At 41.4% G+C, this 71,395-nt stretch overlaps 3 protein-coding genes across 4 annotated transcripts; all 3 read left to right on the forward strand.

Annotated features, from left to right (window-relative positions):
* The first annotated feature begins 378 nt into the window (after window positions 1-378).
* On the forward strand, window positions 379-10,639 carry LOC101486495 (tubulin beta chain). Its single transcript, XM_004572645.3, has 5 exons — window positions 379-537; window positions 4,467-4,575; window positions 6,058-6,168; window positions 6,949-7,193; window positions 7,662-10,639. The coding sequence occupies exons 1-5, from the start codon at window positions 481-483 to the stop codon at window positions 8,472-8,474; spliced, it is 1,335 nt and encodes a 444-aa protein (XP_004572702.1). The 5' UTR covers window positions 379-480; the 3' UTR covers window positions 8,475-10,639.
* Window positions 10,640-14,101: 3,462 nt separating this feature from the next.
* Window positions 14,102-45,404, forward strand: LOC101486774 (uncharacterized). Of its 2 annotated transcripts, XR_013095180.1 has the most exons (11): window positions 14,102-14,373; window positions 20,341-20,400; window positions 20,812-20,832; window positions 21,001-21,276; window positions 22,214-22,301; window positions 22,853-23,079; window positions 25,728-26,015; window positions 27,241-27,419; window positions 29,888-29,912; window positions 36,133-36,225; window positions 38,745-38,763. XR_013095180.1 is itself a non-coding variant. In XM_004572646.3 (10 exons), exons 2-10 carry the CDS (start codon window positions 20,355-20,357, stop codon window positions 39,186-39,188), a joined length of 1,662 nt encoding a protein of 553 aa, XP_004572703.3. In that variant the 5' UTR covers window positions 14,102-14,373; window positions 20,341-20,354; the 3' UTR covers window positions 39,189-45,404. The 2 variants fall into 2 exon arrangements, 1 of the variants encoding a protein (XP_004572703.3); XM_004572646.3 differs by lacking the exon at window positions 29,888-29,912 and having other exon boundaries at window positions 38,745-45,404.
* Window positions 45,405-49,201: 3,797 nt separating this feature from the next.
* Window positions 49,202-60,701, forward strand: tcf19l (transcription factor 19 (SC1), like). Its single transcript, XM_004572647.3, has 6 exons — window positions 49,202-49,465; window positions 49,991-51,003; window positions 56,249-56,418; window positions 58,118-58,511; window positions 58,760-59,255; window positions 59,501-60,701. Exons 2-6 carry the CDS (start codon window positions 50,733-50,735, stop codon window positions 59,838-59,840), a joined length of 1,671 nt encoding a protein of 556 aa, XP_004572704.2. The 5' UTR covers window positions 49,202-49,465; window positions 49,991-50,732; the 3' UTR covers window positions 59,841-60,701.
* Window positions 60,702-71,395: the final 10,694 nt, after the last annotated feature.

A 71,395-nucleotide genomic window follows, 5' to 3' on the forward strand; every position in this document is an offset into this window, starting at 1 on the left:
TTATTGTAACTGGATGATGGATGCTGCTGATTATGGTGTAGAAGGTGTAACTTTTTACTCTTCATATACAGGCTTTAAAATTCACATTAATGTTCTGATGAAATATTTTCTTCTGAAAACGTAGAGGAGCAGAAAAAGGAAATACTCGAGTAAAGCATCTGAAATCCACTACTTCGTTACTTTCCAGCTTTTGTTTGGAGTTCCAACGAGGCAGTGATGACAACACCCGGCACTCCTTCTCCTCTTCCGGTCCTTGCCTCAGAGGGAAGGAAACCCCTTTGGGGAAAAAAAAGCTCAACCTTCAGCCAATCAGCTCCAAAGCCGCAGACAGAATAACCAATCATTAGCCTGGACTAAGCTATGCCCCACCCCCCGAAGCCAGCTGGACTCAGCGCTGCCACAAACTCTGCACAGTCAGTAGGTCAGCAGCCTTCACTTACTTCCAGCGCTCTCTGCACCATCACCAACTGTCCATCCATCATGAGGGAAATCGTGCACATCCAGGCCGGCCAGTGCGGGAACCAGATTGGTGCTAAGGTAAGAAAAGCTAGTGATGAAAAAAAAAAACCCCACCTTTTCTCTTCTTTTTTTGTCGTTATTTATTTATTTACCAGTTTAATAAAGTTTTTGTTCAAAGTTTTTCATTTTTAAATCATTTAAATTGCTGCTCTTTTTGTACAGTTTCAATACATACTTACTCTGTATTAAATCACGAAATTACTTGGAAATAAACTGATTAATTCCTGTAATTTACTAAGAGGACTTTTGTTTTTTATTTTTTTAAATGTACAAACATTTAACTGGACCCAGAACAATTGAGAGTTCCATTGTTTTCCCCCACTCCCCCTCCCCCTGACCATTTAAAAGTTACAGTATTCTTTTATACTTTAGCTAACCTCTTTGTAACCTACTTTCATCTAAAGGGGAATGTGCATATTTTGTGTTTTTATCATATGTTACATGAGTCTTGGATTTTTTTAGGTAAAAGATTGACAGAGCTGATCTAATCCTTTTATTAATAGATTGAAGCACTCTTAGGCAGAAACAATAAATCAGTGTAACAATAACTTTGCTATTACATATGATAATTTTTAATGAAGTATTATGAAGCTGTAGGATCTGACAAAAGAATGTAATACATGGCATATTAATTACAGCAATATAATAAGACTTCTGTCTAGCAGTAGTCTTTCATGCTTTCTCTGCACATGAATACAGTAACATTTGCAGATTTGTAACTGCAGGCAAAACAGTGACTCCAGTCACTGAGCTGTGATTAATGAAGCTGGCCAGACCGGAGCCGACTCACAGGGCCAGCTGCTGCCTTGGCTGCCTGTTGAGCTCGAGTCTTTGTCATCGAGGAGAAAGAAAAAAACAAGAGAAAAAAGGGTGAAAAGAAAGGAGAAATTTGCTGAGGCAGAGGAGAGGAACGCAGCAGGAGGAGGGTGAAGGGGGAGGAAGATAACAAGTGGTTCAGTGTCTACGCTGAATGCACAGATGAGGTCATTTAAATGGCTGCCTTTTCCAGGCAGTGTGACACATGCGCACGCCCCAGACCCCCCAAACCAGCAGTCCTCACCCCTGTTTACCCATCGGTAATAGGAAGGGTTTTCTATTTATCTGCATTTTGTTGGAACAGTTTAAAGGATTTCTTGGAAATCTAAAGCTACTTACCTCAAGCTGCAGCAGTTAGTGGATCAGTCAAGGGATGCAAAATGAATCCAGTGAAATACGGTTGTAAAAATCCCCCCAAACCACAGTTCATGATTTTTAGGCCACAGTTTCAGAACATATCTCAGTTTTTCTTCAGATGGATTAAAAGAAAGAGAAAAGACAAATGCTTCGAGATTTGTCCTGGATGCTCTTTGATCAGAAAAAAAACCTTTATAAATGCTGGTCCAAGGAGAAGAATAAACTCCATTATTCTCCTTTTCGCATTAACTAAAAACACTCAGACATTACAGCTTTTAACAGCATGCTCTAACTCTGCATTAATATTTCAAGCTGCAACCACAGTATCATTTAATTTGTAAGGTTATTCTGCCTCCTTTATGGAAGTGTCCCAGTAAATTAATTCAGCAATGAATTGTTTCAGCTATATAAAGGAGACATTTTCTTTAAAAACAAGCATGCAACCCTTGCTTTCCTTAGAAATTATGGATATTTTTTACTTTTTTGGAGATTTTATTGACTGATTAGTTAATTAAGAAGATAATACACAAGGTAAAGCTTTAAAATATTGTACATGCAGCCATACAGTCACAGTTTTATCAACTAGATTTTTAGTAAACTCTACAATTAAATAAGAATGAATCACTTATACAAGAACTACTTTAGATATCATAAAACAGCTTAAACATTGCGTGCTATGTAGCAGCATAACAGCCACCAGGTCATGTGATTTTAAGAATGTGATTCTATATATAACTTGAATTTTATTCGTACATTTGGCCTGTTCTGCCCTCGTACAGCTCAGCACAACAGCGGGTGGGGCAGCAGCATATGGGCTGACTTAGTCTCTGCTACTCAAAGGTCCTGATCGGTGAAGACAAGTGTATTTACAGCGGACTTAGTGAGGCTGAGGTCATTTCACAATGGATTAACTGTGCCTGAATTCACCCGCTTACCCAATCCAACCCAAATCTGCTGAGCTTTCCCACGTTTCTGGATAACTTCTCATAGATACGACTGAACAGAGGCTTAGGTTTTCAAATATTGACTTCAAAACCTGCCAGCTCACATGCGGTTTGCAGTTTCAGAAATCCTGAAGTGTATGTTTTTGCCTTGGACAAACCAACCTTTCCCCTGCTTATCTCTTTCCCTTAGACACACACGCACTCTCACAGATTAGGGTCACTTGACTGAGCTGGTGTGACAGTCTGTTGATGTTTCAACCCGTGAAACACAAAATCCTCTGAGAGAGTCCTGACCCTCTGACAGCAAATAGAACAAAAAGTTTTACTACTTTAAGCTGTGGGCAACTTTTTATGAGTCTGTGTATGATTCACTGAACCAGCTGGAAAAATCCAGGTGGGGGTAATTACACGACTTCCTCCCTGCCTTTCCTTTCTAAACTCAAATCATAGCTGAACTACAAACACATTAAAATATTTTCATTCAGCCAGATTAATGTGCTGTTAGCCTTTTAAATAGCCGCAAAACTTTAAACTTCAGGGTAAAAACAGCTCATAAAAAGAACATTATCTGGTATCAGTTTATCTTTGAAGTCTTTTTTTAAGCAAACATGTTAGCTCTAGCTTTCAGATATAAATATTTGTTGCCTTTTTCGCAGTTTTCTATCATTAAACTCACTGAACTGTATCGGAAGTTGTGAATTTCTCAGCATTTTTAATCTAAATGACAGATTATGTATTCATCACGTGACTGCGTGATTAAAATAAATCGGAGCTGCCGGTGTGCTCGCTCTTGTTTGCTTCTTTTATGCTCGTTTCTCATCAGCCTCCTGTACTTCCTCCTGTTTTCCTGTCCAGGTGTCAAAGCTTTGAAACTGCTTTGGCTTGTGCTTCTTCCAGGAAGTTTCACTCAGAGCAGAAACCAAATATATCCACAAGACTTACCTTTGATTATTTACTGGCATGAGACATAAAAGCACTGAGTGTATTTTGTTACAGTCAGACCAGCTGTGGCAGACCCAGAGTTTGTCTTCATATCCATCTATTTTCTTCACCACTTATACTGTTGGGAGTGTTTGTAAAACATGTTTTTACAGGGAGTTTCCTTGAAATCAAAAGAGGGCTGTTTGCACTGTTATCAGATTGTCTCGTCCACCCTCTCCATGTGATTTGCAACGTTTGCAAACTTGAGTCACATGCAGGCATCTTCTTTACTGTTTCTACACTGTGTTCACACTCAGAGACTTAAGCTGAAAAAACTCTGTAGCCTGACATCTTCTGTGTAGGAGATTTATTGAGGGACTCAATAAGAAATCTGAGCTATAAGTGAGAATCAATACTGCCACTGATATTGAGACATTATTAAAAGCATTTATGTCTAATCTAAGAGCTCCACAGCATGTTCAGCCAAAATTAGTTTAATGGTTGGAATGGAACCACGAGGTGACTGTTTGTCGCAGGAAATCCTTCCTGCGGTCTTACAGAACACGTCGCTGTTTTTAGGTGATCTTGTGAATGCTAACTGTGATCATATGTCAGTGAGTCTTTGGGAAGCACAGAGGTCAGAAGACTCTTGTTTTTCTTCTAAATTTGTTTGCAGTTATGTCCTAAATAACACCACAAAGACACCTCTTTGTGAGATGTTTCCTAACTTTGAAAAACCTTATTGAGCACTCTGTTAGCTCTTTAGTTATGATGACACATGGATGGTACAGGGGTTAAAAAAAGTGCTTAGTATTATGCTTGCTTCACATCATTAAGTGTATAAAACACTGACATGTGGATGCTTTCTGTATTAGTTCTTGCAGTAACAGCTTGTCCACCTTTATTTAGTTCTGGGAGGTGATCAGCGACGAGCACGGCATCGACCCGACAGGCACCTACCACGGAGACAGCGACCTGCAGCTGGACAGGATCAGCGTGTACTACAATGAAGCCACAGGTGAGTTCATCCCGACTACAGCGAGGTCTGTGTTTGATCAAATGAAAGAAGACATCTCCTCCCTGTGGAGACACCGGCTCACTGCAGCAGAGAAGCAGAAGATGCAGATAAAAATAAAGCAATGAAGCACTAATTTTTGGTTCGCTGGTTTCACATTGTTACAGGTGAGGATGTGTTATCTTCACCTGTTCTCATGATGACGTTTATTAGGGGGGCATGTTGCCTTAAAATGCCAGAAACACTAAACAAGCATGCATTAAACAAAGGTAGTTTATCCTGAAAAACATTTGTACCAAACTCTGTTTGACACAGTGATAGTGGACTATGTCAGCCTTAATTATTCCCAGTCAGAGCCTCAAATGTAGCCCAGGAGCCAGAAGGAGCCTGCCAAAGGCTTCATCCCACTGCTCTGGATGGCTTTAAACATTGCAGTGGAGTCAGTAATTACTCATTTAGTTTCAGTAGCATACATTTTCATGGCGTGGTGATGCCAGCATTGGCTTACTACTACCAGTAAAAAAAAAAATAGAGAAAGTTAAAAGTATTTCTGGAACCAGACGAGTTGTTCAAAACATAAAAACATAAAATACTGTTTCTGTTTGGTTCTGAAAACTTAACGTCTGCCTTTTACTTTGGTCTAAAAATGATATTGAACATGTTACGCTCTCTTAAAAAGGTCCTAAAAAGTAACAACAGGGGTCCAGGTTGAAAAAGGAGACAAGGAAGCAAAACTGTTAAATTAAAGGGTTTTATTAATGTTTCTACTAGTAACTAAACTAAAAGAGACGAACAAGCCGACATCACCTTAATTAAATTAAATTAGTTTTTCACATCCTTGCTTGTTTTTTGTTTTCCTAGTTTAGATTGTTGTTAGTTGTTTGCTTGCTGTAGTGCTGTCTCAACAGGACCTCATAACCTAGTTTTATTCCCTCTTGTGCTTCTTGTCTCCTTTCTGAACAACAATAAATCTCTTGAACCTCGAAAACCTCTGAGGGCTGTTTGTTGTAAATATAACTTGTTATGCAGAGGTTTAACTTGTCCACCCTCTTGAGATCAAACTCGACTGTTTGCGGCCCGTGAACTAAAACGAGTTTGACACTTCTGCCTTCAGTTGTTGCATAAACCTAATTTAACCTGACAGCCTAAAGCAGCCTAAAGTAAAGCTGAAAAATCACAGGTTGACTCAGGAGCTAAGAAACTAAATAAAATGGGCATTTTATTTTAATGAATGAAAATGAGCTGGATAAGCTTAGCGGAAAGCTCACAGGAGTAAATGGTCTGTTAAATATGCAGTTTAGCCTCAGTGTGTTGAGTCTAGACATCCTGTAACTTTGCAGTAAATGTCTCCATCTACTGGCTACATGAGATACTACAATCATCGTTCAGCTTTCTTTCTTTTTACACTTACAGCTCCTACAGGTTTACATACTTTTTGTTAATCTTTTATTTCATCTCTCTTTGTGTCTATTTTAATATATGCAGGTGGGAAGTACGTGCCCAGGGCCATCCTAGTTGACCTGGAGCCAGGAACCATGGACTCAGTCCGTTCTGGACCCTTTGGGCAAATCTTCAGACCCGACAACTTTGTCTTTGGTAAGAACACCACCTACTGAACAGGATGGGCTGCACTCGCTGAACACATGAACTGTTTACACATGAACTTTGGTCAGTTTCGGGACAATCAGGTCAGATTTTCCACTGTTTTTTTCCTCACATGTAGCACGCAGCAGGTACTGGTCTGCTCCACATGCACTCACATCACTGACTGTGTTATTAAAGTGAAGGAGCTGCCTGGATAGAGTGGGCAGGAGGGAGCACATTTGACTCCCACTCACTAACTGGGCAGGTAGCTGCTCTATGGGCACATCATCACGATCAACAGTCACTTGGACGTGTAGAGTGGGGAGCTGGGCGGTTAAAAACCAGCTCATGTTTGACCGGACAGCACTGGACATTTGCATTATCACATGCGCCTCTTTCAGGTCATCTCTAGAAAAGTTCAAGCCTGTGGTGCATGTGTGAAAACAGCTATAAAGTTAAAAATTATCAGATGGTCTGGAGCTGTCAGGGTTTGGACTCCTGATGAGTATCTGTGCTGCTCTATTTTGTGGCTAAAGTCACATCGAGTCCATCGGTCAAATTTAGCTCAACAGACTGTCCTACATGGCACAAACAAGCTCACTCCTGCCATAAAATCCCAGCATGAAACCCTCTGGGACCTGAGCTGACTGATTCTGACTCAGTACGATGCTTCAAAGCCAGGCTCACTTTCCTTTGTTGTTCTTTCCTTTCGCAAACACTGGGAAAAATGTTTTCTTAAACAGTTTGACTAAAAACTGAAACAGTATAATCAGCTTCACTTTTGTTTCCCAGGTCAAAGTGGGGCAGGAAACAACTGGGCTAAAGGTCACTACACGGAGGGGGCCGAGCTGGTGGATTCAGTCCTGGACGTGGTGAGGAAAGAGGCCGAGAGCTGCGAGTGCCTGCAGGGTTTCCAGCTCACGCACTCTCTGGGAGGAGGCACCGGCTCCGGCATGGGAACCCTGCTCATCAGCAAGATCAGAGAGGAGTACCCCGACCGCATCATGAACACCTTCAGCGTGGTGCCCTCCCCTAAGGTAGAGCATTGCCCCACAGGATGCACTTTTTAAAAATGACCTTTCAGTGCTTACTTATGGTAGTTTTAGAAGTCTGAGCAAAGGCTGCACAATAAAAGATCAGAAAAGTGAAGCCGTAAATCTGTGTTCGCTCTAATAATCAGCACGAGGCAAAGTCTGTAAGACCTCAGCACCTCAGTAAACACTTTCTTGATGACTTTGTGTTTTCAGTTGCTAGTTTTAAGTCATTTTGAAAATAATATAATGCTCATTTTGTAAATTATGTCCCAACAACAGTCAGAAATGAAGATAAAGCTGAGTATGAGTGACAGGTTGGCATATTTCAGTGCCCATATATCTGTGTTCAGCACTTTGAACTATGGGAAATAAATCTACTGCACAATAAATCGCCTGTTTGTTTATAATAAATGTTCATGCTATTTCTGCATCAGCCATGAGTATCGACGTTTCCTCTCGCTCTGTCTTCAGGTATCAGACACGGTGGTGGAGCCCTACAACGCCACGCTGTCCGTTCACCAGCTGGTAGAAAACACCGATGAGACCTACTGCATTGACAACGAAGCTCTTTATGACATTTGCTTCCGCACCCTCAAGCTCACTACGCCCACCTACGGCGACCTGAACCACCTGGTTTCGGCCACCATGAGCGGCGTGACCACCTGTCTGCGTTTCCCCGGGCAGCTGAACGCCGATCTGAGGAAGCTGGCCGTCAACATGGTGCCCTTCCCTCGTCTCCACTTCTTCATGCCCGGCTTCGCCCCTCTCACCAGCCGGGGGAGCCAGCAGTACCGCGCCCTCACCGTGCCGGAGCTCACCCAGCAGGTGTTCGACGCCAAAAACATGATGGCGGCTTGCGACCCTCGCCACGGACGCTACCTGACGGTGGCCGCTGTGTTCCGTGGGCGCATGTCCATGAAGGAGGTGGATGAGCAGATGCTGAACGTCCAAAACAAGAACAGCAGCTACTTTGTGGAGTGGATCCCCAACAACGTCAAGACGGCCGTCTGCGACATCCCGCCGCGAGGCCTCAAGATGGCCGTCACCTTCATCGGCAACAGCACGGCCATTCAGGAGCTGTTCAAGCGCATCTCCGAGCAGTTCACGGCCATGTTCCGCCGCAAGGCCTTCCTCCACTGGTACACCGGCGAGGGCATGGATGAGATGGAGTTCACCGAGGCAGAGAGCAACATGAACGACCTGGTGTCAGAGTACCAGCAGTACCAGGACGCCACCGCCGAGGAGGAGGGGGAGTTTGAGGAGGAGGTGGAGGAAGATGCCTAAGTGAAAGCAAGAAAAAATGATAAAAGGAGGGAAAAGTTAATAATCAAAAACAAACAAAAACATAGAAAAAAATTAAAAATGATGTGAAATGAAGGAATGTAGGAGAGCAGATGAGGAAGGTCAGAGGAGGGTGGAGGTCTGAATCGGTTAATAGGACAGAAGAAGAGCGGAGAATGTAGACAGCAGGAAAGATGATGTCATGACCAAATTAATGTGCCATGGTTTACTGTTTCGCGTGACGCCACGTAAGCTGGTTTGATCAAAACTAGTCTCCCAAAATCTTTGTTTTTAATTCTAAGTGCAACAGACGCACTTTTTATTTCACTACATACAAGGATTTTCTTTACTGTGAAGGATTCAGCTGCTGTTACACTGAGGTTAAACCAAACCCTGCTCCTACATTCAATCAAACAAGCTTAGTGTTTGACCTGTGATCAAAAACACACTTTCAGCCTCAGTGGAAAAATCATCTTCGGACTTCTTTGCTGATTTTGTGCAGAAGAGGTGGAAAGTGTATCTGTGACGCCTGATTCAAAACAAATAACTGAGCTGTGCAGTCGCACTGGGCGGCCTCTTCATGTTTGGCATCAGCTGATTGTTGGTTTTGGTCTTTTCATTGAGTTTGTTGAACAAAATTAGAAAATCATGTCGGCGTAATCAAGGTTATCACATTGAGTGTTGAGATAGTTTCAGGTGTGTAACCTTGTAGTCAGTTTAAGTAATAATAAATCATTCTGTTATCAGTGTTAATGCCTTTTATCAGTGTTATTTACCGTTTTGTCTCAGCTTTCAAGATCAACTTTCAGTGATAAATGTGATTTTGGGCAGCAGGTGAGAAAACGTTATCAGTATTTCTTCTTCTGAGGCAGATATGCTTAATTAGCTGGATAATCTCTCATTTTTGACGCTTTTGTCGCAACCTTTTTAAGACTGCATGAGATAAAGAGTCCTGTGTGAGTCAGTCTTACGCTTGCAGAATATATTTTTTCTTTTCCGGACATCAGGGTTTGCACCTTTGTGTAAACGTCTCTCCAGCCTCTGTGAACTCAGTGAGTTGTTTTTCTACAGCGTCGTGCTGTCATTAGCTTTTGTGGGGAAGAGGCATTCTGGTCTTACTAGACTGAAGGGAGCCATCAGTTATAATCAGGCCATTAATCTTTTCTTTTTCTTTTTTTAAAATCAAAGCACAAGATTGAAAGTTAATGTCAAAGACGGGAACATCTGTTATCTTCTAGTAAATACAGATTCTTGGAAGTGGTTAACCACAACAAAAGTCACATTTAGTAAAACGTCAAAGAAAATGATTTGCTTTCCTGTGATATATACATTGGCAGAGCGTTCATAGCAGCAGGATTTTTCTCAGACGCCAGCCAACGTTTTGAGGAGAAACACACTGCACATGCTCAGTGTCCATTATACTAGTAAGTACAGATCCCTTGAAGTGATTAGCCACAACAAAAGTCCCATTCAGTGAATTTCCAAGAAACAAATTCATTTTTAGATATATATTTATTACCAACCAATGTTAGAGGAGAAGCGCACTGCACATAACAACTGCTCTGTTTTCCTTTCATACCACATCTCAGGCTAACAGAGCCTTCAGCTCCTCTGTGTTAAAAGCATGTCGGCTGTTGTTGGATTAACCAATTCAACGGGACATTTTCCAATAAAAAAAAAAGTATTTAAATTCAAGCAAAGAAACATAAATCTGAGTGTTTAAAAAGTCAGAGTGACAGGAAAGATCAGCGTCTTTGAATTGTTAACGTTGTGGATAAAAGTTGAAAACTTCCCTCACTATTATTATAACCTCACTATTCAGGCCAACATCTGAAGATCTGAAGTCTAACCTTAACATTTCCTGAAACATGTTTTAAAAATAAAATGGCCAGGTGCTTTTATTTTGAAAGACAAACCCCCCAGCTGCTTTGCAGTTTTATATTTCGTCCTTTAACATATTAATTTAATTTTTCATTCTCCTAAATCTTTTCACACTGAGCCACTACAGTATTCACGTGAACTTCAGCCATGTTTTCTTTGTGTTTCCTCTGTGCTTCATGTTGTTTGTACTTTTTTTTATTTTGAAGCTCGTTTGAAACTGTTTCATTTGGTATCCTGTTGACTGTGAAACATTTGGGAGAAATAAAAACACATTTATAGGAAAAAAATCGCCTGCCGTGTCAGTCATTATTAATGATCAGCTTTTAGTCTGCTTGTAAACAGCTTTCAGCGTCAGCTTTCAGGAAGTCGGTACAATATTATAACAGCAATAAACCGAGTGAGAGCTGCAGGCAGAAGCAAACATCCAAAACATATTTTCCCATCAAAGCAAAGTTAGATTTCTTGAGCTGAAAAGTGTTTTTAATCTCATTTTTTATTTATCTCGGTATTTCTTTAAGATTAAGTTAGTATTGAGTTTATAACATGTAAGGAAATTATGAAAGATTTTAATCTGATTTCCACAATAACTTAAAGTCGTCTTCCCAACAAGCTAAAACATAAATATCATACGTTTGCTATAGTAACTCATTGTGTTTAACAGATGGCTATTTTATTATACAGCAAGGTTTTAGGTATCAAAGTGGGGATGCTTTCAGAAATTTTTAGCTATATTTATTAGTTAATATGAAATAAGCAGGAACTGTGAGTGGATAGGATAGTGGGGGTAAGAGCTGATCAGTTTTAAACAAGCAGGTCTGAGAGTATTTGCTACTTAGACAAGAGTAGACTTTAAATTTTGGGCAGAAGGTGGTTTCCAGAAGATTTGGGACGTGTTTCCCAACGTGAGGGACATAGCAGAAACCAAATAGTCTCTCAGTCTTTCCTCATTTCCTCATGGTGTAACATGTGGGAAACTGGAAATCAGAGAACAATCCAACAGGAGTGGGTGAGAGTGAGCCAGCCAGACTTTCTGATTGGTTTAAGGTGAAAGGGGAAATTGGAGAATATAATGACGTGCAGGGCAGAAGTAACAAATTAGCAAACCAGAAGATACTGTGGCTTGAACAGGAGGAGCAGGGCCAGGTTTAAAGATCTCCCATCTATACTTAAACTCCTGTTTTTCCTTTCACCTTACACCAATCAGAAAGTCTGGCTGGCCCACTCTCACCCACTCCTGGTGAGAGTGTGTCTGCCAGAGAGCTCCAGAGAACAGGGAAGAAAAAAGGGACAGAGGAGGCCATAACAGCTACACAGGTAAGAAACAAGGGATTAAATACAAATAACCAAAACATAGTCAAACAGGGTTAAAGTTGATCCTGTTTTCTGCTAATGTACATCTTAAATCTGGGTACCTATACTGTATACACTGCAGGTGCATATACTTAAAACATGACACATCAGTAAATACATAGATCAATAAGCACAAACACAACTGACTCAATAAAAATTAGCAGGAGTGATCCCTTTCACTCTGTGGGGGGAGGAGGTTACCATCTGCTGCAGTGCTCGTTGCTCTTTGAAGATTTTCATTATAACTCCTCTGTGTGTTTGGGGTCGCTGTGCTGCTGCAGAGCAAATCTGAGGCCCATCAGAGGCTCCCCTAGTGATGAATGAGCATCTAAACATCTTCAGCACGTATGCACGTCAAGTCTGGACAACTAATTCAAGTATAATAATGTCCAGACTCCACAAATAGGGAGATAAATAGCACTTCTACAGGGCCTGCACCTCCGGCAGGTCGAGGCTGTGATTCAGTCGAAAGCAGTGACGCTGGGGGCTGGCATAAATCAGGACCTTGGACAGCATCAACAGAGAAGTACAAGTCAGGAAATCGGGATCTTGGTCAGCACCTCCTCAGTAAGCCGGGAAGATGAAAGACCGCACTAATTTACATCCAACATAGATCTCTTGTTGATTTATTGCTAACAGTGTAAAACAGAAATGACCCTCTGGGTCAGTCCAGATTTTTGCATCCATTCTAAGACAAATAAATAAATAAATAAAGTAGAATAGTACAGTGCATTAGACTATGAAAATGTTTCAATAAAGTAAAGTCTTTTTCTCACATAAATGAAATGTGATGAGTCAAAGTGGCTCAGTTAATATTTTTTTTAATAAAATTAAAATATAATATTGTAAAACAATTATTTTTAGAAACTGATAACAAATGTGTTCAATCTAGTAAAATGCAATAAAAAAACAGAGATTCTAAAAACAGCCCAAACTTATTGGAGAAGAGTGCTGTCAATCATTCTCTGGCACAATGACAAGAGCTGTTCCAGTACTGCTTTTACTACTTTTCTGCTTGTGTTAAGATGCTGGTGCAGTAACATTAAGCACTGCTGCTTGTAAACAGTTGTTCCACACTAAAATGAATTTAAAAACACCTACAAACAACCATGACTGATGAGCACCTGTGGCCTGGTATACAGAGGTCTAGTATACCTCCAAATTACATCGATGAGTTTATTCTACTATTTAGCAGCAAACAAAAAGAGAACAGCTGTTTTTTAAAATGCTGTTTTAAAGCAGAGCTCACCCAGCTGGGTGATGGCTTAGAATGGGAAGAAAGGATGCATATTAAGTTACTCCCACCTCATGTATGCTTTTCTAGCTGTTGATCACACATGTATGCAATAAATTAATCTGATGAAACACAGAAGCACAGTCTAACAACTTGTTGTTATTTGGCTACACATCTGCAGGGAGTTATTTTCAATACTTTTGTGATTTTAGACTAAAAAGAGATAACTATACACAGTTAGAAGTTGCTATGGTAACTTGCCAGCCCCTTACATTACAGCTCAATAAAAACTGGAAATTGGGTCTTTGCACCTCATACTGACATTACTCTCTGCGAATACATGATCAGACTTTATTACAGGGTGCCAGCTTAAACTGAGAAACTTGATCTGATTTGCACCAGCTCTCTTATATTAATAACTAATATGCCAATCTGCTTTCTATTTTTGTTTGCCCTACATCCATTGGTTAATAATTTTCTGCCTTTGCAATGCACATTAGCATCATGTTATCTGTAGATCTTTAGGATATCTGTTGAATTTACTGTAGATATGCAGCATATTAATGCAAATGCTGAATATTTGCATTAATACACAACAGAGGAACTTTTATTATTGCAGCACTGGAGCTCTATGTGTGCACTGTGACAGTTAACAGTACGAAGCTGCCTAATGTCTTCATTAGAACATAATGCAAATCTTTTTACCGACTCAGCAAAATGCGTTTTAATGACACTCCAAAAGCTTCTGCATGTTTTATACAGCTTAAGGGGTTTTCTTTTTTTTTGCAGCGTGTTAATCACATTGCCCTTGTGATTAACAGGAGACCATTCACATGCCACTTATTGATTTTAAAAGGTGTGCCTGTCACTTCCTGTAATTGGCTTTCTTCATTTTTGATTTGTAGTTATCTACCACTTCATGGGTTAAATATGTCTGTGTTTTTATGTAAATCTTGTTGATTGCAAAGGAACAAAGCGCTTTAATGTAACTGAAAAAATAAGAGACGAGCACATGCTGTTAGAAATAAATACTATAAAATAATAATTATGTAAATGTACGAAAAACGACAATGCAAAAAAATATAAACATAAACATAAAATAGTTTTCGATGGTAATTTTGAACAACAGGCTGGAGAAATCGTGCATGTGTGATGGTGGCCTGAGGTTAAACTGCAGAGCGGTTTCTTGTGGCTCCGAGCCAGAATCGACGCTTTCTACCGAAGCTTTCCGAGCAAGGCCGAAATGAAATGGTCCACAAACCCGACATCAACCGAAAGTCCTCAGCCCACTCCCGAATCGGCCTCATTGAAGTCTCTAGTTGTCGAGTTGGGGGGTGATGGGGTGGACGAGATTGGTGAGATAAAGAAGGAAAAACATTTCCATCACTCCTGAGCCCCTCCCTGTCCAGTGATTTTCGGATCTGAGGCTTGACAAAGGTAATTACCCTCATCCATTTATAATTGCATATTACAACGACTGGTCTTTTTTTCCTCGTGATTTCGCTCAGTCAGGGAGGTAGTGGGTTAAATTCTGCAGTTTTTCTTCGCTGTTTTGACTATTTGCTTGTGTTGAGCGCTCGCACCGGTGATGTAGGGCGTGTAACCACCGGCGGCAGCAGTTACAGGGATTTCCTTCACACAATAATAAAGCAATTAACGCTACATTAGGGGCAAACTTTCTGAATTTCCCGGGAAAATTGCAAATTCCACAGCATTCAGGCAGAAATCAAAGCGCTGCGTTTGTTTGCATGGTGCCACTGCGCACAGTGGCCTCCTCCATTCTCCTAATTTTGGCTTAATTCTGTAAATTCATTCGTGTTTCTGCTGACGCCACTGAAAAAGCAGAGTCTTTGCACTCATGCTGATAATCAGATCGCCAAGTGGTTTAACGCTCGATATGCTGTATAGCGTATGATCCCGTGCTGCCCCTGGCTGTGGTGCATTATCGTGTGCTGTGTTCGGGAAATACCCGTCTGAAAACAGGGTATTTTCCAGGCAGAAACCGTTATGCAATGCACTATAGCACACACCACAGCCTCCCGCTGAAGGGGTGAAGTATTGGTCACTGAAAAGTCATTTACATTTTATTAAGAAAATGGATGGATGAATAAGTGCTGTGGTGAACTGTGAGAAGCCTTGCTTTTATTTTGTGGTAAGTACATGAACCAAGCCACCGGTCTGTGCGTCATATTTATGAAAAATGCTTCTTATTAGGGTTCGTTTTGCTACAAATCTCCTCTAAGTGACGTGCCAATATTTGATTACTCTTTACTTAAACCATAAATTGATGGTTTACTGTTACTCCTCTGACATCTGTGAATTAATGAAACAAAGAGAGTCTCCATTCATGTTCACTCTGTCCCTTTACTCCCCTCCATTTTATCTGGACATCGACAAATTGGGACCGGTCCCATTCATGCTGGTGTTGGTCGTGACACACCCTTGGCTGCACTAGCTGCTGCTTCTGGCTTTGTGAGCTGTATAAGGAGGGGTTAAAGGGGGGATGGGGGTGGAGGTGCAGAAGAGAGTACATGCAAGTCCACAGAGTGGAGCCAATCTTGAAGGTGCAGCATCTTTAGATTTGAAGCTCCACTGCTGATCACTCTGACTGGAAAATGGACACAAGGGAGAAGCTTTGGATTAGCATTCTGAACATCAGTGATGTTCAGCATTTTCAGGTGGTGCAGAAGGGACCAGGTACCACTTAGGTGTGGCAGGTAGGAAATAGGAAAATGCTTCTAGGAAAAAATAGCACTTGAAAATTGAAAAGTCATCGAGTTATAACCATCACAGCTGACCTCCATAAACATGCATTACCAGCATTGTCAGTATAAAACATGCATGCAGCCACCATCACTCATTAGTAAGGGAAGTGTCAGTTAAGCATTTTCTCTGTTCCCATCTTGGTGTTTTGAAAGTGGATGTCAGGAGTGCACATCAACTTTTACCTCTAATAATGACCAAAGCTTAAAAAAACCCCCAAACTTCAAGTTTCACTCAGTATGACCTGAAACCACTGAGAGAGCCTATGAAGTCATCAGGAAAATGTCTACTGAGATTGTGGAGCAAGCTAACAGAGAGCTGTTTTTACAAAGCCTTCTTTGGAAGTTTAGATGAGTCGCCCCCTGCTGGCCATTAAAAGTAATTCAGGTTTAAGGCTTTTCTGCACTTCTGTGGAAGCTACTTTTATCTTTTATAGCATCTTAAGTTAATTTCTTGCAAAGTAAAGGAGTTGGAGAATAGTAGATCATAGATCAACCCCCCCCACCCCCCCACCCCACCAATCACCACCTTACAGCAGTGAAAGGGGGTTGACGCCATCAGGGGTAGGGTTATAGCAAATTGGTCTCAGGGGAGGAATCAGACAAAGAGCGATGGAAAACCCTAACAGAACAGCGTTCTCTGAGTTGGTTAACCTCGGCTGGAAGTGGGAAATTGGGGCTCTCTCTCTCAGAGCCAGGCCTGTAAGAGGTGTCTGGTGACCAGGTCAGTGTAGATGGGGCCTGTTTGGGCACAGCCAAAAAAAGATAACGTGGTTTAGCCCCCCTGTGGACCCACCAGTTGTGTCGGCGGGCACTGGGGTTCGAGCATGTGGACCCTCAGCATCACAGACTGGTTTCTGGAACACTGTGAGGCATATGAAGGTGATTTATCGTCTCAAATTCATATTTAAAGGTTTCAGTGCATATGATTATATTACTTTTTATTATATAGTTATATATGATGCAGTGTGGAGGACAACACTGTGTCCACCTCTTATTTCCACCTGTGCTTGCACTCGTGCGACAACACAGTTTTTGAGAGTCGAGGTACCCCAAACCTTCACTTCTTCTGATGTTATTGAGAAACTGTCACTGCTGTCTCAGTACAGGTGGAGGATATTTGACATTAGTGCGCTATCATCACAGCTTATGAGTCAGACTAACCTTGAAAGGAATCAGAAGGATAATTAATGAGAGAGAAGACAAAGAAGGGAAAGTGTTTGAAGAGAAGATTAGAAGTACAGAAAGACAAACAGGAAACCAGAATCAGATTGAAGGTGGGAGATGAGAGAGCTGATACTGAAACAGGAGGAGGATGGAGGCATGATGCTGCTGCCCTCCGTCTTGTGTGGGAGAGCAGCGATGAGGTGGAAAAGGCTCTTAAATCCGTCAGTCACGATTGATGTCAGACTGATGAGATCAGCCGGGAAGATGTACCCTCCGAGCCTCTCACCGCGGGGCGGCTGCTGGACGTGTCATACGCACTTCACTAAATGCTATGCCTTGTATAGTTTGATTGATCCTTTTAGTTATAATAGGAGACATGAGAGCTGTGACCCCATTTAGACTCAGCCTCTATAAATGGACACGAGAGACTCAGCCAAAGGACAACGATTACATCTGTATAACAGGCCTCTTAGCTTATTATGACTTTCCTCTGACGCAGCGAGTGAGATGTTTAGAAAACCAGAAACTCTGGAAAATGCATCATCATACCTGCACTTGAAGAAATCCAAACCGGTGGTGTCAGGTGTGAGTTTTGTTTCATGCACAGCCACTACTCCCACCGCACTTCACTGAATAGATATTCCATGTTTTTAAAGTGGATGTGTACATTTATGTAATCAGCAGCAGCCTGTCATTTTCCCGTCAGATGCATGCTTCCTCTCAATCAATGAATCAAACCTGTGATTTATGTCTTTGCTGCAGCCCAGCATGAGCACTCACATATGCAATGAACTAATGCCACTGTAGAAGATTAAAGTGAGATGATTTAAACCTGCTTCAAAAGGGCGGCGATTAGAAAATATGCTATGATTACTGTGTTTTCTGCAAAGGACTAAGAGCCTCTGGAACAGTTTTCCTGCCCACAGTAATGCTAGGGTGTCATTTTGAAATGTCCTCACATGTGTTGATGTGCTGAAGGAAAGTGCATGGGCTGTCACCTCTTTTTTTCTTTCTTTAAATAGCACTCTAATCCCTCATCTGAAGGAGCTGGCAGAAACGCAGTGGCATTTTATTGTTCTCTCAGTCTGAAGATGCCGTGATTCCCTCTTTTCCACCATCCTGAACTGGATCCAGGCAGGAAAATAAATTATACTTCCAAATATGCTGCAGAGCTCTGAAACCTGCTTTAAATTTAATAACCTTTTGCAGGCTGAAATCTGTAATCAGCAGGAAGAACCACTTTATTTGAATAAAAACTGAATTATCAGCAGGTATTTGGCATTCCTGTTCATTTCGTCTTTGTTGTTCAGAGTTATGTGGAAGGTTCAGTAAGTTTCAAATTAAAAGCGGACATATTTAGCCCGCGCCTGTTTGTGTGTTTTGTTTTGCTGAGCAGGCGTTTTGAAGTCGGTTGTGTCAGCCGCCCCATTAGAGCGGCGCTGTCGAAACAATGCCAAGGATGGAAGCAGGTGGATTGATTATTGTCATCCAAGTGTCAGCCTGATTGCAGGTGTAGTGTTAGGACAGTGGATTTGTGTTGTAGATGAATGCAAGTCTTTGATGTGAATCTGCAGTTAATTTAATACTTCGATAGTATGTCAGTCTTTTACACCCACATGTCGTCGTGTTCCCCGACAGGATTATTACTAGCTTTTATAAGATGGACACCGACGGCTATAGACACGAAGAACATGAAGTAGTGACTCCTGTAATGCTTCTTTGACGTTCTCCTGAATACTGCATGTGTAGCTGGAGCTCATAGTGCAGCACCTACCTCTTGTCTGTGAGGGGCATTTAGTTAGAAGAACGGTGGCTTAAATGAAGTTTGGTCTTAAAATTAAAGAAGCTGAAGCAGCTGGTTTTAGACAGTGAATATAATGGGGCGCTACACCAGCATAAGATGATAAAGGATGATGTTGACCTGTGAATAATGTAATGAGCATTCAGGCCTACTTTAACGACAGCTACTCTGAGTACTTGACTACTGTTTTTTAGCATTGATTTACAATAATGGGGGCCTGCTTAACTGGTCAGTAATACTTGTAATCCATTTGTAGTCCATTTGGACTACAAATAATGAAAGATCAGGGTATACACCTCAGTGGCCACATCATTAGTCACACCTTACTGTATCAGGTTAGACTCATTTTTACGTTCACAACTGCCTGCATTATTTGTAGCAAACATTCAACAAGGTGCTGGAAAGATTCCTCAGAGATTTTGATCTGTGTTGGCATGAAAGCATCACACAGTTGCTCCTGATTTGTTGACCGCACATCCATGATGTGATCCTCCCATTTCAATACACCCCAAAGGGAAAGATTGAGATCTGGCGACTGTGGAGGCCATTTAAGTAGAGTGAGCTGGTTGTCATGTCAGTTTTGTGACATGGTGCATTCTCTGGCTGGTAGATGGGTACACTGTGCTTGTAAGAGATGGACATAGTCAGAAACAATACTCAGGGAGGCTGATAAGGCTGATAAGAAACTATAATCCCCACCACCACCCTGAACCACAGATAAAAGACACGATGGAAACCGTGGTTTCATGTTGTTCATGCAAAATGCTGAAGCGAGCCGACTGTCAGAGTTCTTCTTCATTCTGATTCTCAGTTTAAGCTTCAGTAAGTCGTCTTGATCGTCTCTACATCCCTAAATGTTCATTCGATTTTTGCATTAACCAGTTTATGTTGTTAATCTTTCTACTCCTTTTTGTTTCTAGCTGTTTCATCGTGTCTGTCTTAATCTTTCATCTAATTATCCCACCTTAATAACTATGCTACTACTGCTTAGTGTAAGCCGGTGCAGTTGCAGCTAAAGGTCAGTCCCCTCGTGCCAGCTGGCTCCTGTCCAGCTCATCATCCCAAAGTAGTGGCTGTGCACTCTTGCATTTAAATATCTCCTACTTTGTCTTCATTTACTCTTCATCTTTTTTCTCCTCTTGATTCCTCCCCTCGTCCTCTGTTGCAGTTTGTGATCCTGTTTCGTGAGTGGAAAGCCGATTATCTCCCAGCACCACGGGAGACACGAGGAGCCGCTGTTCAGCTCACGCAGCACAACATCATGTTTTTGTCTTGAAGACACTTTATCTATAAAACTTGACTTAATAATATATTTGACTTTGCAACAGCACTATAGGTTTTCTTGCCAAAGAGTGTTGGCGGAAGTCTACTCTTAGATATTTAACGAGCTAATTTGCGAAAAGCTCCTCAATGCCGCACGGCGGTGTAGAGAATTCAGGGGAGGGCGGGGTTGGGTGCTTCTCCTCAGCTTGAGGACAAAAATTGAAGTTGACATGCTTCTACCTTAGCGAGGGGTTTCTAAATTAAACACAGAAGCTAACAAATATATCTTGTCAAATAAAATTATGGGAAATGTTGCATTTTTTGAAAACCTGGAGCCACGATCCTGCTATAAAAAGCCTTTTTTAATTTGTTTTGTATTGTCTGTGGGTTTCTCTTCTCTTTTGTGTACAGATCAACTGTTCAAGATGAAAGTAATCGGCGCCGCAGTGCTCAGCGTCCTGTTCTGCACGGGTAAGCAAGAACATAATCAGTCACCAGGGAGAGAGTTTAGATAGATGAACTGTTGAAACAGACTTCCTGCAAAACCACATTTGTTTTAACTGGGTGATTAGCATGGATGCTGTGAAAGCCTCACCAAAGAAGCTAAAACACATTGTGATCTAGTTAATTTCCACTTATTTCCTTTCATTTCGCCTGTAATGAAGAATCTGGCTCTTTGTTTTTGTATCCAGTCTATTGTTAGCTGTCATTATTGGCAGCATTTACATTTCAAATGCTTTAATGCTTTCTGCGGAAGCTGTGTGGTTTTTCACTTGGAACAAAGGAAATGATTTAAAGGTTTTTGTATAATCCAGCAGACTAAAAAGAAACGCGCATTCAAATAAACTCATTTTAAACTAATCTTTTGTTGTTTTCCCACAGTCCTGCCAGCATCTGCAAAAGGTAAAAATGGTTGTTTGGATGTTAATGCACGCCTGAGAACGCTCTTTGAGGATTATTATATTATATACATGACAAAGACAGAGTGTTTGTGCTTAAAGCCAAGTATAAAAACTAACAAAAAGAGTAATTCAACATATCTAATAAAAACATCTTGATTGCTTCTACCAGTAAAAACGGAACACAGGACAGCTTTCTTTGGCGAGGACGTCCACATCGATGTCCCACGCGGGAATGGCAGCGAGGTCATCTTTAAATCTGCGACCAGCGAGTCCTACGACATGCCGCTGATCACAGCGGGGAAAGTGGTGAATCACAACATTTCCTATTCCAACACTTTGGGCTACCTGGTGCTGGAGGATGTGCAGGAGCAGAACGAGGGCACGTACATCATCAAGGACACAAACAATCCGAACACTGAAAGGCACTTCAAACTCATCGTCAAGGGTAAGCCTCCCTCTGTCTTCTTCATGTGCTTTAAGTTAGATTTTTTTAAATGTGGTTTGGAAACAGGAAAAACGCTGGACACAAGAGATACGAAATACGAAATAGACATTCTGTGCAGGCCGGCAGTATAACCGTGAAAGAAATTATAAATGTTCTCTATGATCGGTCTTAATTTTTAAATTTCACTTGTCTTACAGCAAAGATTGTTCAACTCAAACACACAAAGAAGACCAGGTTTTACTTGCAGGAAGCCAGAAAATACAAATTAGTCACCATCTTAAAAGGAAACGCAACACGTCATGTTAGATGACTCAAAAGCGCTTTGGGGCATCTCATGTGTTTTTAAAGATGTGCTTTGTAAATAAAAGTGACTTTACTTGACATAAGCTTGATAAGATACACACTGTGCTTTACGTACATGAAGATACAGGACCCATGTTGACAATAGTGCAGAAGAGAGGCGAGAAGAGAGCGCTGACAGGGTGGAGTGAAGGGTGAAGACGAGTGTCAGGAGTGATTATGACTAAAGGATAGCAGCAAGAGTGAAGATGATAGCGAGAGGTGGTGTGTTTGCTGGGTTTTGTTTGGAGCTGACAAAAAGACAAAAGCCAGAGGTGGAGGTGGCACAGATGGAGATCAGTGGAACAGCTCAGGTTAAGCAGGTGGAGACAAAGTCAGAGAAACAAGAGATGGTTTGTACACGTGCAGAAGTCAGATAGTAGATATGCTGGACAGACGATGGTAAAGATGGAGCTGCCAGGCAGGAGGAAAAGAGGAAGATGACACCGAGCATTCATGGATGTAGTGAAGGAGGACATGAGAGGGTTGGGCTCACTGAGATTTCTCCTGAGAGTTTAATATTTACACTGAGGTGACTTTCGCCACAACATGACAAATTTCTCATCTTTGACTGTTTGTTCTCTGTGTCGATGCTCAGACTGCGCCTTGGAGCAAATTGTCAAATACGGAGAAACCTACTACATCCATCTTAGCAACATTAAAGGACCCATCACCCTGGAGTTCAGGTATGGTCATCAGAGTTAATCAGTACCAAAGCTGGAATCATTTTCTTTACAGATTGTTTGAATGTTTTGAATGTGTGATGAGAAGATCCTGGAAATGGTTAAAAACAAAAGCCATAAAATCTAGAAAAAGGGAACACAAAGCAGAAATCTAGAGATAACAGATGGGTGGGTGACAAAGGCCAAAGGGCTGTATACACAGAGGACTGATCACACATTAGGAAACAGGTGGGAACATCCAGGGAAACATTAAGTAAAAGCACAGAAGACATACAAAGAAAAACAGTTACCAAAAATAAACCAGAAAGACACACATGACAGAGAGAGGGGACGACTAGAAACACACAAAGGAATAACAATAAAACACATACAGAGGCTGCTCTCCAGCTCCTTCTGTGTTACATCTATTGCGTGTTGAAATAAGCCAGAAATGAATTAATAAAGAGAAGAAGAAACAGGGCGGTTAACATCTCTGGAAACATCCTTAATCGCAGTCACTGTGTTACTTTATCTGTTCTGTATTATTCTGATTTTTCAAATTTCACAATTTTTAGGCCCAGTCCGTCTCAACTTAATCAGTCAGAGACGCAGTACACAACCGAGCCTCCACCTGTGGTGCTGTACGACCAGACGGGTGTGTTGGCAGAAGAATACATGAAACGCCTCAGCGTGTCGGAGAAGCGTGTGGTGCTGCACTCGGTCAGGATGACAGATGAAGGCAGCTTTACAGTAAAAGACAGCGAGGGCAAAGTCAAGATTCGGACCTGCCTGAATGTCAGAGGTAAGTGAAGATCTGAGCTTTACAGCATCCTGTCGGCTTTAATCGATCACTCGGTGTTAAAGTGAGTCATTCTGTGTGCGTGCAGATGCTTTGTGCCTCTGACTTCCTGTCAGTCAGTAGCTCTTTTCTTTGTATTTTACTTAAATTCTACCACAGCTCTTGTTTATTTTCCCCGAACGTATTTACACTTCATGTATTATTTTTTCTGCTTGGCCCACCTGCAGTGACTCTGCCCCCAACTGGGGTTTGTGTGTGTAGTTCTTAACCACACAAGCCTAAGGCTACACTTATAAAATTTTGCCTGAGGAGAAAAAAATCCAATTTAGTCAATAAAATAAAGTGTCAGGTAAAAATAAGTAACCTTGGGCTCTATGCAAGAAAAAAACTGTTGATGCACAGTAAGGCTAATTTTAAATATTGTTAGTTCAGAGTGTGATTTGAAATAGAGATTATAAAGTTTTTGCAATATTTTTCTACCTAATCAAAAGTGACAAAAAAGCCACGAGACAATCATTCAGCTGGTGTTACTGAACCTGCTTTTAATCAAGTCTTAACTTCAGCTCTTCTGATATGTTCCTGAGGAAATAAAAAGCACTCAATCCTGTGTTTACTGCAGTCACAGTAGTAACAGATGGCCTCCTCAGTTATTGTGTTGTGATTGGCAGTCTCCAATTTTCTCTTAATAAATATGTCCTGGAACCAGAAAAAGGGTCTCTAGAGGTTAAGTAGCTGAGTAGCTCGATGTGCCTGTCATTTATTAAAGCCTCCATAGTTTTTAATAAGTGATTTGCTTTTTGTGCTTTTCAGGTTTTCCTAGATTTTCGCTAAATGGTCATGTTGGCTGAGTGCCACTGTCTTAAAATCTTTAATCTCAGAAAAAAGGTTAAACCCACCTATAGGGATTCTGAGTTCAATCAAAAACACATTTACTTTGGTGAAGGTTACAGAGCCAAAATATTACAACTGAAGACTGATAAATATCACTGAAATTAAAACACCGCTGAGTTTCTACAGCAACACAAGAGCTTCTGTGAGGCTGGTCTTTGAGCTAAATGCCAACATTTGCATACTTTCATGCAGATAATGTAGTTATGTACCATTTTAATTAACTAGTATTATAACAATATACGGCTAAGCCTCGTGGGAGACTTTATTATGAGTAATATAGATGTTCTTTTTCATAACTGTGTGGTTTTGTGTTTCAATGTCATGAGTAATTTATCTCATTGGGAGGATGAATGTCCACCAAATTTCATTAACCAAACTCATTAACCTCTAATCAGTTCATCCCATGTTTCAGTCCAGCCTCAGTGCAGCAGACTCATTGAATGAATGATTGATATGTTGCTTCATACTCAATAGTTTCTCCGTGCTCCACCAAGTCAGAGTGGGGTCCTTCCTGCCCACTGCTGTTTGTCGGGGGTGTGAAAGGGAACTGAAACGCAGGACTCACAGACACAAAATAATAAAGTGAAAACAAATTTTTTTATTTGGAGGAATGTCATAGTTCATAAATGAGGCTCAAAATGCAAAACAGATGTTCAACACACTCAATTGCAGGAACCTAAGAGGGAAAATTAACAGTTGCTGATACAAAGGACGAAGGGAAACTGGGGCTATATAAACACAGACACTGAGGGTTAATCAGGGAGTTAGACACAGCTGAGCCTCAAAGCACAGGTGAAAGTAATCAGGAGAACGACACAAGTGAAGTAAAACTAAATTTAAAACACAACTAACTAACAAACTAAAACAGAAAGGAACTAAACAGGGAAACTGAAGACACAACAGTAAACTCAAAATGAGAAGTCAACAAAAGAAGAACCCGAGGAAACTAATACTTTTGTACGAGCAGTAACTGTAACTAAACGTAAGAAACAAAAAGATAATGTAAGACATAAAGACTCAAACAGAAAACCAAACAGATATTAATCTCTGGCTCTCTGCCACTGCATGTCTTTTATCCTGTCTTCCTTCTCTCATCCCATGCAGCAGATGGCCACGCCCCTCCCTGAGCCTGGTTCTACCAGAGGTTTCTTCCTATTAAAAGGGAGTTTTTCCTTCCCACTGTCGCCAAAGTGCTTGCTCGTAGGGGGTCATCGTTGTTTTTTTCTCTGTACGTATTACTGTAAGGTCTGCCTTACTGTAATAGGTACAGCGCCTTGAGGCGACTGTTGTTGTGATTTGGTGCTGTATAAATAAAATTGAATTTAATTGAACTGAATATTGTTTAATAAGATTTTAAAAAGTCCAAAAGACATACAACCCTGGGTCTCACTGGCCTAAAGATAATCTGGGAAAACATCCCTGTTTTATTATTATTAAACATTTCCACATGTTTACATGTAATTTTCACCAGTGCAGCACAATGGTCTGTTTTAAAGACAACTATTTTGCTGACCCCTTGTCTTGGGTTAGGACAGCAGGGCATCCACAGACCCCCACTAATGCAGGCTGGCTTAGAATCATATGATTACGTTTGTGGTGACACATTTATATCCTGTGTTTATGCTATTGTGGTGAGCAGCATCAGATTTAAGTTTTATATTTGCTGCATTTAGAAAAATTAGTCTTCCAACAGGTTAAATCAAGTTTAAATTTCTCTGAGCACACACACAGAACTATGTGTGTTTTTTGGTCTGCCACAGATCACCTGTATTTCAAGCACCTCGCCTATGGAGACAACTTCAACATGCAGCTCCACCTGCCCTACTCCAGCGTCAACGTCGTCTTCAAGCCCAAATCAGACAGTCGGGGCCGAGCCATCGTGGACGAGGGGGTTGTGGTGACGCCGATGGACCCGCTGCTGGAGGGCAGGGTGAACGTGGAGGGTTCACATCTCACCTTGAAGAAGGTCCAAGTGTCTGACTCGGGTGTCTTCAATGTGACAGACCTGGCTGGGCATCTTGTAGCTGCTGTCTACATAGATGTAGCCCGTAAGTGAAAAAACACATTTAAATGAACAACATGCTCTGTATTGCTGTTGGCTAACAAGCATAATAAACTAATTAGCATAATTTTTGTATTGTAAAAATGCAAATAAAGACACAGAGAGGGCTGCTAGCATGTTTGCAAGTCAGTGTAATACAACATGAACTACATGAACAAAGGCTGGAAGCAAAGAGAGACAGAGCACCGGGCTTACCATCAAACTTTTATCGTATTCAAACTCACGCTGAGAAGTTGGAGCATCAGAATCAATACAGAGAGAGGAAAGTGCCTCTGACTGATAAATGAAGGACAAATGATGCCTGAAATCATTTCCAGCTTTTTTGCAGCTAATGGGACCGTAGATTACAAAAGAACCTCGTGTTGTATTAAATAAGACTTGAAGCTAGCATTTCAAATCAAAAACTCATTAGGAAAGTGTTTGCTGAGTCATAGATGAACTGAGCTGTGAGATAGTTTCCTCAGCCAGAGGAGTCGCCCCCTGCTGGAAATGAAAAAAGCATTTTTTTTCTGCATTTTTTGCAGCTTAGCATTTCAGGTCCAGAGGCTACATACAGCTGTTATACATTCATTTCTGATTTTCCCTTTTTTAAAGAGCAGACACTGAAGCTGGTCTTTCTGTGTCACAGTGTAGTCATAAATATTAATAATTTAAGCAATAACATGCTGAAGGATGTACAACACTGCAGGCTGCTGACATTTATGTGCCTGCGTGCCCTCGATGTATTTCTATTTTTATATAAAGTGTAATACAAAGGGAGTCAGAAGAGCAGAAACCAATGAATAATAAATAAATTAGTGACATTTTACTTTAATACTTCCAGTTTAACATTTGTGAGTAATATTTATAAATATAATAAATGCAAGTGGATAAGAGCACCTTAAATCCCCACATCGGATCGTTTAATTCCTGCTGAGGAGAAAACGCATGATATTTATCATGGCTCTGCAATTGTGTTTTTCTGTATTATAGTTCACGATGTTAAATGCTTATTTATTTCTTATCAGTTTTATGCGGGCGATGTTGCCGGCACATGTGCACGGATGACTGACGTGTTAACAGCAGAAAATGATGAGATTTAAAGGAGGCAGAGATGAAAGCTGATATCTGTTCTTTCAGGGTTTTGAAGCATCATTCCTGTTGTCACAGAAGACTCATTATTACTCGCCATGGTTGTTTTTTCCTTACCCGTCCTCGTCTGTCTCGCTCAGCTTACAAGCTGCCTCCCCTGACTCTGGCCATCCTCGCGCTGCTGGGCCTGGTTGCCCTCATGCTGCTGGCGTGCCTGCTGTCCTGCATCTATAAAGTACATAAGAGGAACGAGAAGAACAAGAAGTTGACGCTTATTGCTCAGCAGGCTGGCAAGAGTGACGGCGAGGCTTTCAGACAGGTAACCCCCATCTTTAGTTCTTTATTTCTCTTGGTGGTGTAAAAGAAAGTGAGCAGCAGGACAGTGATGTCTGTGATGGGAGGGAGAGGCAGACGGTCCTGCTCCTGCTGTGGGAGTGAAGATGGTCAGCTGGTCAGCTTCCTCCCCTCCAGTGCTGCACCAGGCAAACATGTTCACACCCAAATTAAACAGATCACCGTTGCTGAGGATGACTCAGTGGAATTGAACTACAAAGGAACATTCCCAAAACTGATATCCAGGGATGCTGACACAGACAAAAGGACCCCGAATTTAAATAACATAGAAAAAAACATGCACACCTTTTTTATAAACATAAATACACATACACACAAAAACTAGTTTTGATAAATTAAGACATACATAAAGACATCGGACCATGTATACATATGATTTTGGAGCAAGTAGCAAGTCAAGCCTGATACTGCAAAACTGTGATTTTTACTTCCATTTCTTGTTATCATACGATTCTTATTCTTATTCACTGATGAATTCTGGGTACTGCACACAGCTGTAGCTTACATACTTACCGACCTCTGCCAGAGTCCTTTGCTCTGAACTGCACAGTTGCAGAAGTGAGACCAGCGAATCCACATCTCCTTTTCTCCACCTCTTCTTCTTCAAATGATTTTTTAATTGCTTCATTAATAGCTTGAGGTGCAAAGAGTGACTTTTATATGTTAATGATGAATTTATTGCTAAAGACCAGAACCAAAATGAGGCTTGTGCATGTGCATAACATTTCATAATGACTAAGAATGTAAAAGAGCACAGATGCCTTTATAAATATGCTTTTCTGCTGTGGGCATTCACACAGTTTTATTTGTGAGTCTGCACAGAGTTTTATGCCTCTGGGCTGTGGTATTTTTTTAGAGACTGCACTGTGCAGGATACTCATGATTAGTTTCATTTTAATAATTAAAAAAAAAGACAAATCCATAATAAATGTCTCTTAATTGGAGCAGAAATTGTTTAGAACCCACCAGGTAAAAAAAACTTGATTTTCAGTTGATTTGTTCATGATTTATAGTAATTTAGTGCCATTAATCAGCCTTTAGAGAGTCTGTGTTGTTTTTAAAAAGTAGTTATAACACAAAGCCTTTTTGAGCTGTGGTTATTATTTTGTTTCTCATTCTTGAAATGTCAATTTTGAATAAAATATGTTTTAATTATGCTGAGCCTGCAGAGACAAAAACAAACTGGTGACTGTTTTCCAATCAGCTCTTTAAAATCCTCGCTTTCTTTGATTCACCTGCTCATTACCGGCTGATCAACTGACGGATTGGATGATTTAGAAGAGTTGACAGTTAACCCTGGCTGCTCACCCGGCGTCCCCAGGAGGCGGTTTGTTAATCAAGTGAATTTATGGATTCCCATTAAAACCCCATTACACACTAAACAGATGACTCGCCTATAGAAAGCACCTAAACATCACGCTCAGAAATTGATCGCTGTGCCGAGGGGACGCCGGTTCGATATGAGCAACCAAACTGTTTGAGGAAAATGTTCAGATCAATTTTATGAGCATTTAATAGAAAAGGCAGTGAATGCTTAAATCAGTCTGCCTGATAAATGAAGAAATAAGAATTCAGTCTTTTGATGTAATTAAAAATAGTTGGCAGGGATAATCGTTCAGCTTCAAACTAATTTAGACAGAAAATAACAGTTTTTCACTGTTTTAACTAAAAGCTGACTGTGAGGTCATTAAAACTAGTAGAGCGTTAACACTTTGCTGCCCAGAATCCCCATTAAATGATCCTTTACACCGATTGGACCAATTAAAAACCTGCTGCAGGCAGATGGCTCACTCATTGTAAACAAACCAGCTACAGCCACAGAGACTGATGGCCCTGCAGATCCTATTAGAGGATACCAAATGTTTACAATAACAATATGTCACATTAATTACTTAATGGAAAGGCTAAATTCACAGTTGTGTCACGATGGATGGATAATTAATGTTTCGGATTTTGCATTTTAAGCTGGATTCTCATCAAAAATCTAAATGTTTTATGGCTTAATCTTAGCGCTGCTTCACATTTCAGTTACTTTTTTTATTTGTAGATTAGGTGACATGTCTTTAGCCCATGTAGGCGGGGTTTTTTTTGCATTTACTGCACTGTCCCCAATCCACAAATACATTTTAGCTTTACTAACCAATGACAATGTGACAAAAATAAAAATATGAGGTATCTTCCAGTCATCACAGAAACATAAATGCACGCACTGGTTTTTATGCTCTCTGTGTTTTTTTAAATATTTAAGATGTTAGATTGAAAACTGTTATGGTGCATTAATGTTGTTTATCTTGCTTCAGCTTCTTGAGTGTTTAGTGAATTGAAAGTATGAGCGTGAATAGAGGCCTTCATGCTCTCAGCTGGATGTCTCTGATTTCTTGGCCCGGCTAACGCTGATGCATGTGCGTTGCGTTTTCTCCCTCTTACTTTAAGGAGCCTCACACGGAGCCTCTTCTTGGTGAGAGAATTGCGTTCTGGCCTCTTTTACTGCTGCTCCCCCTTCTTCGTTTTGGTGTCTGAACAGATGTGTTGCTTTTGTGGCAAATAAGTTCCTTGATCAACTGGCTTTTGTGCGACCCGACCATTGGTGACAGTTTCAAAAACGATGTGTTCAGTGTGTTTGAGATTGTATGAAGCCATTAAAGATATTGAGCACTGGCACACTCGATAAATCCTGGACACGAGAGAAACTGCTATCAATCCTAATGAACAAGCAGAGGTTGATCGAAGACCTAATTTGACAAAAAGTCGATAAATTACCGTAAGTGGATCTGGCTCTACGACTTGGAACAAACTGTTTCTGTGATCCTTGCAGACTTTCAGCAGTCATGTGACTGAGCTGCATCCTTTTTAATTCACTTTATAAGGTTATTATGTGGATGGAGTTTGATTGCTCTACATTAATGGGGTAAAGAATGCAATATTCCACAGTGGTCCTACAAAATTAGGCAGTTCCTCTGTTTTTACTTTCAAAAACTGAGATTTGAATTAAGAAAATCAGTTTAGATGTTATATCATATTCAGGTTTCACAGCTCAGTCAACTTTAGGAATTGTCTTTCAGGATTTCAGTCACAGTTTTGAGCCAGGTCGGGGTGCAAACACCAGAAATGCCCATTTTAACAAGTCATTTAATCCATTATTAAGTCTCAAGTTTTTTAAAACAAGTAATAATCTCAGTTGATGAAGAGGAGGGCTGTTTCTGCTTGGCTCCATCTGAGTTTGGGAACAACAGAAACAGCTTTACTTGCTTTAACCAAAAAAACTTTGATTTTTTTAAAGTTTCCCTCCACTCAGAAATTTTATTTTCACTAGTGGCTCTGCCTCCAGTGTTCAAAGTTTGTCTGGAAATATAACTTTAAGGTGTTCAAGCAGGAATGATGATGCTACACTAGAAGTTAGCTGTGGTTCAATAGATGACTTTCACTAGCATGATGTGGAAACTTGAGGTTTGATTTGCACATATATTGAAAATAACCCTTCAGTGGTGTATAGGAGACACCTTATAGGCCAAAAGTATTACAATTTTGAAGCGGAAGACATTTGCGTATTCATAAATTCAGGATTTCCCATTAAGACGGAGGGCAACTATGTCATTTTAGGCATTTCCAGGAGGCTAATTAACCTTTTTTTAAGGGAAAAACTCGGACTCGAATCATTCTTTTAAACAGAGTCTGCACACATGTCTGGAGGGGATCTTTAAACTTCAGTATAGTGATTGAATGACCTGTTGAGATGGCTTTAACCTCCTCAATATTGGCGTAACTTCAGCTGGGAATTTCTAACTTTGAGAAAGTCACGCTGATATCACGTGTGGCGCTTTGGTTCCAGCATCAGTGAAATATTCCCGCTCCTTCCCTCCGCTTCTTCTCTCCCCCACTGCTGGTAAAACCTCAGAGCACTGCAGTTACTCATAAACAGTGTGGTTATGATAACTGCTCATACTGAAGCTTCACTGCTAGTGTAAAACCCAGCCAGCTAAGCGTGCACACGTTTCTTCTTCTTCGGTGGTGTTTTATAGTGTGGCGTGAATCACAAGGTAAATATGCAGTGTAATATTTGTGGGTGTACGTGCTGTTTGTGTGTTTTAGTTGCTAACAGAAAGGCAGTGTTGAAGAGTTGTGTGCATTGTATGTGTATTTTGTTTGTTTGTTGTTGTGTAGAGAATTTTACCTGTGCAGCCAAACAGCCCAGAAAGTGTGTGTGTGTGTGTCAGTTGTTTCCTTTTAATGTGTGCGTGTTTATCTGCATTCAGTGTTATGTGTTCATTTTTCTCGAGTGATGCAAAGTAATAAATTAAAATGTGACATGATGTGAGACACCCCCCATTTATTTGCTGCTTTTACATTTACTCCTTAATGACACCAGTCATGAAAAATGAGTCTATCACTTGATGCCCGGTCGTTATTCTTCCAGTTGCTTACCGTACATTATTCACAAGTAAGTTTTTTATTTTCACATTAAACTGTTGTTATAATTTGGCTTTGACTTTTGTTTTTCATTATAAAATATTAAATAATCCATAACACTTCTTACTAATAGAGCTCGGTCTTATACATACATTTTCTTAACTGCTCTGGTCTGTGGGCGGCTGGAGCTGATCCCAGCTGTCACAGAAGTTTTTTTTTAAACTTTATGGTAAATGGCCTGTATTTGTATAGCACCTTACTAGTCCCCAAGGACCCCAAAGCGCTTTACACATCCAGTCATCCACCCATTCACACACTGTTGATCGCAAGCTACATTGTAGCCACAGCTGCCCTGAGGCGCACTGACAGAGGCGAGGCTGGCGGACACTGGCGCCACCGGGCCCTCTGACCACCACCAGTAGGCAACGGGTGAAGCGTCTTGCCCAAGGACACAATGTCCAAGCCGGGGCTCGAACCGGCAACCTTCCGATTAAAAGGCGAACTCCCAACTCTTGAACCACGATCGCCCAATATTTATATTTTTACGTAGTGAAAATGGAGGCTGCTCATAAAGGTAACCCAGTAGCTCTAACACATAAATCAAACCAAAAAGTGACAGAAAAGGTTAAATGAAAGAGTTCTTTCTATCCCCTCAACTCCTTCTGGAGACCCTGCCTTGGTGCTGTCTCCTGCCTCTCTCCTGATGCAGTTTTTTTCTTATAATTCCCTGTGCATCGGAAAAATCTCAACAATCATATTTGCCCTGGTTAAAAGTTCAATAAAAAATGGATTCCTGTATCAGGATGTGACAAGCTGTAAATTAGAAAGTGTTTTCAAAGAGACACAAAACTGCAATACAGTGAAAAAGTCTGTAATTTTCCAGGTCACAGGTAAATCAAGTTAAGCATGTGTTTGTGTGCTTATTGGGTAATCTATCAGGTTTGTAAAGTGATCTGATTTAAAGTCTTATTAAAAAACATTGTTTTATTGTGTAACATTCTGCTCATTTATTTATGTATAACAAGTTTAAAAATGGTTAAATGCTGTGTTCTGGATCCTGTCGGGGGAATTCCTCCTTAGAAAGAAAGAAAGAAATCTTACAAGCGTGAATCAGGTCAAGACTTTTCCTTTATCACATATTTTACATGCACAGGAAATGTGATTGTAACAGGATTTCACACAAAAAACCACAGCTGTGATTCTCGGTCTTTCTACAGTCTTACTCCTCTTTATAAGTTCAGGCTATGCCTCGAAGCCAAGCTCCTAAAAGGATTAACTCTCCCCTGGTTTTAACAGATAAATAGCAGGCTGCTGGCCTGAACCCTCCATTTTCCAAGAAACAAATTATGTGGAACATTCAATTATGATTTATTATCTAACATCTAACAATCCTTCCAAGAAATGTTCTCATGTAAAACTGTTTCAAGTCTCAATTTAGGCTTAAAACAGTAAAGTTATGCATTACAAGAACATAGGTTTTCTAAAAATATGCTACATATTACAAAAACTCACTCTCTTTATGAAGCAATATGTAATTTCAACTAGAATATGTTGGACACTTTTTTCATCCAAATTGGGGAAACTCGTTTCCCTCCAATTCAAAAAACAAGAAATAGTTTCGACGCTGTTCACAGTTACAACTTAAAGCTGCAAAAAGTCATTTGAGACTTTACAGATTTAAGGCGCTATGGAGCAATATCACTTCTTAAAGTGTTAATTAAAAAAATCTGTCAGCTGCTTGGACAAAAGCTCTGAAGTTGCTCACCAAAGATGGCTAAAAATACCGCGTCATGGATGCTTTTCAAAATAAAAAAACATCCTTAATTTAGCCTTAATTAAGTTTCCATCAAAGGGTGATTCTTCTCACTCTGTTTATTTTAACTACATTTACACTACAGTCACTGTTACAGCTCACTACTGTTAAATAAATATCAGCTGCTGTTGCTTCAGTTTTAATCAGGACGTTAAAAATTTGAGTTGCTTTTGAGTTTGGATTTCTTTGCTTTCCTTGTGTTTGACGTTTTTGATTTTTGTGATTGTGTTGTTGTGTTTGTGGTTTATGACTTGATGATGTTATCGGTATTTCCCTGCTCTTTCCTTTCCCTCAGTTTTGTCTGTGTCTTCAAGCCTTCTGGGTTTCCCTCTGCCTCGTTCATTCAAGTTTAGAATATTATTTCAAAGTTTCAGCGTATTTATCTTCACCTGTATCTTATCTCTGTACTTATATAGTCGTGCCCTCCCTTTAGTCTTTATCTCAGCCCCTCTCCCCTGATGTGCTCTCCTGGCCGTCCTGCATTTATTTCCCTGCACCTTTTCTAACAAATATTTACCAATAAAACACATCCTGACCTGTGATTATTTCAATTTTTCATGATTACTGATGATTGTGGGAGAAATGTTAAAGCAGCAGAGCCTTCCAGCCCTCACTGTATTTGTCTCTGTGCGGTTACTTTTTCTGAGTGTATGTTTGTGAGTCCTAACGTTTTGTTTGTGATCACCAGTGATGTACTGTACATTTGTGTTAATCTCTAATGTGTGTTAAAGCTGTGGTGTTGTGTGTGAGCTTGATGTGTGTTTGCGTGTTGACAGCCGAGGTTGAGATGACAGCAGGCGGCCTCGCTGTTATGGATTTTCTTGTAGCTGTTAGATCTCAGACGTGCGTGAGAGGATGTCAGCAACCTTTTGAGACTTAACCCAAGAGACCGACATGAAGCTCAGATCAATCACGCCTGACTCATCACCTCACCTGACCGCTTGTCTCATCCTTTGCATTTTATTACATCCATCTCACCGTCCTGCTCTCCTCTCTACATCTTCACTATCTGCTGATTATTTCTTCCACTTTAAGTCTCTTCTGTCACATTTACTGACGTTTATCTTACTCCTGCTTGCTGTCTGTCAAATACCATGTTTATCTTTCCAGCCCCCTCCTCCCCCTCTATTTGTACTACTTCTTTGCTTCCCTCGCTGGTAAAAAGACATCAGATATGGAACTTCTTGCTAACATATCAGCTGCATTTATTCAAAAAAAGTTAAAAAAAAGTCAAAGTTTTCATCCTTTTTATGTTTAGCGGATATTTTAAAGGAATTTTTTTTTTAAATTTTGTAAACTGGAGACAAGCAGTGTGCTCCTTCAATCATTTACCCTTCAAACACCACAGAACAAACAACAGTAAATTTCCATGCATGATAAAAAAGTTCTGCGAGTCCAACCATAACAGTAACTTTTAAAGCAATAAAATTTATTTATACTCTTGAAGGTCATGTTCTCATACATTTCTAAACTGTTTCGATGAACCATGAATTCCTCGAGTCACACTGTGCCACGTCACGTCATTGCTGACACACAGCGCAATAAAAAGGTGGAAATGTTTAGTCCTCCATGTTTAGCCCGCCCATTGCTCTTGGCAGATTTGGCTTTTTGCAGCTTTGCATCCGTCTCCCAGATTTTATTAGAAGAGATACGGTGCACACTATAAAACCACAAGTTGAAGTGATCAGAACAGGTGTTCCTGTGGGAGCTGAAAAAATAAGCAAAAGAGTACCAGCTTTACCAGAAAGACTACCTTGAAGTGGATGCCAACCAAGTTTTAATCAAGTATGATTTTATTTAATTAATAAAGGATCTTGAAGTTAATCTTTTTTATCTGCACAGCCTCCTCAGCAGGATTCTCTCTCTAAGCACAAAGTCAGTCGTTTGCTTAATGCCGACTGTAATCCACACCGTTCCCTGTCTGTGTCCTTATCCCTCCACTGTGCTGACTAATGGACAGTTTATTTAAAATGCACAGACCTCTCCTGTTTACGCCTTCACACTTTTCTTGTACACATCTCCACTCATCCCGATTTTTCTTGCTTTACCTTCTTTTTTAGCACATCCATCTGGCTCTTTCTTGTCCTTTTTAAAACTTTCAGAGTGCACCTTGAGTCCATCTACTGTATCTTCAATCTGCCCCCATGCTGTCTTCCCTGCAGTTGAAGTGAATAGGCACTTGTGAAATATTGTAACTCCCCCCTGGGCTCTGTTTCCTCTCAACCTCCATCCCTGACATGAAGACAAAGAAGTGCTCTCTGTCATGTCACACAAGGATCCTTTTTAATCTGTTTAGGAGCTTTCTGTGCAGTTAAATGTAGCCTGTGTATGTGTGTCATTGTCCTGTAGTAACGTAAAACATGTATGATGAAACGATGTGTAAACAGCTGCTGTTGAGGGTCGATTTTTACAAGCATCCTGCATGTTTGTATGTGTCTTTCTGTGTGTGTGTCTGCAGGTGGTTCGTGAGGCTTACAGCAGGTTCACCGAGGAATCGCTGACACAGTCGATGTGTGATAAACCCATGGAGAGCACAGAGGTCACCATCAAGGTCAGTGGTGGAAACAAAAAGCCATTAAAATGCAAAAACATGTTAAAATGATAAATAAAACATAGCAGAAATTAAAAGATCACAGCTTCAAACTTGGTTTTTTAGCTGCAAATTCATAGATATTTTAATAACCATGCATCAACATAGTAACACATAATCTGAAAGACAGATGAAGAGAAAGATGATTCACATCTTGGCTTTCAATGGGCAAGTTTGTTGCACAGCTGAGCTTTATTCACTCTCATGGTTCTTACGTGCTCATAAAACTGTACAATCCCCACGACCAGCTGGAGAACTTTGTGGCGTGTTAACTTTTTAACTTTCGTATTCAAAGTTTGAGCTATATTAGATTTTATAGACCAACACTATAAAAAATATATATATGAGACATTTAACATGATGGTCTGTGGATGTGAAGCAAGCAGTCAGCCATCTGTGCAGTGCACAAGTGTAAGGATTAGCTGCTAAGGAATTGCTCTGCATTCCTGGGTATAGCCTGCAGCTGTGCAGTGGTCATTGGTTGTGGCTGCCAGTGATGATTACATCGACCCTGAGTATCTCGGGCCTTTTCTGCTCTGACAGTGTTTCCAGATTTTCCTGGGATGCAGCTGTATGGCTGGCAGAGAGGTACAGGTTGGAGCAGCTGATCTTTGTCTCGTCACATTTTCACCAAGTTCAGACGTGGTGCTCTCAGGGTCATGTAAGGCTGCAGCAACAGTTCAGACCTGCACGCCGGCATCTGGCATGCAAATAAACTGGCCTGGAGCAGCTTTGTCATTTGCAGCATGATGACACTGATCACAGTGTTGTGCACACACTGATTATTTGTATTTTTGAGACCACTGGCATAATAATGTAGTAAACTGAACCTTTTCTAAGGAGTTGAAGTGAGCGTATTTGTACTCGGTAAACAAATTACGGCCCTGCCATTGACTAAAATCAACAGGAACCAACAACTACTCAAGTTTGTGTTATGTAAGGGTTTAAATTTATATGCTGAGAAATGGATTAAAACAAAGACGGAGAACATATTCAAATATTCATGATATAAAACTCATGTTGCTTTTTTGACTAGTGTAAACCTAAAACTAGATGCATTTTTGTTCAGCTAATAAAGGATAATAAGAATACTGGTGTGTAGCCAGATGAATAAGCATTTTTGGGCTCCAGCTTCTTATCTTTGTGCGATGTTGTTTGGTCCTGGCGTGAAAATCAGGCTAATAGGTCAACAGAAGAAGAGTTTCACCATCAGCTTGTATAGGTTACATAATTGTTAGTGATAAGAGCTGTAGATACAAGAACGATTAGAGCAATATCGTCTGAGACTGAAGTCTTGATCTTGATTATGAGAACAATCTGAAGCTTAATAATGTCCAACACCTGGTGTACTTTTGGAAAAGTTTGCGCTCAAAGTAATATATTAATTAAAAAAAGATTAAAAAAGATTTAAAGACAGAAACATCATTGCCCATCTTTGTGTTTGAGATTGCTCAGAAACTACCTGCTATAAAATGTCACCTCAGTGCCAAGAGTAATTAAAATGCAATCGACCTTACACGTTGCACTCGGCAGTGGAACAAATTAGACTCAAGTTTATAACTGCAATAAAGGAGTAAAGAAAGTGAAGTGGTCAAGGTTCAGGGAGTCCTTTAAAACGGTTGATTCAAGCTCCCGCAGGAATTCTTGCTCTCCAACGTGGAATATCACAATAAAACTACAGTTCTTTTCTAAATTTGTTGTTTCAAAAATCAACGCAGCAGCATCTGGATAAAATTTAAATTAAATTTAGTCTATTGTTACAAACATGTCTTACAGTTAATGTTAAATTGAGTTTTGTTGTCTTACATCAACATGCATGTGACAACAGAGAGCTTTGAATCTCAGGAACAACAACAATGAAAATGTGATTTCTACATTTAACACTGAAAGCAGGTGTAGCCCACATCTTACAGGCCAAACATTTAGTATAACTCTGATTTGATCTATTCGGGTGTTTTTTTTATCATTTTGCTGCACCTCTTTGTTTGTGTCCATGTAACATAAGAGTAGGGATGGCTGCAGGAGATGGTGAGGTAAGTCTATAAATACGGTTGGAGAAATGTACATAAATTATTCACTTTTTTCCTCTGACCTAAATTTTAACCACTTGTTTTTCTTCCGTTCTTCGATCCTATATCACCTCCTTCCTTCGTCTCCTACGCCCTGTTGGGGGTATCTGTTTTGTACTCGCTTCGACTCCTGCTTCTTTTGTCTTTTCATCTCAGCCCTCTGTCCCTGTATAATATTTTCCTCTTTACCCTTCTACCTGGCTTTCTTTTGCTTTATCGCCTCTCTACTTTCTAGTTGTTGTTTTTTTCAACTTTACTTTGTCTTACTTTCATCTTTTGTTGGGTCCTACTTTCTCCTCTTTTACTCTTCTTTTCCTCCTTTATCTTTCCTTTCATCTTACTTTGCATCCTAACTCTTCTGAATTGTATATTTATCTTGCCTTTCATCTTCTTCTGCCTCTTTTTATGCAGGGCCTCGAGGTGTCCAAACCAGGCCGCTACCACACTCTCAACTCAGATAACTTTTTGGAGATGAGTGACTCCGGAGTCGAGTTCACCAGCTCTGGCCTCCCACTGGACAGCGACACAGATGCTGCGATGACCTACGCTTCCCACAAGCCCCTGCTGAATGCCGCTTCCCCTCCAGCCATCTCTGAAGGATCGCACTCCGAGGGCTTGGAGGCCACTGTGGTCCCTGATGGCGACCTCAGCGCTAGCCAAACCCCTGACTCTGCCTTGAGCCCCATCTCTAATCCTCACTCGCTCGCAGCTGCGACCCCTGATGGAAGCCTCCGTGGTGCTGCATCGCCGGGAACCGCCTCCAGAGGCACTGCTGAGTCAGATACGGCCAAGTCGGAGGGAGGGGCTGAGAGTGGAGAAGGTGAGCAGAAGGAGGAAACGGCCCAGAGCACCTGAGAGGGAGTACCAGGGTGTATTTTTTTTTAAGCTCACCTCTCCCAACATATCCACAGTCGTCTGGCAGGAACTTATCATATCTCACACCATCAAGTCCTTCGTCACTGCATTTGAAGCAACATCACAGACAAACGTTAAAGCTTGGATCCAGATGTCTAGTCTAGCCTAGAAGAAAATAACTAAAGCAGCAGATGCTCAAAACGCACAATGCAAAATTTAAAGCTGTATCAAAAGCAGCTCCGTGCATCTGGAAAATGCATGCATTTAAATTAAACATTAGAGTAGCTATCATAGTTCAGATCTACAGGACATTGCTGACATTAGAGTAGACTGCATGCCTGCTAAAGAAGCATAGGCTCACAAAAGAAGCTGTGATGACACGAAAAGGGTAAAAAACATTCATCACTTTTAGGGAAACGGCTGAAGGGGATCAAATGATTATGATTCCTGTGAAAACTGGTCAAAAAAAGGCGACAGCAGTGTGACAGTTTGACAGGTAGAGCCAGCGCGCGTCAAGGAATCAGACATTATTTTCTAGGACCAAGCCTACTAATGACAATAACAGCAGAGAGCGTCTCCCTTTCCAATGGCGAATCTCAATGCGTTGCCTCTGACAGCACTTTTGTCTGCTCTCACTGCATCAGACAAACACAGTGATGATTGCATTTCAGCCCACCCACACGCAGCCTCTCTATTATTAACAGTACAAGCATGTCGGAGAGCGCCTCCACATCTCTGACAAAAGTGCTTGTTCCAGCAGTCATTTACCCAGAGAAAAATCTACTCGAGGTATTATTTCTCAAAAACCTGCAAAGTGAAACAAGCTAGATTAGATTGAGTACCCTACTACTAGATGGCTGTTTCCCTTTCTCTTATATCCAGTGTGTCAAATCTGCCAAATTCAAGGCATCATCTGGAGAAAACCGCCTAAACGTCCACTTCATCTCACTCGCACTAATGATAAAAGCTAAAAAAAAGAGGGGAAAAACAACTAACTGCAGAAACTGTCCTCATCTGTTTTACCCACCCAAGGGAGTTGTCACAAGCCCTGTCAGAGGAAAATAAAATCCAGAGACTAGCGTTCAACACGTCTGGGGCTTTTGGAACGGCTCCTGAGAACGTAATTGGATTCTCGGTCTCTTTGCAGACGGACCAATTCACGGACACCGTCGAGTGAGGAGCGGTGATAAAAGAGACGACAGAGATGGAACAGTGTTCTATTCGGCGAACAGATAAATGACTTGCATGATTTAAAGCCCCCTATTTTCATCTCAGCCCCAATCCATCTCACGGTGCTCCAATTATTGTAGCCCGGTTGTTTGCCAAAATGAAGTGAGTGGAAAGGCACAGTTTGGATCAGTCTGCGATAACGATGCAGCCCGCAGCCTCAACAGAAGGAGACTGAATAAGTCGTGAGAAGTGTAAATGTGTGTGTGTGTGGAGGGGGTGGTTCGTGTAAACCGAAACAACATTATTAGACACTCAGTGCTTCGTATGGAGGAATGAGTCAATTCAACCCATTAAAAACAGGAAATTAAAAAGAGGAGAAGATACAAATCACAAATTAAGAGTTAAACTTGTTGCTTGTGCTTTATGAATCCCAACTTATCACATAATTCACTATATGATAGTCCAGTGTTGTTGACTTAGCTGTTACAATGTTACAATGTTACAAAGGCATCGCTCAAAATCTGTTCAATCACTGAAGTAAGAGCAATATTTAAGTTTAAGTGCTGCACGGCCACCTTTCATCCATTCAAGGGCATTCGAATTGTGAAATCGTGCTGCAGATTTGAGCTTAAAAAGTGTGATTTTAAAAAGAGGCCACAGAATGGGCTGGAGATGTAGTCAAATCTCTTTTAAATTACATCCTTGAATAAAATCAGCTTTTTCTTCTTCTTTTGAAGGGGCTTCTTTTCACATGAGGAGGTTTGGTAAATTAGCGGTCACTTAAGAGCAATCAAAACATTTTGTGGGAGAACACACACAGACGCTACAGGTGAGAAATGGAATAAGTGACGGCAGATAAAAAGTTTTTTAAAAGAAGCATGAACAGAGTCAATTAGATTAAGCTCTCTCCATCCTAACAACTGCTTCTGAAAGGAGCTCGTGGGCTAATCCAGGTCACTGGAAGCTGATTTACACCGCAGTACGAGGCATCTCACGGCGCTGACGAAACGGCGTCCAGGCATGTCCTGTCCTCCGCAGGGCCTGACAGTCCGTGATACCACCAGGGTTGTGTCACGGAAACATCAGGCACACGCTCCACCCTCTGAATCACACCCGAACCACGCTTATCTTCATCATCGAGTCCACATTTCGATATCACTATTATGGCTGCCATTGACAGCTGTTAGCAGTACGGCTACCTCATGCTGTAACCGAATCAATGTCAACTGGAAAAGAGAGATTTACGATCCAAACCTCCCAGGGTGACTAATAGCGGTCAGACAGGTGCAGATAATCGATGCCTGGCAAAGAAAAGCACAAAATTTAACAAGTAATCCCTTTTTAAATGTTAAAAAGGGTCCATACTGTATTTAAAAAGGGTAAAAGATAAGAAGCAGCTATTGTAAATACAGTAAGGTGATTAGCAAACACATAGACTTTTTATTAGCTCGTTCCCTTCTTATTCAGGAAAACTTAGTTTGAGTTGCGTATTTCAGTGTCATGTGTTTACAATGACTTGTGTGCCCTACATTAATGTGACTGAATGATTTTATATGGCTGTTTTCTATGGATGTGCTTTTGCTCATGTGTAAACTGAGGGGCTTCCAAAACTCTTGTTAGGTGAGCAAATTGATGGTCAGTGGAGTTTCAATTAATTCTAAAGCAATATTAGTATTATAGCACTTACACATTACTATCACCCACAGGAAAGAGGAATCAGGCGTAGCACATCCTAACATGATCATGTTCACTTAGGTATCCTTTTTTCACAGTTGTAAATATACAGATATGTGATCTGCATGTGTATAGTGTGAAAATACTAACATATTTCTTACTGCAAGGCTTATGCAAGATTTTATACTATTAAAAAGCTGCATTTATCCTTTAACCACACATCGACAGTAAGCAGAAAACTATGCCTTTAGCTGGGAAGACTCGTAGCTCATGCCATGTTTGTGTGTTTGGGCCTCGGTCGTGATCTGTGAAGTCCTTTCATCAAAGCTGATGTCAGCAGAGACTCTGCCGCCTCTGGGGTGCAAAGCATCAAGAGCGCTGTTGATTTAACCTCGCACTGCCTCCGAGACCGGGGCAGGAATGTCGGATTCACATAAAGTTCCAGAAATCCAACCAAATGCAGGCCAGTAGGATATAGTTACAGGATAATAAATTGATGATATGTAAAGAAACGCATCTGTTTCTCATAAATACGCGCACGCTTCTTTGGTTTCTTGCCCAAATTTGTAACTCCAGGAAAGTCCCAGGTGATTCTGGTTGTGCCTGAAATCATTCACTCATTCGTTATAAGCTGATGCCTGTAAAGGAAGTTCTGTGTAGACAGCTGTCTGTGATCAAACCTTCTAATATCAGTCAGGTGACTCTCTGCTGCTGTCACAGAGTTAAAACATAACAGCATCAGCTTAATAAACTGGCAGTATTTTGGGTATTAATGCTGATTTTCTCAGTGTCATAAACAGAACATTTTACCTTTCAGCACAGCGTGCGATGGCATCTTTTGTAGTAGTTGTACTTACACTATTTAGTAGAGCATTGTGGTATATTTTAAGTGCACGATAGGGAAAAAGGATACCAGACACTTAGACGTAGCATATATATTCACTATATATACACAATTCACTATATTCATATATATGGAGAGAGAGAGACATAAAATTGTGAATGATTTCTGATGCATCGTTTGCTTGCATGTTTTATATAATTATTAACTAGTAGCAGAGTTGGGATTTTTTTCTAAGTTACAGAGTGTCTGAAGGTTTGTGATAAGGTAACATGAAGTGCATCCTGTACCAAGGCCAGGGCTTATCAACTTTAAAGCATCAGATACACGTTCCTCTTGTGATCATGCTGCACGTAACCACCAAGATTCAGATAATTCAGCCTGTTAATTTACAGTCTAACCTTCCTTAGAGTCAGCTTAAGCCATTTATCTGGCATCTGCAAAGCTAGCAGCTAGATGGAAACGATGCATCTTAACTAGGATGCTGTTCTTGTCGTGCTGCCAGACGTGTTGCAGTTTTACTGTGGCACAAGAAACATAATTAGCATATTATTCAAAATGTTGCTGTATGCTAAGTCGAATTTTTAAAAAAAGCTCCATTTAACCACAGCGGGGTATATCTGCTGCACAGGCTGCCAAGATATTCAGCAGATATATGGAGTCCTTTGTGGAGCCCCAGATACTGCTCAAGACAAATATCTGCCTGCTATGCTTACTGTTCGGTCTGAGCTGTTATGAAGTTATCACATCAGAATATCTGAGATGCATTCATCAGGAAGATTTAACATTTACGTGCAGATATTTCAGATCCTGGTTGACGTTTTATTTTGTGTACTTCAATTTTGAGAGCAGCATACTTTCTCAAATGCGTTTTACTTCATAAAGATGAAAGGTTTCAGATCGAACATGCATCGTAAAGCCTCTTTTGGAGGGCACTTTGTGCTTGGCAGGGTGAAAGGACACCGCCCTCCTTTGGATCGCAGCCTGTGCCTGCTGGAATAATAAAACTTTAGGTTCAGGCAATCACGGCTGACATAGGCTTTATGAAAGGATTTCACTTGCTGTCATTCATCCTCAGTCTGATGTTTTCTCTTTCATTACACATCTGAGCTGCTATTCACAAAGCCTCTCAGAACAGAAGTGTTGATCCGTGTGTGGGTAGGGGGAGATTTAATAAAATGTTCTTTCAGTTCTGGTAGATTCGCTCTCCTTTTAATCTACTATTCTCTGTAAATCCAAAGAATGTAATAAAAAAAAACACGAAATGATGTCTGCAGTGTGGCAGTGCGCTAATACCTCTGATCATAACAGAAATACGCTCTCGCACGAAATATCCACACTACTGTTCACTGCAGCTTCTGACTCTCACATCAATTAAATTTAATTCACTCCAGTTCAAATCAGTGGTTTTTGTGATTGAATTTAGTCTCATCTCTGATTCATGGCGGATAATTGGAGAAACTAATTGGAAAGCACTTATCACTCCGTCACTCTGAGTGCAATATTTTACCACGCTAATGTTGCCGGTAATCTTTTGGACAAACTGATCCCGGTTCGGCAGCACTTTGGCTCTGAGCAGCATTGTGAATTATTCAGAAATGCGGTGTACCATTTTCTGCTTGAAATCTGTTTTGTAGTCAAACTTCTGACCTATCGCGAGCCTCCCAGCACCTGCCGATGTTTTTCATGTAAGAAAAGGTTAATAAATGTACGTATGAAAAAAAATCATATAATAAATGTCTTTACTTTGAAATAAATGTACTTGATCTCAGAGGAGAGAAGTGGATATGCTTAAAAACTCACCTCCTTTGAATGAATGACTTTCATTGTCTGGGCTTTTTATAGCATCACATTGAGCACCAAAAAACTAGTCTATCTGTGCTTAGTATTTCTCCTTACTCTGATATTATAGCCTATACCCGCTGTCCGAGTATACCTAAGAGTTAGTGTAACTGCAGCATGCCGACCAGTAGATTGCTTGTGGGACAGCAGACGTGACCTAATATTGATAATAATAATGTGAACTGCACTTTTCTGTACAGCCGGCCACCAGAGTTCACTGTGAACTCGTGGCTGTTGTTTCCCATGATCCTCCTTAACCTTACAAAAAAAGTCACCTTTCACTGCAGGGATTCAGCTGCGAGTGTGAGTTGAGGATGAATATCAGTGCTTTTTCACATGTACTTTTCTGCCATATGTTCATAAAATTGATTTTCCTTCAGAAGTGGATGTTTGTTGCATTTATTAACACCCAGTATGAAATAAATGATAAACGTGTGAAATATTGAAGAATTTTGCCTTTATTTGATTTAGTCTTGAAATGTGTTTTTATCATATTTAACTTTTTCATTTTTGTTTTTGACAAAAATAAAATGGCATGCATTAAAATGAGATTGCCTTTGATCTGGTGTTCTCCTTTAACACACGGCTGAATGTGCATAGACTGAAATTCTTAATTGTCAAGTTGATGTCTATTTCAAATCTGAAATGCATGATCTGACTCTAAGTGGCATTAAAATTTGTATTACAGATGTTTAGTTTATGTGACTGGATATTACACTGACACTGGGTGCACCTTGCATCATGCCCGGTCTGTTTATTAAGTCTACCTGTGTGTTTATCTCCTTGGCTTAAAAGGATCAGGTAGTCAGGGTGGTTCTTGAAGCTTAACTGGATCCTCCTTGTTGTTTTAGCCCATCAGAAGTATTGTCATTGTCGATATTACCGTAGCTTTTTCTGCAAAAACACATCTCTAATGTTTTATTTAGGACTGTGTTTGAAGTTTTTTTTTTTAGCGTGCTGGGATCGTTTCACTTTCTCTTTCAGTTTGATCGCCCTGTGATCTTTTGTCTCCGTGGACTTTACACTAAAAGCTAGAAGGTGACTGTTTTTTATCAGCTGATTTGAAAGTGAAGTGTCTCTCTTTATGCTGAGCAGTGGGGTTAAACGGAGAAAGTAATTGAATGGCAAGCCTCTAATGTCTGATGCAAAACAGTCTTTAAGCAGGTTAACTTTTTTAGCCTGCATTTTGGAGGAAAATGTGAGAAATATGCAGGTTGTGCTGAGTTCTGACTAATTTTGTGAAGAAAAAACACTGAAACATAGAAATCTGTGTTAATATTGTGAGTCTAGGTCACAGGAAGTGAGACAGAACGATTCAAGGAGACATGATTGTACCTGTTTGAATGATACCAGGAATTCTGGTCCGATTGCTTTCCTCTTTTTTCTCTTTTCTGATGAACATCTTGCTTTAATTTGAAAAACAAATCAGGTCTTTCAGGTCTCACATGTAGTCATTGACTCTAACAATACTTCAGTGTACTGCCATAAACAAGCCTGGTTTGCTTGAAGGAACAACAACATGTGCTTATTTGGATTACCTTTGAGACCTTTTGGCATAATGGCACATACTTTTGTAAAGCTCCTTTTTTTTCTGTAATGAATGAATAATTCCAATTAAATGAATTTTCAACCCAGAGCGAATCATGAGATTTATATTTTTGTCTCGCTGCTTTTTAGGTACTCTTTCCGTTTCCTTCATTCAACTCAAGTATTTTTCATTTGAACTTCAATAAAGGATTAGCACGCATTTCCAAAACATATCAGGAAAGCCACATTATATATAAATGGTTTTAATCTGTAAAAGAAGGTAACTACTTTCCCGAGAAAGCACAGAGCACATTTTGAATTCTTTAAGTTCACCTAAATATACCCAGAAGTAATAGGAAGTAGTGATGAAAGCACTCCAGTTGATTGTGCAGTGCTTGCCTGTAGGCATCGGTGCCGCTTAAGTCCTTTTGCATAATATTATCTCAGTGCTTTAGAGGTTGTAGTGCAGACTTTTAAGAAACATTATCCCGAATCATAGATAATGATAAAAGGCAAAAACACACCAACAGGAAACATATTTCCTTATAAATATAATCACTGTATGGGTTCCCTCTAAACAGGCACTAATAATAAACAGTTAAATGAGAATAAATGCTCCCTCTGACTCGCTCCTCCTGCTGCATCAAATTAACAAAATTCCCATTAACAGAATCACATAAAAACAACACAAATACAAATGAGGACTATTAATGTGCCTGCTGCTACTATTGACATCCTGCATTCGACAATGTCTCACTTGCTGTTCCTTCCCCTTGATGTTTGTGTTTGTGCAGAATAATAGCGTTTAGCCATGACTGTGAGTTGACCTGAAGACTCTTTTGTGTCTCTTTTCTCATCTTAAATCAGACTTTATGATGTGTGAGTGTAAATAAAATCATTTCAGAAGGCTTGTGTAAGTTTTTCTGAGGACTTGGCACAAAAGGTGTTTGAAGCATCTTGGAGAATTTACTGCAGTTTTTGTGGGTTTAGTTTGTTTCACAGACTTCTGTCCATCGAATCCCAGATTGAGACCCACATGCAGGCACTGGGAAAACATGCAAACTCCACGCATCAACATCCCGACAGCCTGAGGGTGAAACCAGAAACCTTCTTGCTGTCAGGCAACGCTGCACTGCGCTACCACCGTTTTTCACTTTTATGCTGTCTATACTTAAACTTAGTTATTCTGCATAGAGCTACTGGGTGTGTACAGCATGAATAAGTGTGCTGCAACTTTGAGGAAACCACTCTGTTGGATAAACTCAGTTCTGCTGTATTGAAAAGCCCTCTAGACTCAGTTTATAATTCCAATTCGATCAGACCACCAAACAAAGGCCTAAATGAACACAGATTTTTCTAGAATATCTTAAAGACTACTCGACAACATGAGGAATACTTTCTTTTTCAGTTGTTCTTCTCATTTACAAAGAGACCCATTTATAAAACAAATGAGAATAAAGAAGATAAATAAGCACAATTTTAAGAAAATGCATCAGTTTTACCACATTGATTGAATCTATTACATTATAGTTTATAACAGTGGAAAACCACAACACCTGCACATGTGGAGTTTTTGGAATGAAGTATTACTATTTTATATTTTTATCATTTAAATAAGTTGTCTAGCTCTGGAAATACTTTTAACTTTCTATGCGCTTCCACTCCTGTGTAGCAGGCACATGGAAGCTCCACCACATGGGAATAGCAGTTCATTTTATTAGAAAATTAGAGTAATTTTGAACTTCAATTTTCACACTTTGCAAAGCCAGCGGGCTGAACTGGATTCGTCAGCAGGGCAGTTCTGGCAGGCCGTTGTCATCCGCTGGGATGGCTGTGGCTCAGAGTGGGTCATCCACTAACAGGAAGGTTGGTGGTTTAATTGCCGGCTGCTCCAGTCTGCATGCCAAAGTATCTTTGGGTAGGATACTGAACCCTGAGTTGTGCTTATTGGAGTGCGGATGTTAAATATAGAGTTTAAACGTAGAAAATGTGCTTGTATTAGTGTGCATGTATATGGGTGAATGAGATATAATGTATAAAGTGCTTCATCTCATTCATGCTATAAAGTGCACATAAGCTGAGTCCATAAGTGCTTTAGAGACAAACACATTTCCATTTCAGGTTTTTACAGAACCCTGTTTCAAAATACAGGAAAATGTGTTTTCTTATATTAACTCAAAATCATAGTGTGGTTATTAAAATGTGTTCAGAATTTGCAAATTGACAATGAATCGTCTCATTAATTATGACACTGCTCTTATTAATAACCTCTGGCCCTCTTCCACAGTGTGTGTTTTTTTATCCTGTCTTTCTGCCATCACCCCCAAATGGTCGAAGCAGACGGCTGCCCCTCCCTGATCCTGGTTCATCCTGTTAAATAGGAGTTTTTCTTTGCCACTGTCATCAAGTGCTTGCTTGAAGGGAATTGTTTAATTATTGGAGTTTTCTCTGTTCTTGTTGGGTCTTCACCTTGCAATAAAGCACCCTGAGGTGACCGCTGTAGCGATCTGGCGCTATATAACTAAACTTATTAAGTTTATATTATTGCCTGTACAGGCATACACAGTATATTGCTACAGCGCTCAGTTATTATACAGCTTTACTTAGATTTAGTAATCAGATCTATACCAAACTTTGTAGTGCTGCACAGCACCAGCATCTACCGCTCTAACAGTATTTTCCTCGTTTTTTCTTAACTTCAGGTCCTGTTTACAGCTCTTTGTGAGAACAGTTTAAGCTGCTTTTAAATATGTTGCTTTGTTGTTTGCCCTGTGTTTGAGTTTAACCCTTATTTGTCTGTTAAACTTCTGTAAACTACTTTTACTGCTCACTGTGCGGCAGTTTGGCCTGCTGAGCTTGAGTAAAGTGGCTAGCCCAGCTGTGACACTTGCGTCGGGCCTCCTCCTCCGGCCGGGCCGCTCCTGCTCCCGCTGAAGGCGCCCTGGCCCGCAGCCAATCGGGGCGGGGCAGGACGTGACGTCGCTTCTCGCACAAGGAAGCTCCCGGAGTGGCGCGCCAAATTTCAAAGGACTTCCTCCTGGGAGGAAAGACGGCGAGAAGATCCACCGAAGTCCGGCAAACAGCGGCGACAGAATACCGCAGAAAAATAAAGTTAAGCCGGTGTTTTATGGGTGAAACGCCCCCGCTGAGCCATGGAGTGAGTCAATCTGCGTGGATCTGAGGATTTAAAGACATGAAGTCGGTGCGCAGCTTTGTCATTGTTGTAAGTGGCTGCTTTGACTTTCACTCCACCTACAAGGAACTAACGTCAGCTAGCTTCAGCCTGCTTCTGATCGGCAACCACTGCTTATCTTAAACCTCATTTTAACGCCAGGCAATCAGGGCTTCGTCAAATATGCGCATTTAAACGAGAATATATTGAGTTTTTATTTGAAAAAGCGAGTTTTTTGTGTGAATTTGTTTCGGTTTGTGTGCTTTGCTTTGTGTGCTGATCCCGTGATTGTCAAGGAGTCTGCAGGCAACTGATGCACGATGCAGCCACCTCTTAAAAAAGTGCAGCTGACAGGGTTTTTCTGCTCTGCTGTACAGTTAACACAAGTGTGATATCCTCTTACTTCACCTGCTGCACCGTGTGATGTGACAAAAGGGGTTTTAAGCTTTTCTGTCCTCTCTAAGTGTCAGATAAGTTGTATTTCTCAGCTGTTTTTTTTCCTCCTTCAGACACGAAGTGGAGCAATTAAGAAAAAGCACCTTACATCTGAGTGACTTTTCTCTTGTTTTCTTTCAGATTAGACAGTCCCCAGCTGGTGCACCCTGTCAGGCTTCCCACATGTGAGTCGGCTCATGTCAATTGATGTCAGCGAGCCTGGGATTTTAATCTCCTCCACACACACAAACGCACACGCACAGAGATCAGGCCTCTGCTGACAGCTGCTCAAACCTGAAAAATATTACTTTTCCAGCTAAAAGTCACACCTGTTACCACCAGGTTTACTTTTCCGGGGTTTAATATTTGCGGTACATTAGCGTGGGCTCGGTCCGCATCACAGCAGCTCTTTATTCTTGGGCCCACCGTCTAGCCTCCACTCCACGGGGGATTTAGTCTGTTTAAACTGGGCCTCATAACAGAGTGTGGGAGCTCATTTCCACACTTCACCGGCTTATATGCTACTCTATATCCTCATTACTTATTCATGTATGCACAGGAGGACACAAGAAGACATCAGCTTTCCATACTAATGCAAACACCTGTTGCTCAAAGCGGCTGCACCTGTCTGTAACTTTCACACTCGCTGCTTTCTGGTGCATGTCAGGAATATTTTATCGTCAAGTATAGATCGCTGGTAGCTGTCAGTGCTCTTGGGTCGAACGCAAATGGCTTCATTTTAGCTCTTCTTCACTAGCACAGGTTTGTTCAAAAATGGATCGTAACTTGCTCTAACTCAGGGCCTGTCACAGATCAGGGGTGGCCTCTGGGTGGGGCAGGTTGGGGGGGGTTTCGTGGTGGCAGACAATCGCAGGCTTCAGCCATGCTGGCTGGGGTGCAGCCGTGCTTCCAGCTGCTTCGGATCGGGTCGTCGGCAGGCGAATCTGCGCGGGACCTGTACACCTTCAGGCCGGCGCAGAACCACTCGGTGTTCCGCCTGGGTCGAGCGGCGGAGCTGTGCGACGTCACACTGGACTCGCCGTCGGTGTCCCGCATCCACGCTGAGCTCGAAGCCGAGAGGGAGACGGGCGAAGGAGTCGAAGCTCAAGAGGAGGAAGGATGGAGGGTCCACATTAAGGACAGGAGCAGCCATGGTGAGACACGAGGGCTGAATCACACACAGCATCACAGTCAACCTGAGATTCTCACACTTTCACACCCTCCCTCAGTCATTGTGGAAGAGAATGAGGTAAAAACACACCTGTTTACAGGAATAACACCACTTCTACTGAGAACGGAAGAAGTATTTTATTAAAGTCAGGTTGAAATGAGTGTGAAAACACATTTCAGTGAACTGACATGAAAAACAGTCCTCAAAAAATTCTAAGAATACAGTAAAAAATGTCCTTTAGTTTGAAACTTTGACAATTTATTCAAAGTTATCAATGAGGCTTCAGCACGTCTGCAGGACTCTCACTCAGCAGCCTTCAAAATGTGTCGCATCTTCTCTGGAAATATAAAAATCAAACTAATCAAATCAAAAATGAAACTAAACTGAAACAGAAATCTTAATTAACCCTCCCCTAAAGCTCTGTTGTGCACTCGAGCAGTGAAAACATTCTTCTTCTTATTTACCGACCGAATTATCAAAACGAAGTGAGCCATTACGCTCCTGAACATAGCTGTAGGCGTGCAGGTAAAGACTCGCGTGCATCACGAACAAAGAGCATCTCTGGAACCTCAACTTCAAAAACTTTTCTTATCGCTGCCCCCAGAACTTTTATTTTATCGGAACCGTTACAGTTACAGAATTTTTCAGCCCACCGAGAAGCATTTTAGTTTGATTTGTTTAAAAACAAACAAACAATCAAACTCAAATTAAAGCGTGTTGGTGATAAGGAATTAATTAAACTCAGTTGTTCCTGATCTTTGACCCTGATTTTACCATCCATGCAAGTGTGAGCACGAAGCATGACGTTAGCTTCAAATGGATTGTGTACACGTTTTATTTGTAATTATAAATTTGAATGCATGTATTTCTCCTCTGCAGTGCTGCAATTCCATCTGTTTTAAAGATGCTGCTTATTTCTGTGCTGTAACTGATCTAAATGGCAGTCCCACTGTTTGGTTTCAAAACACCAAAAAATTTGATAAAAAAAAAACAAATCAGCAGCCGTGTCCTTCTTACACAAATCCTCACCTGGTTCCTCAAAAACATCCACAAACCTTGTTGTGAGCAGTTTCGTGTAGGAACTGTTTACTACTCTGTTACACCTGCTAGCGTATCATTCTGAAGGAAGTAAATGGGCATTTAGCCGTGACGAGGGGCTCCTGCTAATGACAACGTGACAGGATGTAAACACTGACGGGGTTGCCCCTCAGCTGTGCTGTAATGTTGGTGCCATGGTTTGTTGTTGTAGTTTTTAGAAAGCAAATTGTCCTAATATGAAATGATTTAAAACAAGCTCACGATTTTTGCAGATGTATTTATTTCTTTTTGGGGTAACTGTGCATTCTGGGAAGAGACTTGGCTCCACTTTTGGTACTGCAAGACAAGTTGCCATCTGGTTCAGTTAAATTCAAGTGAAAGCAGCATCTCTACAGCAAACCAGCAGAAGATAAAATATGCATTTAATATAGGGGAAAGTTCCTCTTTACATCTTAAACAAAGCATAACGTGTATCAGCTTTGAGGTGCGCAGTGTAAGACACCTGACCTGTGAGTGTATGTTTCAACACCTGTTATAGGTGTTGATTAAAGAGCACAGGCTTGGACTCTTTCATCCAGAGAGCTTTCTTCCAGAACCTCAGAGCAGTCCAGCGTTTGGAGGAGTTTCTGGATTTCTTCTTAGCAGCTGCTCTCTTTAAGCATCGTTTGTTCAGTCGTCTGCTCAGGTCTATCTGGAGATCTATGAATATGATCTAGAAGCAATTACCTGTAAAGGTCAGAGGTAAATGAGCATCCTTCTGTCTGGTCTTCTTCCTTCTAGCACTGACTTTTAGCCTGACATTCTCTTCAGCCAGCTTTCGTTTTCTTCTTCCTTGACGTATTTTTGTAAGTACGGCTCCCGGCAATCAACTCCGAGGCATACTTGACCACACTGCAAGAGCACTTTTTACCCCATTTGTTTCAAAGGCCGGCCTGCATCACAAAGTGGTTTAATACAGCCTCTTTCCTGTTCGGCACGTTCTCTGCATTTTAGACACTTTACTGTTTTTGAACAGGAGAGAGAAATTTCTAACTGAAGTCGTGTTTTTGTAGCAAAATTCGAGCCAAAACACAGAATCTCTCTGAGAAGTCAGAAATCAAACAAGCATAAAATTCAACCACTGAAACAAATGTATCTGCTCAGGAATGCAATTAAATAGTTTGGAATTTGACATCTTAACTAAAAAAATAATAATGCGTGTTACTTTTTTGTAAAGCAGTATATTTGAAAATTCATGGATAACAGTAACAACAATGATGTTTTAGCATTGAAATGATGAACTGACCAGTACAGAAACATGGAGTGATTTTGGTAATTACCAATACTGTGGTATAAACCTGACACTGGGTAGTGATAAATATGATAAATTTGTCAAGCTTCTGGTTGTCAACTCAAATATCTAACGAGCCAATCACACGGCAGCAATTTATTTAGTCACATACATGTGATCAAGTTGATCTGCTGAAGTTCAAGCTGAGCTTCGGGTGAAAGGTGATTTAAGTCAGCGGTCCCCAACCCCCGGGCCTCGGACCGGTACCGGTCCGTGAGTCGTTTGGTACCAGGCCGCGAGAGTTGAGGCTCAGGTGTGAAACGTATGGTTTTCAGGGTTATTTTATTATCGGTTTTTATCGTTTACTGTTTTCCTGGGTCTTTTCACGTGTGTTATGAATAAATTTTCTTTTTTTCGGTACCGGTACTAGTTTTATTTTGATGTATTTATCCACGACACCTTAAAGGCCGGTCCATGAAAATGTTTTCGGGCATAAACCGGTGCGTGGCGCAAAAAAAGGTTGGGGACCGCTGGTTTAAGTGACTTTGATGATGTTGGACATCAGAGGACACCAGACTGCTTCATACAAAGGAAACGGTAGCTTAAATAACCGTTTGTTACTAGCAGTGTCTGCAGAAGAGCATCTCTGAATGCATAACATATCAAAGCAGATGGGCCGCAGCAGCAGAAGACCGCACCACCTGGGACGCCACTATAAACAGGAAACTGAGGACACAGATCCAATGGGCTGTATCCTCAGAACTGCACTACAGAAGAGACTAGAAAGGGAAAGGATGACTCTATCCTGGCTCGTATCAGTCGTTGAGGCTGCTGGTGGAGATCTAACGGTGTAAAGGATATTTTCTCTGTACACTTTGGGCTCCTTAGTACCCACCGAGCCTTCATTAAACACTACAGCTTACCTCAGTGTTGTTGCTGAACATGTCTATTCCTTTATGACAGCAGTGTGCCCATCATTTGATGGCTGCTTCCAGCAGAGTAATGCACCGTGTCACAAAGCTCAAACTGGTTTCTTGAACATGACAATGAGTTCACTTTACTTGAATGGCCTCCACAATCACCAGCTCACCTTCAGGATGTGGTGGAACTGGAAATTCACAGTGATGCGCAGCAGCTGTGTGAAGCTGTCCTGTCAACATTGACCAATATGTCTGATTAATGTTTCAGCACCTTGTTGAATTTGAACCAAAAAGAAGGCAATTACTGGTATTAACGAGGTGTACCTAATAAAGTGGCCACTGAATGTGTGTATGCATTGCTTCACACCATCCAGTGAGGTCGCAACACGTGATTCTATATTATTAACAGGATATATCTGATCAAAAGATTACCTTTGTTATTAAAATGTCAGAGTCTATGAATATCTGTGGCGGCGTTATCAGATGATGCCGACCGGTGTCAATGCGAGAATGCGCGCGGCTGCTCTGTGCAGCTGAACGGGCCGCAGGCTCACCGTATAAAAGAAATGTTACGCTTAAGAATAGAGCTGACAGAAAATATTTGATTAATTGTTCAGTTTTCAGATGGAAAATAAATTAAATGTCAGGCGTTTCATAAATGGATTAATCAGTGATGTCAGTTTACAAGCAAACATGCCAAACATGTCTCCGTTCCACATCTTTTTCTACTTACAAATCACATTTGGTTTGATTACAGCTGTTGGTCATGCAAATAAAAAGAAAAAAAGTTTATAAAATCCTGGCTGATTCTTATAGCCCGGTAAAATAAAAGCTTTAACTATTGCGTATCCGAACAGTCGGGGCTGACACGAACAGATAGATGCATAGATTTCTGTCGGATGCCGTAATGCAGAAGCATCATCTGTCACTGAAAATGGACCGACTGTGTTTGCTGCAGGACCCCAAAAAGCCCATTCAGAGCCTGCAGGAAAGAAAAGAGCCATCAGCTTCAGCCTCAGTTAGAAATAATAGGACAGCCTGATGGATACAAAATTGTGCAAAAAAGGCACCACAAAAACAGGAGTTTAAGACATTTGGTTTGAAACTTAACAATACCTGCCGCCAGGTGCATTCTGCTGTGAATGAAGACAATTAACATGTTACGCGTTCACACGCCGGCTTTGAAAAGCAGTCGCACCGAGGAGGTCCATTTCATTCGGTCTCAACGGGTCGTTCACAGCTGAGAGTGTGAAATGGACCAGTAAACTCAACTTTCAGGAGAACAAATAAAAGCAAATGTACAAACAGAAGAACCAAACAAAAAAATTCATGAGTAATTCAGGACACAAGATAGAGTCTGAACCTCAGGTTGCTGAGAGTCGTCAGTGCAGTCTGAAGTAGACAGGAAGATGCACGGAGTGAGGAAGGGGGAGATTAAGAGTGAGCGTTGCGTCTTCATTCAGTCGCTGTCCGACAGGCTCAGAATCTAAACTGCACCCTTACTGCCTAATTTTTCAAGTAATTTCACAGTCTGTTTCCCACATTTTTCATTTTTGCTATTAAAGTTACATTTTAGTATTCGCCCCTCATTTCTCATTTTGTGCTGTGCTGTCATGGCCGTGTGATTGCCTTGTAGCCTTCCAGCTCCTCAGTTCTGGGTCCATCTCGCAGACTGTTTTACATTTCTCCTAGATTCTGGAAGCTGTAAACACACAGTCACCGAATGACTTTATTTCAGGGCTCTGCTCTCATGATTTATTCTTTTTTTTGCCCCTGTCAGATTCATATATTAAAAAGCTCTGTGAATATCTAGCCTCCGGTAACGTCGGCCTTCAGTTGTAAAACTGTTGCTCGTTTGTGTCTTCAGAGAGTTTCCCACTACTTTACATGTCAGTGTGACCTCCTAGAAACCTCTAAAACGTTTTATTTTGAGGGCTGATCTGTGCCCGGCAGTGTGTAGTTTAACATTTCTTCAAATCTTCTTGGTCTTGTGTTTCTAGGCACATGGGTCAATGAAGTCCGCCTCCAGCCGGGCATACAGTGGGAGCTCTCGGACGGCGACACACTGATCTTCGGAGGCCAGACTGATCCAGGGAACCCGGAGTTCTACTTCCTCTTCCAGAAGGTTAAAGTTCGCCCGCTGGACTTCGATGCAATCACGCTTCCAAAAGTAAGTCCGTGGTTTGGAATCAACTATTTACATTCAGTATGAAGCCAGACTCATGGTGACACTTTTCTTAAAAAATAAAGATATCGAAGGTTCGTGTTTCTCACCAAGTCTGGGGTCAAAGGATAAATCTGGACATGTTCTGTCTGCTGCATGAGTAAATGCACCATGTGACACTGCTAATGTCCATATGTCAACATTACACAGTTCAGACATTCCTCAATATTATTTTTAGCAGTCTGCATTGATTATACAGGAGGGAGAAACTTACTAATCGACAAGTCTAAAAGTATGAAAATTTAAAAACTCAAGCCAAGTTCAACAGACGAGGTTAAACAGTGAGTTTACAGATATTTTGTGTCTATTTCAGTCATTTTAAACCTTTCTTAAAAAGTTAAATTGTTCTGTTGAGTAAATCTCTAGCCTACAGAGCCACTGTTAACAATTCACTCCTGCATTAGATTAACGGGTGCTTGTAAATCAGCTGTAGGTGTGTATAGTCGTGTGGCAGCCAGTCCAGAGTGTGCCGTCCTGATACTCTGTGACAGACGGGCTCCAGCTCCTCTGCAACCCTGAACTGGAAAAGCTTTAAAGAAAATGGGCGGATAGATTCGGGTAGTGGGCTCAAAGTCTTTTTCCAGCCTGTTTGCTAATGTCTGCAAATGTTAGAGGATTTCTGAATGAATAGTTTGCAGTAACATTAACGGTAGAATGACGGCTTCAGAATTGTGGTGCCCATGGATCTGTAAGCTTGTGTGCTTGCTCTGATTCTCCGTTATGCTAAAAATACAACAAATAATCCTGAAAGTTACATCTGAGTCTCGTTTTCTTAATGCACGTAAGAGTCAGATTCTGTAGCACCAGCAGCCTTCTTTGCTTGCAGGCTAACGTATATGGGGGAAGAAAACGAATATTCCCCAGTTGCGATAAGGACATTAATTTTAGATGCTTGTCAGAAACTGTTATTATAGCTTCTTGATTTGGTCCCTCACAGCCCTGCTGCTCTAAATACTCACTAGGAAACCAAATGTCTTTCAACAAATGCACTTTATGTGTTTCTGTTTGAAGGATTTGTTAGAAATTACAGTGACAGCTTAAGATGGGATTTCTTACAAAGATGAAAGATGTCAGTGGTTTTTAAATTGTTGTCTTTGGTCTGAGTGCCACAGACAGGTGAGTCGATACAGAAACTAATGAAAGGACTAACATGCCTTCTTCTACCTTCTTTTTTTCCCTGTAATATGTTGACAGTAATGAAAATGTTGATGTCGACTCTACCCTGTAATTTTCATCCCACTCCTGTGTCAAAGTGTGTGCAGCCATCGTTCATTAGGTGGTGCTGGGCACTATTTGTATTCAGAATGCCAATAAAAATGTACCACAATGTCTGGTAAACAATAACAAGCCCACAGAAAATCCCCAAAGCATTTTATCTATGAAGACATGGAGGCATACTCTCACTAAATGAAATTTGAAGATTAAATCATGTGCAATCGTACTTTTCTACTTCAATTAAAAAAGTGCTGATGCATGGAGTTGATTTGCAGCAAGAGGCAGAAGCAGATTTATTATCTCAAAGGTGCCATGACTTTTCTGGAAAGAAATGCATCAGCCAGACAAATTAGACTCGCACCTCTGGATATTGACATTTGGCCTACGCTTCGTGAAGGTTTAAATGAAATATTTATATCTGGTTTCCTAGGCGGGAACCTTCTCGTCCGACTTGCAGAACAGGATTAGGACCAGCTTGGACCGCAAGGTAGCTGCCAACCTGGACCTTTCGAAGCTGTCCATCAACAGAGCCACGGTCATCCTCAACTCCATCGGCAGCCTGAGCAAGATGAAGGGCAGCGCCTGGACCTTCAAGAGGAGCCACAGCCACGAGGGAACCGTCTCTGACCCCGGCACCTCGACCTCGCCGCCTCTTGCCGTGGGCTTTTCCTCCCTGCTCCCACACTCCACTCCTCCATCATTCACCTCTGCAGCTTCACTGCCTCAGACGAAGGCCCTCCCGCAGACCTCCAGGAGCAGGAGGAAGTCGGCTCACACGGTGCTGCTGGAGGACGACAGCTCTGACGAGCCCAGAAGTCGAGGAGGTAAAGCACAGCGGCGTGCTGCAGAATGACACTGCTTACTCTCTGGAGCTTTTTGACATGAAGCTGCAGATTTTTACCATGAAATTGTTTTTGGCAGCTTTTAAAAAGACTTAATATTAGTTTATGAAGTTACTGCTTTCTTTTCAAGGATTTTACTTGCAAAAAAAAGGAGGGAAAAGAACAAATTAGTGGTGTGATTAGCTTCTGTCTCCACTTACATTACCTTGCTCTCTTTCCGTTGATCTTAGTTTTGGCAGGAGTTGTGGAGGATGGACAGAGAGCACGGGGGAAGAAGAGGCGGAGGCTCTACAAGTCTGAATCTGAAGGTTTCAGCTCGCCGCCTCCTCCTCAGCTGCAGCCCAAAACTCACAGCGACATCCGCAGGCCGCTGGAGGCCAAGCCCTTCCCCGTCGGTATCAGGACCATCGGCAGCTTCCACGGAGCCATGACAAACAGCAGACTCAACGAGCACCTCTTCCAGGCATCCTTCACAAGCAAACAAGAGGCGGAGAAGGTGAACAGAGTCAAGACGGTGGTGCACGGAAACATCGCGGCCTTCCGCCAGCAGAAGCCTGCCCATTGCTCCCCGACCGCAGCGAGAGGGAGGCGGAGAGCCAACAGCTCCCCCGTATTCTCCCCATTGGTGGTGGGAGGGGAGAACTACAACCTGGCCTCGCCGTCGGTGAGGATCCGCGCAGACGAGAGAGTTAGCGTGCAGTTCAACCGATTTCATCATCCAACAGGGTGAGTTTGGAAGGTTTTTCTAAAAATTCTCTACAAAGCACAGCCCTGTATGATTTTCTGTCATATATACAAACTGTACAATGTTGGAGCTTCATATTAAACAAGGCCTGAAGCTCCTCTGTGAGGCATGGAGTGGCAACAGTTTAAAAAAAAAACAAATGTATTTGTTCCTCCTCTTTTTTTTTTTTGTGATGTCACCTCCAAGCCTTCTCATTTCTTCCTGTTTATGTTTTCCTTCCTTGAAGTAAGCGACGCGGCCGCCCCAGGAAACACCCCCTCCCCCCACGGCCTTCCCTGCCCTCTCCGTCCTCCTCGTCTTCATCCTCTACCTCCTCGGCCTCCTCCTCCTCCGGCTCCTCCTCTTCCTCCTCGGACGAGGACGAAGACGACGAGGAAGAGGACGACGTGATGGTTGGCACGGTGGAGCCGTGCGCGGCGCCGCGGTGCCGGCTGCCCCAGCAGGACACGGTGCAGTGGATCCAGTGTGACGTGTGCGACGCCTGGTACCACATAGACTGTCTGCACGTCGACCGCAAGAAACTCCTGATGGACCCCAACGCTGACTTCCACTGCGGCTGTCGCTGACGGCAGGGAAGCCAAATTCTGGATGATTAAATGAAATCAAAAGCCTCACTTTGAACTTTAAAGCTGACACTTTCCCCTCCTTAAACGCTTCTTTTCCTTCAGTCATAAAGTGGAAATTAAGATTTTTGCCTTTGAAGACAGGCTGCGACTTCATCTAATGACCGCTGAGCCGCTCTGCACGAGCACGCGGCGCTTTTCTCTCGCCTCAAACACGGCTGTTAATTCAAGAAAAGAATTTCCTTTGATATTTTTTACATCCTGATTTTACAAAGTTTGAGCATTTGTGACCCGACAGTAACAGAGTTACTCCACGAACCTGGAGCCCACTCAGCCTCAGAGCTTAGGCTTTTGGAGGAGGAGGCAAAACTCTAATGAAATGTCTCAGTTTGGATTTCATTATGGCTTTGACTGCCTGGAGAGGCGCAATCAGAGCAGGAAAACACAATGTTTGAGCACATCTCCAGCGTGGCTGTCCAGGGAGCAAATTGCATTCAGGAAAATTCAGGCCATTGCTGGACTCTATAAAAAGCTCTTTAACGTCCTAAATCTTGTTCCGCTGCCACCTTCACAATTTCAAAGCCATTAAAAACAATGTTGCTAGGTAATCAGACTTCATTGGAGATTTGAGTGCGGCTTTCTTGAGTGGTAGCTGCTGTGTAGGAGTAGATCTGTAATCATTCGACGTGAAATGCCAAGAAATGTGTCAGCAGACTCGTGTTGACGCTGCTGATGAGAAGTGCTCCTGGGATGCTAATCAAATGTTTGAAGGCACTTCTGTAGCAGCAGCTGCTGGTTTCTGGGATGTGTTTGTGACTGAGTGCAGGCTGGCAGTGTGGCTGCTGCTGAAGGCAGGACTCATTACCAGTCAGATGTCATGTCGTATAATCCGCTGATGTAACAGGAAAAAACAGACTCGTAAAAATGATCTCGTCGCCTCTGACTGGTGGGATGAGTTTTGATGTCACAGATGATTTTTAGGGTCGTCTCTTCAGCTCTGCTTCCACTTTCAAGAGACTCTTCACACTACTGAACTCTGTGGCCAAAATGGGTGCTTCAGTCCTGAGTGAAAAGTGCTGGACCTGACTGAACTGTCTCTGAACAGCAGACATCTTCACTTCGGTGCTGCGTGTGAGTATGAAATCAAAGTGTGGAACGCCAAAATCTTTCTCAAGCACCTTGCTTTTTATTTAATTCCAAATTTCTACATGTTCTGGCTCATCTGGAGTGGAAACGTCCTCTTTTTCCCACTCAAATCTGCTCCACTCTTACAGTCTTTATAATGGCTCCATCTCTGTTCACATGCGATATGATAGTGTTGTAATGAAAAGTCTGTGCTGGTGTTTTGTGTTTTTTTTCCCCCTTTTATTGTATCACAAATGGGAGCGCTGCAGCGAGCTTAAACTGGGAAAATTTCATTTTTTTGAGCAATAACATCAAAAACAGGATGATAAAAATACAGAAATGTATATATATTACATGCTAAAGTCGATAAAGGTTGATGTGGAGTGCAACATTGATTGCTTGCAGTTCACTTAACCTGGATTTAGTCAGTTTCACTGGTGCTTGGACGCTGACACAGCCTCTCTTGCTGCTTTGCTAATTGTCAGAAATCCAGCAGATGGTTGAGGGAAAAATATATTTGTGTGTGTATATATTAAAAAAATCTGTGCACTGATTTATCACTTCATTCTCAATTCAGTGGATTAGTTAAAAAAGAAATCCAAGCATCTTAATGTGCGCAAACTGTTTTTAGTAGTTTGAGTATTTTTGTCCGTTTTAATGTTCAACAACATATCACAATAAAATGAGTTTCTGAAAGACCTGAGGTTTTTTCACGCTGCTGCAATAATACAATATTAGTTATACACAGATTAACAATATGACCTCGTGTGAAATGCAAGGTTTTTGTTTAACAGTCTTAAAAATAAAAGGTTTGTTCTTTCTCTGCAGATCTTCAGGCAGTTTTGCTTTCTGGGGTCTTAAATTGAGTTTGTTTGCAGTTTTCTCTCTCTCTCGATATTTAAACGTCTGTTTACGCCTTCATGGCTTCTCTTACACGTGTGTCGTCTCCACCTCGCTGCTGTTCGGCGTCGTGCTGCTCTGATAACGGCACCTTGGCTTGCACCTGTTTTTCCGCTTTCATGTGGCTCACCAGACAGTTAGAGGTGTCTTTAAAAGGATGCTTGTGTGACCCTCGCAGTTACAACTGTTTTAAAATGAGCCGTCAGTGAGGGCGTGGAATGTTTTAATTGCTGAGAAGTTAAAACGGGCAGCGTGACACAGACTGTAAGTTTTAAATTACATAAATAGAGACTCAAAATGTGGCAACGATGAAAGTGTCGACTGAAGACACTTTTAATCTTTCTCTTCTTCTTTGAAAGCAGCTCATGGAAAAGGTGAAAATGAAGCAGACACAATTCCCCTCATAGATGTTAAAATTTACTCTAATGTATGACGGATGTGCTGTTGTACTGTAACTAATGTAACTAATTGCTACCTTTACAGCGAAACCTTCCTGATGTAAGTTTGTTGCAAATTTTGTGCAAAAATTGCACTTTTAGGTTTATTTTTAGGAAAATCTGTTTCCTTTGACTTGCAGTGCTTTTTACGGCTGTTACTGCGCATGTTTTCACGGTGAAGCAGCTTTAGAGACGAGTGCCTTCTCTTTAATATAATGGGCCTAGATGGCCTTTGCCTCGCAGTTCTCACTGCAGCGAAAATTCAATCCGAAAAACTCCGCGTGAAATCATAAACCAGTTACTCTGGGAAAAATCCACAGACGTTGTCACGAGCCGTTTCATGTAGAACTTCTTTTCTCCTGCTGAACTGCATCCAAGCATGTGGCTGACTGTCATTACGGCCCACAACACGGGGATACCTCTAATTTTTACATCCTGTTGAGCCATCTCAAGGACGAGCCTTTTGTTGTGCATATTTTTTGTACAGTCATGGTCAGCGGATGTATTTCTATAGAAAGAAAATAGTTCCCGTATCAAGCTGCTCACAGCACAGAGTGTGGATTTGTTTGAAGGAGCTGTAAAGGGACGTTGGCGTATTTTGGTGCTGTGAGCCATCAATAACTGACGCTACAGGCCAGAGGAGAGGTGCTTAAACCTGCTCGGATTCATCGCATCTTTCAGATCCGCAGCAAAATGCTCTGATTCAGTTTCTGAGTGACGTTTATAAGAAAAAACTAAAGGATGAAAGATGAATTCTTGATTTGACTGATTTGGGAATCCTTTTTAGACAAGCAGAATAAAAAGGGAATAGGAGATAACATCAAGTACAATTAGGAGCTCAGCTCTTTGCCACCGAGGATATTTTAGCACAATCAAAATATGAGTTCTTTAAATATTCAGTGTTTACTTCCAACATTATTCTTTTTTTTTTTGTTAGCGTCTCTTCAACAACAACAATCGCCTTCATACATGTTTAATGTGAAAATAAAACTTCCTCGGTTTCTTCTCTGTGGTCAGGAAGCAAACATCATCGAAGCCACGAGGGAGCCGCATAAGTGGCTGTTTAATAAATTAGCCTCGCGTATGCTAAACACATCAGAATCAGTCCTTTATTTTTTCCATTTGTGGTGCTTCGCAGATAAACACGTCGCTCGTATCGCCTTTCGCAGATTAAATGAAGTTTGTAGCAGGCAGACTTTCTGATCATTACGCCGCTGTGGTCGCCTCATTGTGCTCAGTGTTTCCTTCGTGCCATCTGCTAAAACTGCAGCACAATCAGGCGCTGGCTTTTCCCCCCTTTTCTTTAAATTGAGTTAATTCTGGACGGGACTCTTGAGGTGAAGCTCCATTAGCAGCGAGTGCAGATGTACTCAATCAAAAGCATTGTTTTGCATTACACAAACTGGTTCGTATGAGAGCTTCATAGCCCTGTTTTACGCTTTTACCCTGCCTTCACTTTAATGATCACATTAAAATACGGAAACGGTTTGACTTTATTTGTTTTCTGTCGGTCTACAGAGTTAAACCATTCGTCATTATTCTCTGAGATGCCGTTGACATCAAAGTTAGCTGGAAAGAAATAAAGAAAATTCACAAAATCCTGTTTGCATTGTCTGTTTTATCCTAACAGGCTCGACTTTTTTCATGTTCCCACAGAAATCGTTCCCCTTTCTTTTGGGAAGAAAGAGGCTGTGATCTGAAACACATTTGGTTTATTATAAATTCTTATGCATCCGGCTCAAGTCGTGACTGATGAAACATTGATATTAGGAATTTACATTTTGTTTTCCTCCGGTCTTTTGTGTTGTTAGAAGGAAAAAGGAAAAACTTCTGATCTCAAGCAGAGATGTGAAATATGTGGTTATTATTTTCATTGTTGTTGTTTCCTCTGAAACAATAATAGAGTGCGATTCAACACACAAAGGAAACATCCTCATAATTGAAGCCCATTATCTCACATATTTTAATTTTTTTTGTTGCTTTGCTTCATAATGGAGGGGGTCTTATCTGAGCTACCCATGCATGAAGTTACATTTATTCGCAGAATTACTGCTTACAGTGACGCCGGTTTGGTGGCTCAGATGAGATGAACGTGAAACGTGGGCAAACATACACACGGGTATTTAAATATTTGTGATGTACAGCACAAGGATCCAGAGTGTTTGGCACCATCACAGGAAGTTGGCTCTGGATTTCAGCCTCCAGGTCCTCAGGCTTCCTCCCGCTGTAAGGTTATTGGTGAATCTGGGGAGGCTGGGGATCCATTTACTCCTAAAGACCAAGGATGAGCTAAAGGACAGACCAGTGTGAAGTGTTGGGTCAACATGTATTATCAGTGCTCTGTATCGGTGATTGTCCACTGGATGGGTCGTGAACCTTTTCCCCCAAAGAATATTCCCTCACACTTGATGGTGGTGGAATGCCAAACTCATTTTACCTCGCAGGCCACGTGCAGACAACACTCCCCTCTCTGTCTGTGTAAATGCCTTTAAGTAAACATTTAACTCCCAATTTTCTGAATATATATATATAAAAAAAAAGTGCAATTTTAACACAATGTCTCAGATTTTCTACATGATAAATGTGTAAAATTACAGAAAAAGTCCTGATAGCTCATTGCCCGGGCTTTTCTGTTCTGGTTAATTTACTTAATTTATTTGAAATTAAAAACCTTCAAAATCTACGTCCTCTTTCACATTTTCCAAAAATTTTCAGTTGGCCAGTTCAGAGTCTTTGCCTGGCTGATTCTGGCCTCAGGGCCTTATGTTTGACACCCAAGGTGTAACACATTGATTCTACAATGGCCATGACCCACACCGACTCTCCAAAAAATATTTCACCGGTCAGCCTTTAGCCTTGAGGATTCGCCATGGTGTCGTTTCGACAACTTTATGCAATATCACAAGTTTTATTTCTGGCCAGAGTTGCATTAATTTTTCACCAAGGTCTTCTATTGATGGTGGACGAGTCAGACCGCTGTCCAAAGCCTTCCCCAGCACATCGCAAAGCTCCTCACTGGAGTTAAATTCTGGACTCTGTGGCGGCCAATCTGTGCATGAAAATAATGTATCATCCTCCTTGAACCACTCAGGGAAGGAAGAAAATCCACTGAAGCAAAAACCTGGTCATTTAGTAGCATCGCTGAAGCCAGACCTCCAATCCAGTGGAAATGGAATTGGAGGCTTATTTAAATTGAGGTGGTGAATGTTGATTTTCTCCCCCCTTTTGTGAGGATTTTGTGATTAACAGCATTTCCATATATTCAGTGTGCATATAGAGACATTGCCATAATAGAAAAAAAATGCTTCCAGCTGGAAAGAGTTGGCCATTACATGTCTTTGAAGGAAGAAGTGAACCCAAACCATAGCAGACAGAAAAATGTCCCCTCAAAGCGTAACCTTCCACATGTCCCCTTTTGTGGTATCCTACAGAAACATGTTTAAGGAGGAGTTCAACATATAAAATCCCTCTAAGAGTCAGTGAGTGGCAATCACCACAACCTCAAGCATGTAGGACCAAGACTGTGGTTTGGGGAAGTCCTTACTGAGGATCGACGGTGGTTTCCGGGTCAGGCAGATCCTCTTGGTGCCACCGAGACGGGCCGATAAACCGAGAAAGGAGGAGGGAAGCTGGGGCATGGAAACGACAACAAACTGGCATGTAGGGCAGGAAGGGCATTCATAAATAATACAATCACAAGCAGAGGTTATAAGCTGTGGTCCGACTCCTGAAATTGAAGTAAACTATCTCCATATGAATCCTCATCAAACAGTAGAGAAACAAATGCACACCTGTTATACATGACTGCATGATTATGCAGTCAGCCAGTTGTGCAGCCGGAGTGACACAGATATAATCGTGCATTATTGCAGCCGGAGTGACACAGATATAATCGTGCATTATTGCAGAATTGTTTTGTCACAAGTTTATCCATCCAGTCAGCTAAGAGCAGAGTGTGGGGCTGCAGTGGCTACACTCACACCAAACACTCACAGTGGAAGTCTGGAAATAAAGCCAAGCCTGATGAATGTTTGCTTCAACAGCATTAATCCACGGATCCAACCTGTCTCGTGTCAACAGTCCAGACTGGCGGTGTAATGATGTGGGGAAGGTTTTCCTGGCATGCTTTGTGCCCGTTGAGACCAATAAATCGTCATTTTAAACCCACAGCCAATTCTGAGGATTGCTGCTGACCAGGTGCATCCCTTTATGGCTCCGGTCCCATCTCCTGAAGGATGCTTTCAGCATAATGATGCGCCATGTCACACAGGAAAGTTCAATGGCCTCGTCAGTCTCCAGATCAGAATCCATTAGAACACCTCTGGGGGGATGGGAGAAATTGGATCATTCTCCAGTGGGTCACACAAAATGAATTCACAATGCCACAAAGAGGTGCGGCAGCTTTGAAAGCAGTGGGAGGCCCTGCACGGTTTGATGTTCCTACTAAAAGAGCTCAGTGAGTCTAAATTTGCTTGGGGGAGTTGAAATAAATGTAAATCATCAATATATGTAAACAGCCTTTCAATATACTGCGTGATCCACTTCAATAGACTACTCCCAAAGTTCAGCCCTACCATTCACACAAAGATGGACTCAGCAGAGCGACCTCAGTAGCTTGTAAACAAACGCATCAATCAGTGTAGCTGCAAAACTCCACTGCAAACTGTCACAAGGACACACACAGCGCAGAAAGTCGTGAGAAACGGTTTGCAGTTACAGCTTTGGAGCCAGAGACATCTTTTCCATTTTACATGACTTTGTGTGGAACAGTGGTGAGCCTTAAACATAAACTGCGTGTTGTTTCCCCGTATCAGTCAACACATCAGGAACCAGGATACTTTTGAGCAAAATGAGCTGTCACACCCGCCTGCTGGTGTTTTGTTGTGACAATCCACGTAACAAGGACATGAAAGATTAGTTATGTCCTCTTCTCCGGTACGGCTGCAGGAGAGGCTGCTCAGATTTGTTTGCATTTTTCATTGGTCACAAAGCTTTTTGTAATCTCTTCTCATTCCAGGTGTTGACTCTTCACTCGTTAACCTCAAACTAATTGGATTTGCTGCACAAGCTGACTTTAGGAACACTTAAAGTCTGTTGTTTCACCATTAGTCTGTGTTGTTTGTCAGTTATAAAGCTCTTCTAAGACCGCAGTTTCTGTCTGAGTTATCAAAAACACCTGCTGGTTTGAGAGTTTGACTATTGCTCTGTAAAGAGCCATCATATGGTGCCAACTTGAATTCACATAATCCATCATTTTACAAAAGAAACCACGCGCTGATTTTCAAATAGAACTGAAAATAATGACCTCATCTATATTTGAAGCTAATAAGAGGCTGGAGAAACTGATCAGGAGGGCTAGCTCTGTGGTCGGCATGAAGCTGGACACTCTGGTGACAGTGGCAGAGAAAAGGACATTAAAGAAACTGATGGACATTATGAACAATGCTGGGCATCCTCTGCACACGGCCATAAACAATCAGAAGAGTCTGTTCAGTGACAGGTTGCTTCTCCCCAAGACAAGAACTAACAGACTTAAAAACTCCTTTGTCCCACACGCCATCAGACTGTTTAACTCCTCTCTGGAGGGGAGAGGGAGGGGAAACAGGAGGACAAAGGAGGGGGGAACAACTAAGCTGTAGTGCCTCTTCACCTCACTGTGCAATACCTTGTGCAATACTTTTTGTAAATAGTCAACAGTGCAATAGACTCAATACTTGAAATGTGCAATTCACTTGTATTTTTATTTTTTTATTCCTATTTATTCTATTTATCCCCTTTGTATATTTTATTTATATTTGTCTCTGTATTTATATATGTGTGTGTGTGTGTGTGTGTGTGTGTGTGTATATATATATATATATATATATATAACAATTCTGTAACTGTAACTTCGGTCGTTGCTGTGCTTTTTGGAAGTCGAATTTCCCAGAGGAACCCACCCGAGGGATTAATAAAGTTCTATCTTATCTTATCTTATCTTATCTTATCTTAGACATTAACAAGGACATGCAATGATGTAATGCAAAAACTGAGTCAGCTAATGGGGTCATTTCTAATAAAATGTCCTTCAGTATCTTTAAGATTGTGATAAGTGGATGATGAAAATAAAAATGAAAGTTTTCCTGTTTAACGGAAGTGAAAGGTTTCTTCTAATGTCACCATGCAAAGAGGCAGTAATAGAGCACGCACACATGCACACGCACACATTATGAAATCACCTTATGCATCACTCAGCTTATTTGTAGCTCACGACTCCAAAAACCCTATTATGTGCTCATAGGCCAGTGGGCAGATGGAGAGGCGATGGAAAGATTATAGAGCTGAAATGTCCACTGCCTTGACCTGCAAAGATGGAGGGAGACAATTACATTTGTCTGAACTGTTTCCATAGCAACATTTTCCCTCTCTCTCCCTGTCTTTCTCTCCATTCCTTCTTATTTATTTATTTATTGGAAATTGAAGAGTTGCAGGAAATCAGTCAGCCTTCCATCCTTTAATAAGCGCCGACACCTTCTTTGCCTCGATGATGCATGGCGCGAGGCAGAGGGCGCACAGCTGATCTGCTCATTTGAAACTGTGGTAGAGGGAGTGGAGGCGCATGTGTGTGCGCTGGATCCAAATCAGTAATAAGCGAGTGCGCTCCCATTGTGTTTTGAAGCTGGCAAAAAGGAGAGGTCACGTCGAGATGAAAGCAGAAGCAGAAACTGTAAAGTCCATATTCCTCTTCCAGCAGTTTTCCAGCCTGTCTTTCATGCTCACTCACACGGTCATTTCCCCTCTCTCAGTCATCAGAGCGCAGCAGAAACAAGCCAGCACTCCTGGGCTCTGGGTTGAATGTAATGCTGGCATTGTGAGATTCTGCTCCTACACTGATAGTGCAGTGTCACTCTGACTTGTAGTGCAGGTAGATTGCACCATTTCTACTGGATTCAAATCAAATCCATGAAAGAAAAGTGCTGAAAATGTAAAAGTTTTCAGCCTTTTTTTGTTCGCCAAGAGTCAGAAACTGCTGCTTTTCAAAGTCACCGGTGTTTCTAAATTATGAAGAAGGTGTCCCTTGGCATCAGCGTGTAAGCACTCCAGGTTCAGACAATAATGAGATGGGTGTCTCACTCTCAAAACATCCTGTGTGCTTGTAAAAGACCCCACTGTTTCACACTAAAAAGCAGTGAGTAAGCATTGTTTTTCAAAGTGCAACTAACATCTATACTTCAATTCAGACTGTGTTTTAGCCTAAACTCTGATCTTTTCTTAAACTTTTTTGGTTTTTGCTTCCTAATTCTAACCAGCGAGTGAAAGCGACAATGTTGATTGGCTGACTTGACTAACGTCTGACACCCCCAGTTTTCTAAAGCCACAAGTTATTTCTGGCCAGGTGTGAAAACAGTCATGCTGAAGCAAATCATGTGTGTAATTTGAAGACAATCAGAGTGGTGGTTTTTGATGCTGTGGGATGAGAATGTTTTGGATTTTAATAAACATTTACATTTGCAACATTAATGCAAAAATGGACACGAAGTACATTAGTCTAAAGATTTTTTGTAACTCTGATTAGTCTCAGAATATATAAAACTGGCTACACATACACTTACTTTTACAATATAGATGTACTGAATCCAAAGAAATGCCAGAATGTTGCAGATTTTATTTATACAGAAGAGATGTGAGAGCAATGAATAAAGAGGGAAGTTATCATATAGGTACAGAGCTTAAGAGGTACTTCACTGATTTTGTTTTGTATGGGGAATCTTTGAGAGGCTTTTTTTAATGCCTCGTCTGAGTACGCCAACTGTATGGATGTGGAAAAAACATCACAGAAGCCCCTTTGAAGCTCTCAAATGCAGCAGAGATAAAATATAATCCTTTCTGCTTATAAGCAAAGCATCTCGCAGCAGTCGTTTGAAACACTGCTTCGTTCAAACACCACACCTTCAGTTTTGCATGCAGGCTTTCAGTCAAAAAGCAAACTACTCTGATGGCATCATCTTTATGATTTTTCATATTATAGCCTACAGCTACTGTCTCGATTTGAGTGGCAGAGCAAAACCAGCTTCAGTGTGTAAAATCAGTGAAAAGCTCCAGGCGTTTGAATTTTTTAAAAGTGAGCTTCATAAAAAAACAGCCAGACCAGCTAACAAATACCAAACTGGTGCAACTCCAAGGCAGCCTCTTCTTCTTAGATTTTCATTGTCGTTTCCTTGCAGACCAGCAGGGGGCAGTGCTGTCCTGGCGCGCTCCAGCGGACACCCACAGAGGAGCGTTAAAGCAGGCAGCAGAGGACGAACACAGAGAAACAATGTGTGGAGCCACTCCCTGCACATTACACCCAGAATGGAAATCATAGTTTTCATTATTCCTCTCAGAGAGTGCAACTGATGGCATTTTGAACGTTTGTGAGTGTGGGTGGAGTGAGCAGTGGGAGGTGTTGGGAGGGAGGGAGGTGGGTGAAGGTTGTATCTAAATGGTTTTAATGGATCACAGAGTTCAACTTACTGCCATTGTCTCTTCATTCAGATGATGCTAAACAGACGCTGCTGGAGCCGCTTTAGCTCACCTGCGTGTTTTCATTTGGTTTATATCGGAGCTGATTTGTGTGTGTGTGTCCTCCTGAGTCTGATGATGATGATGATGCAGTGTGTCCTTTTGGATGCTGCAAAGCTGAAGGCTTGCCTGCATCATGCTAGTGTGTGTGTGTGCATGCCTGCAGCATCTCTGTGTGAAACGTGTGACTGTGTGTGAGTTTCCCATTTATGCCTATAGTATGCAGCCAGTTGAAAAGCAATGAGGCGTATTTGTGTGTGCACTGGTGCTGAATGTCTGCGCTGTGTAGTTAAATGTGTGTGTGTGTGTGTTACAAGCAGTCTTTCTCCAGACTGAGCCCTAACAGGATCTCAGGAGCAGCTGTCGATTTGTCCCAATAGCCTCTCACTTTCACATTTTGCTCTCTTCTCTTCTTTCATCTCCTGCTTTCTCTCCTCTCATTGTCTCTACAAAGTCACCACTCTCCTCTTCCCTTTTTACTTTATTTTTTCCTCCTCCGCTTTCATCTCCTGCCACCCCTTTTCATATTGTTGTTTCCTTTCACCTTCTCTCTCC

The sequence above is a fragment of the Maylandia zebra genome, linkage group LG22, assembly GCF_041146795.1.
Source record: "Maylandia zebra isolate NMK-2024a linkage group LG22, Mzebra_GT3a, whole genome shotgun sequence".
Classification (NCBI taxonomy): Eukaryota; Metazoa; Chordata; class Actinopteri; order Cichliformes; family Cichlidae; genus Maylandia; species Maylandia zebra.

Excerpts from the sequence above, each read along its gene's own strand:
- LOC101486495 (XM_004572645.3), top strand. The coding sequence starts at position 481 with ATGAGGGAAATCGTGCACATCCAGGCCGGCCAGTGCGGGAACCAGATT. Across the intron at positions 538-4,466 it reads GGAACCAGATTGGTGCTAAG|TTCTGGGAGGTGATCAGCGA; the intron begins GTAAGAAAAGCT and ends ACCTTTATTTAG. Across the intron at positions 7,194-7,661 it reads GCGTGGTGCCCTCCCCTAAG|GTATCAGACACGGTGGTGGA; the intron begins GTAGAGCATTGC and ends CTCTGTCTTCAG.
- LOC101486774 (XM_004572646.3), top strand. The coding sequence starts at position 20,355 with ATGAAAGTAATCGGCGCCGCAGTGCTCAGCGTCCTGTTCTGCACGG. Across the intron at positions 20,833-21,000 it reads CCTGCCAGCATCTGCAAAAG|TAAAAACGGAACACAGGACA; the intron begins GTAAAAATGGTT and ends TGCTTCTACCAG. Across the intron at positions 23,080-25,727 it reads GACCTGCCTGAATGTCAGAG|ATCACCTGTATTTCAAGCAC; the intron begins GTAAGTGAAGAT and ends GGTCTGCCACAG.
- tcf19l (XM_004572647.3), top strand. The coding sequence starts at position 50,733 with ATGCTGGCTGGGGTGCAGCCGTGCTTCCAGCTGCTTCGGATCGGGTCG. Across the intron at positions 58,512-58,759 it reads CGAGCCCAGAAGTCGAGGAG|TTTTGGCAGGAGTTGTGGAG; the intron begins GTAAAGCACAGC and ends CGTTGATCTTAG. Across the intron at positions 59,256-59,500 it reads CGATTTCATCATCCAACAGG|TAAGCGACGCGGCCGCCCCA; the intron begins GTGAGTTTGGAA and ends CCTTCCTTGAAG.